Genomic DNA, 55,892 nt, shown 5'->3' with positions numbered 1-55,892 from the left:
CCAGGGTTAACTGTATGAGTCACATTTGTTGTCGCCTGTGGTGGTGAGCGGGTATCATTTCGTTGAGCTTGAGATTCGTATGTGGTTGTCAACGTAGCTTTACTCCGAAGGTTGGAAGGTTTTAATCGAAGGTAGGAAGGTGAATCATGGAGTTCTGTTGATTACAGTTTTGGACGAAATTACTACTTCGTCCTCCATTTGTTTCTTCGTACGTAAACCGCTGAGACGAATTCTCTACCGAGCCGAACAACTGCAACGACGTTCAACCAATCAGCAAAGAGTTTTTCTATTGGAACCTCCAAATTTACTCACTTGACCTCTATGCTTTTTACACCTCTTATCAAATTTTCAAATACTAAATTTACTCACTAAATCTCACTAAACTTCTTCAAATAACCTCACTCATATAATTTGCAAACAAATTATTATCTTTAAAATAAAAAATTTAGTCATTTCAATGATTTAATCACTCTATAAATCTTAACTTAATATACATTTCTTAATCAAACTTGAGTTTCAAAAATTAATGTCTAATCAATAAGAAAATACCATGAACTATTCTGTTTTTTTTTTTCTATTTTAGCTGTGCAACAAAAAAATGAAAAAATTATTTGTTTTTATTCTAAAAAAAAAAATCATTTGTTTTTTATTGTTTTTTTTTTCTGTATTTTTGGTACCACATGATTAATTATTTAAATATTTTTAGTTTTTTTTTTTTTTTTGCAAATATAATGGATTGACTTAGATTTAGGTAATAAATCATAAGAGGATTTATTTTGTTTTCCCTCACCAATATGCGTTCAACATATATATCATACATTTTTATGTCACATGATCTTAATCATATTTTTAATTCTTATTAAATATATATGAGTGAAATTGGAAAATGAAAATAGATAAGGAAAATACTAAGAAATACAATCTAATATTATTGAATTGGAAAGTCTACATAAAATAAATATAATATTTTTTGGTATAATTATTGTCCTTAATAGTCATTTTATAGTAGGTTATATATGTCATTTAATAATTCATAATAGAGTGAGGTCAAGTGAGCAGATTTGAAGATCCCAATAGAAACTCTCATCAGCAAAATAAATGAGATCTTAACTTTGTTTCGTGTTTTGAATAATTCAGGGCTATGCTATATATCCGGGGAGAATTTTTTTGTCTTTGATGGGTATATTTTCTGTTGTGGTCCACAATTGTGCTCTTGCGTTGAGCTTTCGATCTTCAAATCAAAGATTATTCAACTCTCATTGGGTTATTTTGCTCCTTCCACACTTAGTCTGAAATTCTCATTGATATTTTGATCAGCCATTCATTTGGGTCTTAGGTGTATTTGGAGTTTTGGACCACTATTGTGATTCTCATTTCTCAGTCAGACCCTCTGCAACAATAAACACTCCTGAAATTTGATTGGACTGACCATATATATATAGTTGGGATTAAACTTTCTTATCCATAACCACTTGTTTAGGCACTTATTAGGTTTTGGGGTTTCCATTTGTTAATGAATGTGGTATCTTTCTGAAATTTTAGGTGTTGTGTATGGAAAATCGTTTGGAGCTACGAGGGAACCATGACGATGCCCTCAGTACTTAAAGACGATGCATCTCTCACTATCATTTTATGTTATCCTGGCCATGGTGTCTCTAATTACTAATTGCATGCAGGGAAGCAAGATATTTGATGAATCTCATGATGAAGACACAATCCTCACAAATGTGAAGCGTATATGTGTGACCGGGCACAAAACATGTAAGATTAGTTTTTTAAATAAAAATTTATGATTTACAATGAATTATCATTAATTCAAGGATTAAATACTGTTTAATCCTTGAACTTTTGCTTAAGAAACACTTTAGTCCCTGGCTTTCTAATTTCACACGTTTAGTCATTGTACTCTCAAATTTTGGATCAATAGGTCCATTCCGTTACTTTCCATCCAAAAACTCCGTTAAATCGTTGACGTGGACATTTTTTGGGCATCAAAATATCTATTAGGGAGAATTCCACAAATTGTCACTCAACTATGACTCATTCGACACTTTGGTCACTCAAGTTTCAAATATATCACTTTGGTCACTCAACTATTACACTGTCAATCACTTTAGTCACTTTGTTAATTTTTTTCATTAAAAAAAATACTCCTTGGGTGACTAAAGTGATTGACAATGTAATAGTTGAGTGACCAAAGTGATATATTTAAAACTTGAGTGACTAAAGTGTCGAATGAGTCATAGTTGAGTGACCATTTGTGAAATTTTCCCTATCTATTATACCCTCACTTTTTTTTAAAAAATAATTTAATTTTCTTTTCTGTTTATCTCTTCTTCCCGATCTTTGCCAAACCCTAAGCTTTTCCCCTCCTCTTCTTCTTCTTCTTCTTCAAGCCGCGTCTCCTCCACTCCTCACTTCAGCAAGGTTCTCTCTCTCTCTCTCTCTCTCTCTCAGCAACCAAAATTACCCAAAACATCGTTTCGGTTTTCCAATCCAAAGCTTCAATCACCAAGGTCTCCACCTTGAGCCACCACATCGTCTCCCTCACCTCCTCCACCTACGGCCTCCTCCCCCTCGACCCGCCACTGCCGCCCAATTGCTTTACCTCCTTCACCACAAACCATTGTCAATTTTCCTTCAATTTCAATTTCAATTCGAACTCAATTGAAGAATCTAGGAAGGGCGACGAAGTGTCTGGGAAGGGTGACAGAGGGACAAAATTTGATCTTGTTTTTGGGGAGCAAGGTTTTGGGCGGCGGAGCAGTGGCGTTGGTGATGGCGGTGGGGATTGGGGCATAGATTTGGACCCGGCAGTAGTGTAGAGTGAGTAGGGAGTTGTTGAAGGGTTTTCCGAGATCGAATTCTTCTCTCTCTCCTTCAAAATTGACGGATAGGGGTTTGACGTTTGGGGGAATTTAGGGGGGAGTCGGAAATTTGCAGGCGGAGACCAAATGGGAGTGCTCATCGTCCGGCGAAGCCCAGTAAGAAACTGCCTCCGATTTGTCGGAATTAAAGATGGAATTTTTCCAAAAAATTAAAGATGGGTTTTTTCCTGAAAAATTTGACATTGGGTTTTTGTTGATTTGAAGGAGAAGGGGAAGGTTGCAGAGGAGACAGAGGGGGTTGTGGTTGTGTTGAGGTTTTTGGAGGTGAGAGAGAAGAAGAGATAAACAGAAAGGGTGATTCTAGTTGGACCTCCAAATTTGATATTTGGACCTCCAACTTTTTTCAATTATTAATAGACTTTGTCAAGTTATATGAAAAGACAAATAAGGACAAAGAAAGAAAAATGAAAAAAAAAAACTCTTCTTACCTCCTCCAATCGAATATAACATTTAATTAAATTATTTTTTTTCAAAATTTCCTTATATTGCCTATGTAGTTTTACAATTTACCTAAAATAATTAAGTAAAAATAATAATTTCTATACATGGCCCATCATTTAATACAAAAATAAATTCAAAACAATCTGATTTGGATTTTTTTAAAACTAAATTAATTGAATATTATGATATAGTTATTATTCGATCTTCTAACCCAAAAACCCTTGAAATCTTTCTTTCAGCAAATTCAAAGAGATTCCAACAACATATCAAGATCGAGAACCAACCCTCTGATTAATTTTTGTGGAGGAGAGACTTACTCATAAGAGAGCAATATAATGTAATTTTGATTCATTCTTCTTCTCATGGTTGAAGAGAGAAAAAAAAATAGAGTAACAAATTGTTATATCTCATGTTCAAGGGCGTTTTGGTAAAAATATGGAGGTCTTCTTAGCTTTTCAAGTATTCTAAAAGGTAAATTAGAGGTGTACTCAATATGTGAGGTCCAAATAGCAAATTTGGAGGTCCAACTAGAACCACCCAAACAGAAAAAAGAAAAGGGGAAAAAAAGAGAGAGAGAGAAAAAAAAAAGTGAGGGTATAATAAACATTTTGATGCCGAAAAAATGTCTCGTCAGCGATTTAATGGAGTTTTTGGATGAAAAGTAACGGAATTGACCTATTGGTCCAAAATTTGAGAGTATAAAGATTAAACGTGTGAAATTAGAAAGTCAGGAACTGAAGTATTTTTTGGAAAAAAATTCAAGGATTAAACAGTATTTAATCCTTAATTCAATAATAATCAATCTAGCTTTTTGAATAATGGTAATTCCATTGATAATAGCGCATGTCAAGAAGGCCATTACATACTCACCCGCTGACACATAAAAATGGCCAGAACAAGGCTTCGTGGAGGAGCCACAGTAGTACATAGGATAGACCAACTATATTTGAACTTATCGCTCACTATAAAAGCGAGCCTATAAGCTATGAAAAAACATAGCAAATAGACAAGCCAAACCTACACTTGTTTGGTTCCTAATACAAGGAAATTTATTGTAATTAGACAAAAAGCTAAAAACATAGGTTTGAGCCAAGAGCCTAAACCCTAGCCCAAAATAGCACTGGACTAGGGCAAAAACCCCAGCCCAAACAGTTTCGGCCCAATAGGGGAGTCCACCAAGGATTGCATCAGGCCCATCATTGGTTCGGGCCAGTCCACCTCGTTCCTTCCACCACGCCGTTGTGCAGCACCCATCCGGCCGAGTTCCACCCGACCCACGTCGCATGACCCGCGTCGCCATGCTCCTCTTTGCCTCGCCCTTTCGTCCCGGCGATCCAAAACCTTGCCGAGCCAAAGCCGTCGCAACATGCATCAGCAAAGAAGACCCATCCCAGTCCAGGCCCTGCAACCGCCCACACCATCGATCGAGATCCATGGCCACCAAACGATCTAGAACCCAGCAGCATGAGTCGACGACCAGACCGGTGAAGCACGAACACCCTTCGCACTATCCCAGCCGAACCTTCTGACGAAACCCGAGCAAATCCCGCCGACAATCCTAAGGGCAGTAGATCTCCCGTCCGGCAGCAAACCCATGACATCAGTGTGGCAGGAAGCCTACCCCGAAGTCCGGGCACCGCCGGACGAGAACGAAATTTCAACCGGAGGTCGTAGGGTTTTGGAGAGGAGTAGCGGCTGTATTTGATTTACTCCACCCTAATAATCAATCTAGCTTAGCTAGCTACGTACCCATTAAAACTTGATAAGTATAGATTTTCTACATCTGGGAATTACCACCACAACCCTTGCGTTAAGAAGAGAGCTACTATAAAAATAGGATGTTTGCAATATCCAGAAAATATTCCATTGGTTCTAATCTTTCATGAGCTGATAATGATTTTTATATTATTATGGTTGTGACGTATGTCATAGCTAGCTCTTACCACAACTAATAATATATATATAAATCATTATAATACCAAAAGGAACTTATTATACCAAAAAATTATTTCTCAGTTAGTCTCTCTTCTTCCCGATACGAAAAGAGTGCTGCTAGTTATCTAGTTCAGACAAGAAATAGACCATCTCAATTATGATGTGAAGGGTATTCTCCAGATAAAAGTCAGAATATGGTTCTTATGGGCGGTTTAAGAAAGCATGTACCAACTACAAAAACTTCTTTTTTATTAGGTATACTTTCTCCTTGTGGTATTCCACCTCTTGCTTTATTAGCTGTCAGTTTTTGGTAACATATATGTTTCAAATATTTCGTTACACATGTGGTACGTGTGGTGAATTACTGGACATTAAATTGTATGTAACAGGGCATAGGTGGTCGGATGGCCCCCGATTCAATCATTTCAAAAGAACACCATGGCCTCTAATCTAGCAAGGAATAATGGTGGTGCTGAGGGAAAACAAGGACTTGGGTGTCCTTATGGGAAGAAAATGTTTGTTGCTTCACCATTGGTACTCTTCTCTCTATTTCACTCTCTCAGGTCTCAGGCAGATATGTGCACTGTCATAATATTCAAATATCTTGTTTGTGTCGATTTATTTCCTTGTAGAGTTTTGGTTTGAATGTTTGATGTAACCTGGCTATTCCGGTTTCCTTGACCCTTCACTGGACCCTTTGTGTTTTCAAGCTTTATAGAGGGGCTGGAACTAATTTGACAAGGAATTGTTTCTTCTGTTGCCTAAAATAATGGCAGACTAGGAGGATATGTTTCTGCTACTCGAAGATCGATATATGTATTCGACTTCCATCTCAAACTTTTCTCTATCTATCGTTCAAGGGTTCTGGAATGTCCCTGTGGTGGTGGGCTGTGCCTAATTTTAACAAGCACCACTGATAAAAATATCGGCAGCCAATTTAATTGCTGTCCTACAAGGAGGTACTCTCTAATTGGTTGTGCTTGGTTCGTTAATTTTGGTAAAACTAGATAAAAGTATTATATGGTAAGTGGGCAACCTGTCAGAAAGTGTAGTATAAATATGAACTGGGGATAGAAGTGGTTAATCAATTACTTGGTTGATTTAGGGACGCTCTTGTGGTTTATTCAAGCGGTGCAATGAGGCCTACTGTGTGGCAGCTGGTGGTGTCGTTCCAAGCATGTCAAACAACCAAGGAAGCTATGTGGGAAGTTTTTCACTTATCGCCTTGTGAACTCGTAACTTCTTGGAAGCATAGGTGAAGATTGGGGCTCAAGTGGATCGTGCAACGAAGAAAAATTCAGGGGCGCATTTCCTGAGGCATTTGATATCTGGTCAAGTTGCGATGATGTGCGTCTCTCTCTCTCTCTCTCTCAATACAACATAACTGGCAGCTGGGTTCCATTGTGCTTTCAAATTGCCTTGTCGCTGCAGAATTACTCTGAAAAGCCTCATTCTCCTGTACCACAAACCAAAATCAAGATGTATGAATAACAATACTAGAAGTATGGCCATTATCTTGAAATTAAAGATAAAGAACTGTAAGTAATTAACCCTCTTTTTGAGCTAAAATAGTTATTACATATTTGTTGAGGACTCGTATAATGTTGGATGTAAAACTTATTGCATATATTTCATGAATAACAAAAATGTCTATTACAGTATGAATCGATTTGCTAGTTGGATTGCAAAGAAGCCCAATAGCGAGGTCCAACCAGTCCCAATGCTTAAGCAAAAGCGTGCAGGAGAGTCCAGGGATTCAGGTCTGATCAAGAGGAAGTTTATTTTAAGTGGGGAATTGAGGAACGAGGGAATGGACTGTTTGAGCCTTTGAGGCATAATGAGATTAAGGAATGTGAGTAGAAATTTGTGAGGGAAATGGACTTTCTTTTTACTTTAAATAATTAACCCACCTTGAACTGAAAGTCATTGTTAGAGAGATTTGTGTAACTGAAGATCTGTGCAATCAAAACTGATCATCAGTTTTGAATCTTTGTATTTATAACATTGAATAGTGTTTATAGCTGATTGTAACAGTAGCATAACAGTCAATTAGCTTAGCTATATAATTGTACATTGTAATCAAATTGTGAATATAGAAAACACATTTTCTACATGGTATCAGAGCTTAGGTTGCTTACCTCTTTTCGATCCAATATCCCTTCCTTAGTCGTTCTTCATACTCTGTGCCTCCCCTCCCTCCCTCATGGCCAACCCCACTGCTTCTTCCTCCTCTCCAAACACTTCCAGCTTTATCAAACTCACTGAAACCAACTATCTAGTTTGGCTTCGGCAAATCAAACCTTACCTCAATGGCAATGATCTCTGGTGCTATGTTGACGGTTCCAAACCTGCTCCCCCCATCTACCATCATGTCCACCCCCTCTGAGGGCCAACCTGCTGTTCCTATCCCCAACCCAGCCTACACCAAATGGTTCAAAGAAGACCAAATCATCGTCAGCACTCTCACCACCACCCTCACTGAAAATATTGCTCAACTGACAATTGGTTTCGAAACCTCCAAGGACATTTGGGATTGTCTTCAGCTCCATTTTTCCCAAAAATCTGTTGCCCGTGCCTCTACCCTCAAAATGCAGCTTTTGGATCTCCAGAAAGGAAACCAATCTGTTGATGCATATCTCCGCCAAGCCAAAGCCATTGTCGATTCTTTAATCTCCATCAACAAGCCTGTTTCTGACGAAGACTTGGTCATTGCTACTCTCCACGGCCTTGGACCGGATTATGGCATGCTCCGCACTGCACTCACCCAAAACCCACCTCTCCCTGACTTCTCTGAGCTCCGCGCTCGCATCCTATCCTTCAGCAGATTGGTCCATCTGCCACTGGAATGGCCACTGCGCTCTTCAATCATACCGCTCCTTCCCCACGCCGTGACCACCGCTCCTCGGCCCCTCGTCCTTCTCACTCCGGCGGCCGGTACTCCACAGGCCGGAATCGCCGCAGCGGTGCGCGTCCTCCCTTTTTCCAGCAGCAGCAGTATGCGTCTTTTCCACAGCACCAGCAGCAATTCGCGTCCCAGCCTGGCCCCTTTTCTTCCCCTGCCTGGGCCGTACGTCCTGGGCCTCATGGGCTTCTTGGCCCGGCACCTCAGTGGTGCCCTAACTGCCACTCCAACCAATATGGGCTTCCTCAATGCCCACACCGATTCCCTGGCCCAAGCACTGCTGCTCCGTTTGCTGGCGTTCACTATGCACCTGACCCCACTTGGTACCCCGATACAGGCGCCACTCACCACATGACATCCATGCCTGTTACTAATCCTCAATCTTATGGGGGGCCTCATAATGTTTATATGGGTAATGGGGACTCAATGCCCGTTTCCCATACCGGTAATCTTCCCTTGTCATTAGGGTCTTCCAAATTCACTTTACAAAATGTTTTTCAAATCCCATCCATCCGTAAAAATCTCCTTTCTGTAGCTCGTTTCACTAAAGACAACCTAGTGTTCTTTCTTTTTGCTCCAGATTTTTATCAAATCTATTGCTTACGTACAGGTCATCTCTTGTTTCAGGGCCCTTGTAAAGATGGTCTCTATCCGCTTACTCTGTCAAGCGTCTCCACTCCTCCACAAGCCCTTGCCTCCATTCACTCCTCCATTTGGCACAATCGTTTGGGCCATCCCTCTTCAACTGTCTTAGCTCGTCTAGGTTCAATAATTGGTTCCAAATTATCTTTTCATTCCTTTTGTAGAGATTGTGCACTTAGCAAATCTCATCAATTACCTTTTAATTCCAATAAAGAGTCTGTTACTTTTCCATTTCACATTATTCATAGTGATATTTGGGCTTCATCTACTCTTTCTGTTAGTGGCTTCATGTATTATGTTCTTTTCACAGATGAATTCTCCCGTTACACTTGGATTTATCCCATGCGTCGCAAAAATGAGGTACTCACTCATTTTCAAACCTTGGTAGCCATGATTCAAAATCTTTTTCACCATACCATAAAGATTCTTCAAAGTGACAATGGGACTGAGTATGTTAATCATGCCTTCTCTCTTTATTCTAAATCCTTGGGAATTCAACAGAGATTTTCTTGCCCACATACACCACAACAGAATGGACTTGCCGAGCGCAAACATCTCCATATTGCCACGATGACTCGTAGTCTTCTCCTCACCTCTGGTGCTCCCCATAATCTTTGGGTCGAAGCGGTCTTGACCTCGGTTTATCTTATTAATCTCCTTCCCACTCCCATTCTCCATTGGGATACCCCTCACACCCGTCTTTATGGTAGTCCTCCTTCCTACTCGTCTCTTCGAGTTTTTGGTTGCTCTTGTTTTCCTCATCTTGGGTCTTATGTTTCTGATAAACTCTCCAGTCGTAGTATCAAGTGTGTGTTTTTGGGTTACAGTCCTCAACACAAAGGTTACCGTTGCCTAGATCCAACGAGTGGTTGTGTCTATGTCTCTCGGCATGTTATTTTTAACGAAACAATTTTTCCCTACAAGCATTTGCAGGTACCATCAGTTTCGGAAACTAGCTCATTTGAATTCACCCTCTTGACCAGCCCGGGTATTCATCACTCTCAGCCCAACACACCTGGCCCAAATCCAATTGATGAGCTGATCCCTTCTTCTGCTGTCGTCCATGACACCTCGGATTCTCCACCCCATTCCTCTGTCGTTGACCTTGATGCCCAACATCCAGCAACCAACATCGCTCCACCTCCGCCATCTTCGGCCGCTCCTTCACCGCCTCCAGCGCCCAGCGCCGCTCCGGCGCCCGCCTCCGCCCCCATCCGGACCTACCAGCGCCGCCGACCCGTTGTCCCAGCTTCACCTCCTTCTGCTCCACCGTCCTCTCGGTCAGACGCTCCTCCCCCGGCGTCCCCACCTGCTTCGGCGGCTTCCCTTTCACCACCAGATCACCCACCTCCACCACCGGATCCTCCCAGGCGAACCCGTCTTCAAAATGGTATTGTTCAGCCTCGCATCCGAACAGATGGTACAGTTAAGTATCCCATCTCTCGTGCACTCCTCACTGCTGTTGAATCTGCAGAACCTACATGCTACACTCAGGCCTCCAAACACGAGGTATGGCGTGCAGCAATGCTTGAAGAGATCAATGCTTTGCTGAAGAACAATACCTGGACTCTCGTTCCCCCATCTTCATCCCAGAACCTAGTTGGCTGTAAATGGGTGTTTCGTGTGAAGCACAATCCGGATGGAACAGTTGAACGTCACAAAGCTAGGCTTGTGGCCAAAGGATTTCATCAGCACCAAGGTATTGACTACGATGAAACTTTTAGTCCTGTGATTAAACCTGCCACTATTCGTGTTGTGCTCTACCTTGCTGTGTCTAGAGGCTGGTCCCTCCGTCAATTGGACGTTAAAAATGCATTTCTTCATGGCTTTCTTAAAGAAGATGTGTATATGACTCAACCACCAGGCTTCGTTGATCCTACTCAGCCGTCCCATGTTTGCAAGCTTAACAAGGCACTCTACGGTCTCAAGCAAGCTCCGCGTGTGTGGTTTCACCGTATGACCTCCTTCTTGCTCTCAGTTGGGTTTGTCCAGAGTTTGGCTGATTCTTCTCTGTTCATTTTCCGTTTTGGACAGCATACTATTTATTTCCTAATGTATGTTGATGATATTGTGGTCACCGGTAGTGATGATCGACTTCTACAGAGCTTTATTGATGCATTGGGACGTGGCTTTGACATCAAAGACCTTGGTACTCTACACTACTTTCTCGGTTTACAGGTTACATCTCAAAACCACGGCATTCATGTTAGTCAATTCAAATATGCTTATGATCTCCTTGTGAAGCATGATATGTTGCTTAGTCAACCTGTTGGCACACCGATGTCAGCCAAGTCCATTCTCACTGCTCATGAAGGCGATCCCCTTCCCAATCCCTCGGTCTTCCGGGAAATTGTTGGCTCTTTACAGTATTTGACCATCACTAGACCTGACATTGCCTTTCCTGTCAATTCTATCTCCCAGTTCATGAGTCAACCACGCACCCCACATTTGGTTGCTGCCAAGCGCATCCTTCGCTACATCAAGGGCACCCTTGATCATGGCTTGTATTTCGGTCCTCAACGACAACCTGCTTCCCTCGCTGCCTATGCTGATGATGATTGGGCTGGTTGTCCAGATTCTCGTCGTTCTACTTCTGGCTACCTTGTATATCTTGGCACCAACTTGGTCTCTTGGTGTTCTAAAAAGCAGCCCACTATTGCTCGTTCCAGCACCGAGTCTGAGTATCGTTCCCTTTCCCATGCCAGTGCTGAGTCCACGTGGTTAGCTTTCTTACTCTATGAACTTGGTGCTCGCATTCACTTCCCCATTCTCCTGCATTGTGATAACCTTAGTGCTACATACATGGCCTCTAATCCGGTATTTCATGCCCGCACTAAGCACATCGAACTTGATTATCACTTTGTTCGTGAGAAAGTAGCCCTTGGCAGCCATCGTGTTTGCTTTATCCCATCCGTTGATCAGCTGGCCGATCTTCTGACCAAACCTCTTCATAAGAGTCGTCATGCTTATCTTACTAGCAAACTTGTTCGTGCAGGCCCGTCCAGTTTGAGGGAGGGTGTTAGAGAGATTTGTGTAACTGAAGATCTGTGCAATCAAAACTGATCATCAGTTTTGAATCTTTGTATTTATAACATTGAATAGTGTTTATAGCTGATTGTAACAGTAGCATAACAGTCAATTAGCTTAGCTATATAATTGTACATTGTAATCAGATTGTGAATATAGAAAACACATTTTCTACAGTCATATATCCTATGGTGGGCTACCGCACTATCATCATCTTTTTTAACTTTTTTTTTTTTTTTTCACAAGTCACAAATCACAAATCACATGTCTGTATCTAAAAACCCTCCTTTCCCCCACTATATTTTGCCTTTTATAGGGCTTTTTTTTTTTTTTTTTTTTGGTTAAACCCCGACGAAGCGAGGATAATTTATTAAAAAAGAGAAAGAAGAATAGTAAAGTAGGATGGGCCTAAATCATAGCCCACCTGAAACAAAAAAACCAACCTATAACTTGCAACTAACGAAGAAAACTAACAGAATCGAAAGTTGGGAAGCCCCAACCAATCGCTATTACAAAAAGAGAGAACCGAATCAGGGGGCAAGTCCCACCACGTCAAACCTGGTGAATTTATCCCTTCATTTGCCAAAGCATCTGCAACTCGGTTACCTTCACGAAAAATATGAGAAGAGCGAAACTCCACCTGCCTTTTATAGGGCTTCACTAAGGCCTTGATTTTGTTCTTGGGACTTAAACAATTACTTTTACAAATTGTACGTCAATGTCTTGGCCAAGCACACTTTTAAGGCCCTCAAATACTATTGCTATTCGATTATTGTGTTGGTAGTTTCTGATTTAGCCACTTAACTGAGCAAACTGAAAGTCATATGTAAGTCAATCAATGTAATTGTGGGACCATTAAATTAGAAAGTATACCAATGTATACACAGACAAAGAAAAAAAATGCTATAATACTATAAGGACGTTGTAGAAATAGTTTAAAATTATGGATCCAAAATAAAGTCTTTGGCCTTGATAGAAAGAACCCAACACATTAAAAGCCATAGTTACTCAACTAGCATTTTTGCGCCGTGAGCGCGTGAAACATTTGTATGAGTAATTTTATTTGCACATCCTATTTTTCTTCATACGCACGTCTTAAATTTTGTTTGCCATTTTTTTCCTATACTTTTCCTCTTTGACCCTTCCTCATCTTTCTGTCTCCTTTACAACATGTCACGCCCCGGATTTTGAATAACAAATCCAAATCCGAAACATGAATTAATACAACTCACATAAATACAACCTGAATTTTTTCTCAAAACAACCACACCTCACATCGCTCGATATTACATAAACCAAATCTCAAATTTGTTTATTACAGCACACTCTCACCAAATTATAAATGTAGCTCAAATGAGCATAACTCACCTCACAATTACAATTGCTGTAAAACTAAAACAAATTCTCTAACCCGCACGATCACCGTCCTGATTCTCCTGACCTGTAGGATTACCCGCTACACAATTTGAATAGTGTACCGGGATTGCAACAACACAAACCCGGTAAGCTTTTGACAGCCCGTATGAGTAAACAAGGAATTGCACGATTTTAAAGTAACAATTCAATTTCAGTATCTCTTAGCATAATAATTGAAGTGCACAACGTCACTTCAAGCATCAATCAACACACGTCTCATCATGACTACACAAAAACAAACAACTGTTTACTCAATATATACTCACAGGCTTATGATTTATTTATATAAATCATCCCATGCAGTATATTATACTTACAGGCTTATGATTAATTATATTAATCACCCCATTCAGTATATCATACTTACAGGCTTATGATTAAATATATTAATCACCCCATTCAGTACGTATATCATACTTACAGGCTTATGATTAAATATATTAATCATCTCATACCGTATATTATACTCACGTCTCAACATGACTACGCAAAAACAAACAACTATTTACTCAATATATACTCACAGGCTTATGATTTATTTATATAAATCATCCCATGCAGTATATTATACTTACAGGCTTATGATTAATTATATTAATCACCCCATTCAGTATATCATACTTACAGGCTTATGATTAAATATATTAATCACCCCATTCAGTACGTATATCATACTTACAGGCTTATGATTAAATATATTAATCACCCCATTCAGTATGATGGCAGACAGACTAGAGCTCTAACTGAATCGTAGAGTGTCACCTTGGCCAAGGTTCACCCTTACGAAAATATTTGCCTCAAATCACTCGACTCCTCATTTAACTCATCTCAACGACTCAACTATAGCACTTTACTCAATTACTCTTTATCACACTCAACTCAACCTATGAGATAAATTATATCTTCTAGAGAGTAATGCTCGAATTGTAAATCAATCGCATCAATTCCACACTTCACCAAATACCACACATCCAATATATATTCCACGTAAATATATATATACGTAGTCACCCACACAAGAATGACCACTAATACCAACTATAGTTCAAATGCATTTAAAAATCGATAAATTCATTTTTATACTTTAAATACATTTTACTTACCTATGGACCGTAGTCGATCAAGTCCATATAATTTAAAACAAATATTGATTTTCTTAAAACAGTTTTCACAAAATCACTATAGAATTCAATCACTGAATTTCGGTTCGTAAATGAACCATGTGCGATTTTACTCACCTCGATATTCCCGCTGCGTCTTCAATTCAACACAATACACACCGAAATCGCTCACCCAAGGGAGACCGTCAATCACCTAATCACACATGACCTTAACTTAGCCAATAACTCAAAAACATATTCAAACGACAATCCAACGGTCGGATCGAAATTAAATGATGATCCAACGGTCGGATCCTCACGGATCGCCCTTAGGATCACCCTCCAAAAATCATCACGAAGATCCAACGGTCGGATCTTTCTGAATCGTCCTTACTAACATCTTCACAAATTTATACGAAAATCCGACGGACGGATTCTCACGAATCGCCTCCCTAATCACTGTTTTACATTTATACGAAGATCCAACGGTCGGATCTTCGCCCATGACCACACAAAGCCACTGGGACAGTCATAAGATCAACATATCAAAACTATAATTCCATCGGGCGGTCCGATCTTCACAGATCACAAATTGAACGATCGAAATCGTAAAATTCATAACTTAAACATACGATCTCTAAAAATTATGAATTATATCTGCAAACGATCGTATCGACACGTAGAACACAAAAATGGACAGAAACTGTCCTTAAGGTGGCCGGAGGTCGCCGGAAACCACCATCACAGTGGCGGCGCCGCCACCCATCCAAAGTCAAAATTTGACAAAACTCCCAACATCAAAGTCCTTCATCTCAACTCCAATTTCACTTTTCATAACTACACCAAAGTCAGATTATAAGCCGAAAGAGTCGAATTTTACCTCACAACATTTTCAGATCGGATGAACCCTAGTTTCCAAATCGTGCGAATTCGATCACCACAGCTCGATTTGATGCAACCCACCTTAGGATAAATGATCTACATCCTCAGGAGTGCAGAATCCCTTCAAGAAAAATGGCAAAAGGTGACCGGAGGAGGGAGAACAATAATGGCGAAGTGAGGCGATTTCCAACTCGGCTACACCATGTTCTTCGACTTGCAGAGACCACCACGATGGTTATTTCCCATCGATGTCTTCTTGAAAGTTTTAAAGGACTTCAGGGCGAACGAATTTGCTTTTGGAAGCAAGTCGATTAGAGGTCTGTGGAGGGAGATATGGCCGGACAAAGGAGAGCCCAGAAAACGGTGGGGAAAGAGCGATTTTGTCATTGGCAGTCCCACTTCTCGGTCTCGATTCTTCTTCTCCAGCTCGTTTCAAGTTCGATTGGTTGCCCAGAATTCATGTATAGACCAAGGCGAGCAAAAGCCCTCCAAGAACTCGGCCAAAGGTGGCCGGAGTTGGGAGAACGATGGAGGCGAAAGGAGGAGGCGCGGCTGGGCTCGGGAGAGAACTGGGGAGGGATTTCTGGAATTCTGGAAATTCTGTCCTTGTTTGCAATTTCCGGAAATAGAAATGTATTTATACCAAAATGGAAATATCTTCAAAAATCCATAACTAATTCACACGAACTCCGATTTTCGCGTTCTACATATGCACGAGTTCGTATCGACGAGCTCTACGACTTTCATGAAGGAAATTTTCCCAAATTCCGTAAGCATAAAAAGTCAACTTTTCACGAGCCCCTAACTTATGTTCGTTTTCGAATAAAACTTGTTTGAACTAATTCCACAACTTCTCCAAGCTTCGTACTCGCTCCTACTATCGTGAAATCATTTCTAAAAATCCATGGAATTTAATTTGGATTTTTTTCGGGGTATTACACAACACTCTTTCTCTGATGTCCAGCAAATAACAACACCTCTCTCTCTCTCACTTCAATTCCATCCGTTTCATTTTTATTTGGTTCTCTCTGTTTCTATGAATCAAGTTCATTTAGTAAGGGAATATATATATTCCAAGGTGAAACTTGTCACGTGGCACCATGGTTCTCATGATCTTTAGTTTACTGGACATCAAAACCTACCCACACACACACACACACACACACACATATATATATATATATATATATATATATATATATATATATGAATCAATGAACTACTATAATACTACTAAACTATGATGAATTTCACTTTTTGTTTTGATAATTCTAGTAATCCCAAGCAAATACTCAAATAGATAGTGAAGAAATTTATTCAACTTTTCTTCTATATGTTCTAGTGTTTTGATAAACATGTTCATTTGTTCAAATAAATTATACTGCAATAATTTACAAGACTTGCATATATAGTTGTATGCATTTCAGATAAATTTTGATCAAAATAATATCAGAAAACTAAATAAGCATAACTCAGATATTAGAAAACGAGTAATCACTCCAGCAGTTGTTTGTTTGCCATTGAGCATATGAAGGGGGAGACTGTGGGTTTTTACTTTTTATAATTAGAAAACGGATAAAATAGTGATTTAAAATTTTACAAAAATTAGATATGTGTATTAAGTAAAATAGGATGTTTGTATATAATTTCTCTATTTATATTCTTGTTTCTTATTCTATCAATTAAATTATTGTGGCGGATCGATATACTGGTATCAATGAGCATAATAGAAGACCAAAAAAAAAAATCTATAAATAAAAAATGAATGTTCAAATATAAGATGAGAGAAGATTTTTTTTAATTTTTTTTTTTTTAAGGTTGATGAAGTCTGAATCATACGATGATAGAGGCAGTGCAGGTGTCGAGGGCGGCGAGTCTTTGGCGGCAACGGAGATGGTGTTCCTAGGGTGAACTGGAGCTCTTGGGACTGGGCTCAGTTGGGCTTGGGTCAGGTGTGTTAGGGTTTCTCATCTTTGGGCCTTAGCATTGTGGGCCTGGTCTGACTGGGTTCATAGAACTGTTAGTTTTTAAACTAGTTTTGGGTTCGCATCTTTTTTCACGAAAAGATGATGGGCCTTATTTTTTCTTTTTTTGAGAGAAGAGATCGCAAACATCCAGTAACTCTGAGGGACATTTTATTCATGCTTCGGAGTACTAGGTTTTTGTTTAGAATAAAAGTGCGTGGACTTTCTAAAAAGTGGGTGTACTAGGGGTATGCTGGGCTCCTATTCTGTTTTAGAGTAGGGTTTTAGGGTGCTCTAAGAAACGATTCTTTCTGTCGACCCCTTAGGGGTGTTTCGTTTTCGTACTGCTTGCTGAATCTATATAATGAGTTGACCTCTTTTGATAAAAAAAAAGTCTGAATCATATAAGACTGCAGTCACTCTATTAGAGAACAGCTCTATCCACCAGTTTGGCCAATCTTCTCTTTAGTATCTTCTCCATGAGTGATAGGAATATGCTGAAGAATAGCAATGCTGTTATGGAGAAAAAGCATTTCCTAGCTAAGTATGAAGAGAACTCACTTACGAAGCTAGCAGAGATAAACGGAGGCTGGGAAATTGCAAAAGCAAGAACAAACTAATGCAACTTCTTGAATATCTGCAATGGAGGTTGATTACTAAGAGAATGTTGATGAACTATGCGATCAATACTTGCTCAAAAGTCCTCAATGCCAAGTTGCCCGAGCCAAGTCTTCACTAATTACATCTCATTGAGCTCGTTCGTAACTCATGCTTCTGGTAATTAAGATGGTTTTCATCCTCGATTTGATCAAGTTATTTAAAGACTAACTAGCTGATTGCATTAATAGAGAGTTGTAGTGTTTCGGTCGCTATGAGATGCCGCTGAATATTCAGGGTGTTCAAAGACTATCTCGATCTCGGACTGTACGTGGAGCAGATCATTTTTCCTGAACTGAAGCTTATTGGCTGAATTGTGTAACAACTTCAAGCTTAACTAGACTCAATTGTACGTGTTTTTGCCTTATATTTCAGCTTAATTACCTCATATATACAAATGCTAAGCGATAGAAAAAAGTTTGAATAAAATTAGTACTAATAGAGCAACAATATTGGTGACTTGGTGAGTGATCTTTTTGAACGTAATAAACTAAATCCACCAATTATCAAGCTCAAGCATAAGCTGCTCTAGAATTTACGATAGTAGTTTAACTCTGTTCATGTTTATTTCTATTGAGCTCATGCTTGACTCATCTTTTTTTTTTTCATGAATTTGAGTCTAACAAACTAATAACTGAACACAACGAGCCGAATTCCAACCCCAGCTAGCTTAAGTTATAAGCAATGCCAAACTAACTTTGTTTAATGCGATCTACCAAAGGACCTCTTAGCATCCACTGTAAAAAAAAAAAAAAAAAAGTTTTACTTGTATGTAGACAGTAAGTTTAGCTAGGTACTGGTTAAGCCTAGCCCTATAGGCCTAAAAGTCTTCACACTCTTCAGTCTTCACAAGCTTCATCCGGCACAGTGCGAACTGCGAAGGAGAAAGGTAATAAAGTGAAGCAGATGCTCCCTTGGGCCCCATTGCAATTAAAACCTCCCAGTAATTACAGTTTTACTCCTACCATCTTCACCCAAAATCCCCCCCAACCTGCACACCTGTCTCGTACAAGAGCTGGTAGCACGCATATATTCCATGCACCCTTGGGTTATTGTATCAGTTCACAGGGTCACACGCCTTTCTCACTCGACTCTCTCTCTGTTGTGGCGCCCATAAAGTTCGTTATTGCGAGAGTCCCTCATACTCGCTTCTCCTTCTTCGTTTAGGGAGGTAACTCTGAAGCCTTTCTCTCTCTTCCATTTTCCGGTGAGCGGTAGTGGTGCCGTACACTTTCTCACCGACTTAACTTGAGAAGATGTTCTACCCTCACAGCCTCCTTGCTCGCAAAGAGCCACTCGGCCAAATCTGGTAAGTAGAGCCATTCGCTTATTCTTCTCTGTTTTTAGATTCTCTATAGACTCTGCATCTTCTCTGTTTCTGCAAAATTTGGCCTGAACTCTTCCGAAATGCAATGCTCTCTTTGTTTCAATTTCTTCATAGACTCGTCGTAGTTCTATGTTCCGAGTTAACTCGCACTCTGTTTTTATGTATGCAAGTATGGCCGCCACGATGCATGCCAAGATGAAGCGGAGGAATCTCAACCAGATCGACCTCATCAGAATCTGGTTTAACTCTCTCTCTCTCTCTCTCTCTCTCTAACTCTTTTTTTACATTTTCATTTTTCAATTTCTCCGTACATTTTTGGTGTTGATGCAATTTTGTTCGTGGTGTTCAATTTTGATTTGGCAGCGAAGAGATTCTGAATCCAAGAGCTCCTATGGCTCTCAGACTCTCCATTACTATTCTCATGGGTAAACTACTTGGCTCTCACTCTCTTTCTCAATATCTCAGTCTCTCTCTCTCTCTCTCTCTCTCTCTCTCTGTTTTTAATTACCTGAACCTCATCTCCGATAACCTCTGTTTTCAGGTGGAGTTGTCATCGTCTACGAACGTATGGTGGAGCTCTTATTCGGTACCGTTCCCCTTCTTCTCGTTTTTTTTTTTGGTTGTTTAAATTTATACAAAATGAATGTTGTGTTCGAACGATTTCTGACGTTTATTTTGAATTTCCACACAGATGATGTGCACCGTCTTCTGGTAATTTCAATTTTTCTTAACCATTTGCTAAACTTTTGGTTTTGCCTTACTAGTCTGTGTTATTTTAATTAATCGATTCCGATTTTGTGATCAAAGTATCAATTAAACGAAGCATGGAAGAAGGTGAAGACCAACGCAGACTCCACTGTCCTCCTCAAACGGAGATTTCAGGCCCAGTGAGTACAGTGCTGCGTTTCTTTGTTTCATTGTATTTAGGGAGGAGGGTTAGAATTGTCAATTCCTGAATTTCACTGTGGGTTTTTGCAGGAAAGAAGCAATAACTCTGCCTGAGGCTGAGCATGAAGATACTGACATTGAGCAGTCGCTTGATTTTTCTCACCATGCCACGCTTTTCCAGCAGCAAACCGGCTATCTTCTCATGGTAAATGACCTTAATGGGCTCTTGTTACCTAGATATTCATCTAGTTCTGTAAAGGGTATTTCTGTGAATCAGTAGCAGCTACGGCTAGTATGTGTTTATGTGCTTTTAGTATTAAACTGAAACACACCACCAATCCCCCAACGCCTCTTCAACCCCCATTTTGTTTTATCGTAATGAATGCCTGAGATAGTTTTCCGGCGGCTACAGTGAGATTAGCCTGCTAATGGAGCTGTTTATATTTCTTTCACTTGTTGATGGTGCATCGAAGATGTTTGATGAAATGCCCGATGCGCATCGCATTTAAGCTTTAAACCGTCTTGTATTTAACCTTAATAAGAGATTTGTTTTTTTTTTTTTCAATAATTTGCCATGATTAACCTTAATAATAAATTACTTTGAAACTCTGTAGTGAATAAAAGTAGTTGAATAGAAGCACGTCTCTCTCTCACACTCTCAGATTTAACCACCTGGTAGGCTACATCGTTAGTTCTTTTATTACAGTTTTGATGCACCATGGCTCACCCTTGTGCTGATCTAGTTATCACTGCAAGAACAAATGACACTTTTTTCCACTATTGTTACTTGTATAAAATGCATAAATTGATGGAATCTTTGCAATATCTCATGGAGCTTTTCTACCCTGTCTTTTTCTGTGCTTGAAGCAACTGGATAGTGTAGATGTGGGAGAAACAGTTAACGATAATGCAGTGGAGGGAGATCAACATCAGAACTTACATCAAGGTCCTTTCTTATTAATTCATTTAGTCTACCTCTTCAGTTACTTTTAATTGTGACCACACATATCCATAATCTGTTCATCTGCTAACTTACCCCACCCCTCTCTCTCTCTCGCATTCAGCTGATCCTGAGGATATCACATTGCCTAAACGTTATGATCCATCAGATGCAAATGCAGATTTGTTCAACCATCGCTACGAGAGGTGAATCATTCCCACAATACACTATAAATAAACTTTTGATTTTAGATTCCCATTCCTGAAGGTTGAGCAAAACAAATTGCTCATGCTTTTGTGGTTCCATGTGCCTTTTTAATTTGAGTTTGCAAACTCTGTGCCCAGCTAATTAATTTCATGCCCTTCCATTCCTGTTAATTACCACAGATACTTAACCAGTCTGTTGCAAGAATGATTATCATATTCTTATTTATTATTGTCCTTGAATGATGTGGCAGATTTGAAATTGAGGGAGATGACTTGGACTTCACATCAGGAGACCCCGCACATAATCGACCGCCTTCTCCAAATTATCTAATACCTTCTCCACCTCGTCAAGACCAGCATCAGGAAGGACAGCAGCCTAATAATGTGTTTAATGAAGTGGTGCAAATGCAGGATGTTCAAGAGAATGCTCAACAGAGGCAGAGGCAGAGGCCTATAAGGAGGAGAGAGAGAAAAACACCAGCCTCTGTAATGGATAATGACCAAACAATCCATCCTGCTCATGTCTACCAATCTTTGCTTGAAGATACTACAGAGCTATCTATAGCTTCAAGAAGACGAAGAAACCAAAAGGTTTGTTCCTGATGTCCAAGTATATCCTTCAGTGGAGGAGTTGAAAATACTCGTATGTATATTCCATGTACTGTCCTCATTACGTTCTCTTTATTACAGCCTAACAACATAATGTCTACTATGAAGATTAGTAAACTCATGGAGCAGCCAGCTAGCGTTCTCATGGGTCGTTTATTTAAACCTGGAAAGCTATTCAAGGAAAAACATACCCATGACTCACCTTCTGGTCAGTATCATGCATAGTTCGTAATTTGAGAATTTTTACATGAGTAATTCAAGTTCGTAATTTGAGAATTTTTACATGAGTAATTCAAGTAACAGAAAGAGGGCCTTGATTATGGTTTTGTTGCAGCATTAACCTTGCCACCTCTGCCTCCAGAACCATCATTATGGTCACCACCTGGAAGACAAACTTATCAATACCCGGTGAGATATTCAAGTCCATACAACAGCTACTTTTAGTTTTCTTATTTTTCAGGAAATTATAACTACGTTTATGTCTGACAAGTTACAATATGTTAAATGTGAAGCCTGTTGAAGATTTTTATAGTGGAGGTGGCTCCCTGTCATTTGTAAACCCCATAGAACTGATACGGACAAATTTAGTTAACAATGACGTACCAGTGCAACCTGAAGCCAATCTTAATGCCATGAGAGGAGCTGATACCAACCCGGCAACACCAGGAAATGCTGGTACATTTATAATCTCTACATCTCTTCTCTCTCATTTCTCTAGTTATTGAAGTATTTATGTTTAAATATGTACATTAATCTGCAGAGGAAGAAGAAGACGATGACCATAAAGAAGAAGAAGCAGAAAATGAAGAAGAAGGAGAAGAGGCAGAAGAAGAAGAAGAAGAAGAAGAGGAGGAGGTTGAAGATGATGAAGAAGAGGTTGAAGATGATGAAGAGGAGGAAGAAGAAGAAGAAGGAGAAGAAGGAGAAGAGGCAGAAGAAGATGATGAAGAGGAGGGAGAAAATGAAGAAGAAGGAGGAGGAGAAGAGGGAGAAGAAGAAGAAGAAGAGGAGGTTGAAGATGATGAAGAAGAGGTTGAAGATGATGAAGAGGAGGGTAATGTGCTGCTTCTCACAAGGTGTACACGGTGTGATGAGATAATCGTCATTGGTGAAATAAGGGTGGAGGATTTTGATGGAGCAGAAGCCCTCCATCAGAGAGTTAGAGAGCTCTTGAGGGAGTATCGGAAGATAGCGAGTGCACCCCCAGCGAGTGCACCCCCAGAGGACGATGATCATTATCACATCATTTATTGGGATTTCCAAGCCATTGGTTACAGAAGACTTTATTGTCCCCTGTTGACCATGTCTTGGGAGGACTTTGCTCACCGTCTGGAAGGGATTACTTGTCACGCCCCGAATTTTGAATAACAAATTCAAATCCGAAACATGAATTAAACAACTTAAACAAATAAACGTTCTGAATTTTTTTTTCAGAAACAACCTCGCCACTCACGCTCAAATTCAAAACTCGCAGACCTCGAGTTAATTATTACAACTCACTCGTACAAAGTAAATTGTAAAGCTCTAATGAGCATAACAAACCTCACAACTGAAAATCAGAGTATTACAAAGCAGCTACTCTACACGGTTCGATCACCTTCCTGAATTCTCCAGTCCTGTAGGATTATCCGCTACACCGTTTGAATAGTGTACCGGGATTGCAACAACACAAAACCCGGTAAGCTTTTGACAGCCAGTATGAGTAAAAGAAAGAATGGTTGATTTATTATAACACAGTACTTTTAACTCAAGTAACAACCAACAATTTCAACATCCACAAAGAAAACCACAATCTCGATAATCGATCACCAAAATCATTAACTCCAAATCATTTGAAATCACACACAAAGAAATCAAATGAATCACTCATCTCTACTCTTAACAAGATGTCTTTATCCCCACAATACGGAATAATATTTCTCAACTTTCTACAAGTCTCATCCATCACTGCACTTCCCAATTAAACTAATAAGAACATTAATCATGCATAGAAAATTAATTCAGGAAATAACCAACACGCATAAAATCAGAAGTCATAGTAATCCCTGCATATAATTTAGTTCAGGAGATTACATTAAAATCAAACAACAAAATGAAAACGAGAAATAAACGGGAAATCGAACCATAGAAATGATCAAGGAAATAAATAGAGATAATAAACAATATAACCGAAAAAGAAGAAAAGAGAAAAAGAATAGAAATTTAAACAAAAGAATTAACAAGGAAATTAATTAAAAACATCATCAACTCACACTAATAAATCCATCCAAAACTCAACACCTTTTACCAAAAGGACTCTTACAAGTCACATCGTGACAAAATCATAGGAAATGTTAACCTAACAAATCATTATGAAAATCCGGTCCAACCTGGACACGTTGGCAGACAGACTAGAGCTCTAACTGATCGAAATCACTAACCGGGCCAAAGGCGTAATTACGATATATTGCCTGAGGATGCAACCTGCAAACCCCGGATCTTTAGGCCAACCTGACCCTTAGATCAAAACATTTAAGCGAGTCGCACTGGACCCAAAATGTTAAAACAAATCAAACGGAGAAATCACAACCTGTGACTCTCAAATCCTCAGACCACCGGTCGTCAGATTAAAACATTTAAAATGGTCATACCGGACCTGAAAATGTTTCCCAACCCAAAAGGAGAAATCACAACCTGAAACTCCCCAAATCCTCAAACACTTTTCAAAACAATAGAAATACCATTTCCCACGACATATTGTTTCCCGAAAAGTCATACCCAAAAACAATATATGAACTCACTCACAAATATTGTTTGCATCACAACAATTCTACCAATACATATATGTTTCCGACATATGTAAATATTCAATTCAATAATCCACATACCACAATGCCACACCATCCATATATATATTCCACATAAATATATATATATACGTAATTATCCGCTCAGGGATAATCACTAATACCAACTATAGTCCACACAATAAAATCGTGAAATTCATTTTTATAGTTTAAATACATTTTACTTACCTATGGACCGTAGTTGATCAAGCCCATATGATTTAAAACAAATATTTATTTCATAAATATTTTCACACAATTACGACAAAATAAAGTAATTAAATTTATTCGGTTCGTAATATGAACCACGTGAGGTTTACTCACCTCGATATTCCCGCTGCGTCTTCAATTCAACACAATACACACCGAAACCGCTCACCCAAGGGAGACCGTCAATCACCTAATCAAACATGACCTTAACTTAGCCAACAACTCAAAAACATACTCAAACGACAATCCAACGGTCAGATTCTAATTTAATGATGATCCAACGGTCGGATCGAAATTATACGATGATCCAACGGTCGGATCCTCACGGATCGCCCTCAGGATCATCCTCCAAAATTATCACGAAGATCCAACGGTCGGATCTTCCTGAATCGTCCTTACAAACATCTCCACAAAATTATACGAAAATCTGACGGTCGGATTCTCACGAATCGCTTTCCGAATCACCATTTCTCAATTATACGAAGATCCAACGGTCGGATCTTCGTCCGTGACCACACAAAGTCATCGGGACAGTCATACGATCAACATATCAAATCTACAATTCCATCAGATGGTCTGATCTTCACAGATCACAAATCGAACGATCGAAATCGATCGAAACTTAAAAATTCATAACTTAATCATACGATATCCAAAAATTACGTGTAATATTCCAAAATGATCGTATTGAAATATAGAATCTGAAAATGTACAGAAACCATATTTTTGATCCCCGGAGGTGGCCGGAAAGGGCCGCCGGAGTTAGTGGCAGAGCCGCCGCCGACCACCGCCAATGGTGTCGGGGCCGGGCTGCTCTTCTTCCTCTCATCATGCTTAACAATTTTCATAACTACCATGTAAGCTGAAAATGACCGGAAGTGGTTGAAATTACCTAAAACAGTCGAGGTGGCCGGAATTTTTCCAGAAACCGGCGAGAATTTGCAGAAACTGGCGAAGCTCCGATCAACGTAAAAATGTCCTCCTTTCGCTTCGATTCCTTCAGGAGACTTGTTCAGAACTTAAAGACGAACTCACTGGTTCAAGAATCACTCAAAACGAAGCTCTACAGCTCGAGATATCTTGATCGAAAGCGTCGGTGGCCGGAAAATTTCCAGAATCCGGCGAGCTTGAATTCCGACGTAAAAACTTCAATTTCTCGCTTCGACCCCTTCATGAAAGTTGTTCAAAACTTCAATCTGAGTTCACCAGCTCAAGAATCACAAGAAATGATGGTCTGTAGCTCGAGATATCCGGATCGATAGCTCCGGTTTCGTTCTTGGTTGGGTTTGACTTGCAGCCACTGCTACGGGCCACGCCGCCGTGTGAGGCTGCTTCTGGGAGCTTCAGGAAGTTGAGGCGAGCTTGTGGATGGATTTTGGTGAGGATTGGTGACCGGTAGCTTGAGATATCAAGCTTGGTTCCAAAACGAGCTCAAACCGGGCGGAGTTTCCCGCCGCCGCTGGTGGCCGTGTCACGGTGCAAGGCTGCCTCTGGCAGCTGCGCAAGGCTGAGACGAAGCAAAAGGAAGTGGTTCGACGCCGTTTGGTGGCCGGTGGAGGTAGAGAGAGACCGAAGAGCCTTTGCTCTGTTCTTCGGTTTCGGTCGAGCGAGAGAGAGAGAGAGAGAGAGAGAGAGAATTGTCTGCTTCTTTCAATTATGCAGACATGTATGATGATTAGAACAACCGGCCTTGAATCAAGGTACACCTTACCTTTTAACAAAGGTGTTTGCCACCAAATTGTTTTGAATAAAAAAAACAGGTTATTACAATCTACCCTCCTTAAAGAAATTTCGTCCCGAAATTTAAGCGCAAGTTAATTGCTCTCGATTACGGTTAACCTAACCATCGAATCTCCATCTTTCCCAAAACTGTAGTAATCTCCAAAGCCACAGCCCTTTGTATAAAAATACATTCCTATGGCCACTAAATCCTTTCATCACGATGTACATTCACAAAACAACTGCTCAACATCACTCCACATCAATTACACAAAATCATCACGTGGATCATCACATAGATCATCACTTAGATCTTCACAGAGATTATCTCATAGATCCTCACATAGATCATCACCCTGTACTGGCATACAAGCACAGTAAAGACTCCCACAAAGCGTTTCGCTACTCCATTAGCATCACGGTAAATCTCTATAGTAAAACTTAAGCATGCACTATTCTACACAACAATAGAGATGCATCACTCAAAACAAATCATCCCCAAAAGTACGCCAATAAAATATGTCACCCAGTGATGATGACTTGGGCTTGCTCAATCCTTGGGCTTGCTCAACCCTTGGGCTAAGCATTAGGGCTGGCCAATTGGGCCGAAGAAACCGAACCATTCACATTTCGAACCGGCCCGAACCAATTTGGGTTTAACATTTGGGCCTACCATTCGGCCCACCGACTTCCAGCTCGGCTACGGTATGAAATTGTACATACCGTAGGTATACCGTATATATGTATGCATACCGTACATACCGTATATACGTATGCATATCGTACAACTGTATATACGTATGCATACCGTACAGACCATATATACGTATGTATACCGTACATACCGTATATACGTCCGTATATCAAGCATATACGGGATCCAAAAATATTTGTAAGAGGTAAGGTTCGAACTCCCGACCTCGAACACGAAGGTTTTGCTCCCAACCACTGAAGCAAGAGCTGCCTTCATTAATATATGCTCACGTGTTATATTTATTATGTCATAAGCGACATAAATAAAATAACGGGGGAGGCAAGGTTCGAAACCTTAACCTGCTGCACGAAACCTTTGTCCCCAACCACTGGAGCACAAGCTGTGCTTAATATAATGTGTACAAATTTTATACTTATTATGTCATAAACGAACATAATAAAAATAAACGAGAGGCGAGGTTCGAACCTCAGACCTCTTGTACACGAACTTTACACTCAACCACTCGAGCACGGCTGCTCACGTTATTATCCATACCAATCCTTTTATTTAAACCAACTGTTTCAACTGTTTCAACAATTCGGCCCAAAACATCCAAAACTGTTTCAGAAACTCGGCCCATCATGTCCAAAACTGTTTCTGAACCTCGGCCCATCAGGCCTCCACCCACAGCTACAGTGATGCCTTGATCCGAGACAGGCCCAAGTACGGCCCACTTGTGTCACGGCTTATCCCTTCCGTGATTTACGGCAGTCAAATCTGCTTTCGGCTACAGCTGTCTGCCACAGCGTCTCGAGATTCCCTCGGTCCCCTTACACGCTCTCCACGCGCCAACAACTTTTCCGGGTTTCAGGGCGACTTTAATCCAACGCGTAGAATGAATCACAGGAATCGTCCATCCAACGGTGGAGATCTGCTCACCTCGCTCTATAAATAAGTGCATTCTGAGGGCGCAACTGTTCACTCCAAAGGAACGAAAATCTCTCCTGAGTTCCAGCCCCTCTCTCCCAACTCTTCAGCTTTCCTCTTCTTTCAAAACTCAAAACATTTCTTCTTCGATTCAATCCTTCTCTTCTGATCTTCTCTCCCATCTAGTTGATTCAATCCCATCTTTCCTCTGAACTTTCAGATCTCCAACCCACCATCATCATCCTTAATCCCTTTAACAACAACTCCTTCAAACACTCGACAACTTTACTCTTCGATCTTCACATCCCCTCAACCCATCACCATGGAACCACGAACTCTGCAACTGATGGAGCTACAAACCCAGCAACAAATCGAGGATGGAGGAAACAACCAAGCAGCCGGGAGTAGTGCCAACACAGATTTCTGGCGAAGCCGTGCCAGGTGGGTTCCTACTCCAGATCAAATAAGGATCCTCAGGGATCTTTACTACGACAAGGGAGTTAAGACCCCAACTACAGAGCATATTCACGAGATCTGTCTCCAGCTGCAACAGTATGGACAGGTTGAGGGCAAGAACATTTATTTTTGGTTCCAGAATGTCAGGGCTCGAGAGAAGCAGATGAAGAGGTGCAATCAGGCTGCTCAAGTGCCCATGGGAACTAGTTCTCCTGGTACTGGTGGATCCATTGATCTCAATTTTGGGTCCACTGGTTCTACTGGTGCTGGTGGATCTATCGACATCAATTTTGGGCCAGCTGGTGGATCCATTGACATCAATTTTGGGTCCACTAGTTCTACTGATGATGGTAGATCCATTAATCTCAACTTTGGTTCCACCGATTCTACTGGTAATGAAGGATTTCTTGATTTAAATTTTGTTTCATATTCTTCCTCACACTTCAACACTAATACCAGTACAACTCTTTTGGCACAACAGGAGGACAAACATCCCTGCAACAACGAGGAGGAGATCACCAGGAGGTTGAAACTCTTCCTCTGTTCCCCGTGCACGGCGAGGACGTCTTTGGTAACCCGAAGACTACTTCCGAGGAAGGTAGCGCATTTGGTTACTATTCTGGTGGCTCAGGCGGTTACAACCGTGGATCTCCAGTTTCTCTTGAGCTCAGCCTCAACCCATCCGGAGCTACTGATTAGGCTTAGTATAGCGTAGTTCCAATTTCCTTTTTGTAATATTAAATCAATAAGATGGTGTGCATGTTTTCTTTTCTTTTTGTTTAACCAACAACAACACCAATGATCGAATCTTGGTCACCCAATACTATTTTCAAAACCATAAACAACTCTACTGCACACATCTTTCATAATGATGCAATAAAAACAATCACTCAAAAAGAATCCAACAATCAATTAAGTCGCATCGAGGTCTAGCTAGTATCCTCTGAGTCAAACCAAACACAAACAATTTCATCGATAGGATTAGGGATTTATAAAGCTAAACACATCCTGAGTTAGCTAGGAAAAACCCACGTCTTTAGAGTTACTCTTACAAATCTTATAAAATCTCAACCATTCCATCTAAAAACATTTGTACGTCCAACTTAAGAAGGCAAAATTTCTATCAATTCATACTCGTATCCACATTCGATACTTGCATAGGTCAACATCATGCCTTCAACCAAACACTTCAACATTCAAAAGAACCGCACTTCCATAAAACAATTCTCATTGACTCAACAGAGTTAAATCCGGAGGTTCCCATTCCTCAAAGATTGTAACTCGCGGTAACTGAACTTATTCTAATACGAACCTACAAGACAACTTTACGGTTCTAAGTACTACCTCTTCGAATATCCATCATCTAAGAAGTATAGTATGCTTGACTAATACACGTATAACACTTAAAACACAGTATAAGTCAAATACAAGTCCATATTAACCAAGTTGTTACTACAGGGAAGGTATTCACGTTCCTAAAACGACCTAGCGGCCTAAACAACTCCCAACACTCACGCATACCCAATGACTTAGCCAATACCGAAGAGCACACGATGGGGATCCGCTGCAGACGGGCCATCACTCGGAAAGTATTGACACATCACCAAATATGCACCTTACGCTCTGATACCAAACTGTCACGCCCCGAATTTTGAATAACAAATTCAAATCCGAAACATGAATTAAACAACTTAAACAAATAAACGTTCTGAATTTTTTTTTTCAGAAACAACCTCGCCACTCACGCTCAAATTCAAAACTCGCAGACCTCGAGTTAATTATTACAACTCACTCGTACAAAGTAAATTGTAAAGCTCTAATGAGCATAACAAACCTCACAACTGAAAATCAGAGTATTACAAAGCAGCTACTCTACACGGTTCGATCACCTTCCTGAATTCTCCAGTCCTGTAGGATTATCCGCTACACCGTTTGAATAGTGTACCGGGATTGCAACAACACAAAACCCGGTAAGCTTTTGACAGCCAGTATGAGTAAAAGAAAGAATGGTTGATTTATTATAACACAGTACTTTTAACTCAAGTAACAACCAACAATTTCAACATCCACAAAGAAAACCACAATCTCGATAATCGATCACCAAAATCATTAACTCCAAATCATTTGAAATCACACACAAAGAAATCAAATGAATCACTCATCTCTACTCTTAACAAGATGTCTTTATCCCCACAATACGGAATAATATTTCTCAACTTTCTACAAGTCTCATCCATCACTGCACTTCCCAATTAAACTAATAAGAACATTAATCATGCATAGAAAATTAATTCAGGAAATAACCAACACGCATAAAATCAGAAGTCATAGTAATCCCTGCATATAATTTAGTTCAGGAGATTACATTAAAATCAAACAACAAAATGAAAACGAGAAATAAACGGGAAATCGAACCATAGAAATGATCAAGGAAATAAATAGAGATAATAAACAATATAACCGAAAAAGAAGAAAAGAGAAAAAGAATAGAAATTTAAACAAAAGAATTAACAAGGAAATTAATTAAAAACATCATCAACTCACACTAATAAATCCATCCAAAACTCAACACCTTTTACCAAAAGGACTCTTACAAGTCACATCGTGACAAAATCATAGGAAATGTTAACCTAACAAATCATTATGAAAATCCGGTCCAACCTGGACACGTTGGCAGACAGACTAGAGCTCTAACTGATCGAAATCACTAACCGGGCCAAAGGCGTAATTACGATATATTGCCTGAGGATGCAACCTGCAAACCCCGGATCTTTAGGCCAACCTGACCCTTAGATCAAAACATTTAAGCGAGTCGCACTGGACCCAAAATGTTAAAACAAATCAAACGGAGAAATCACAACCTGTGACTCTCAAATCCTCAGACCACCGGTCGTCAGATTAAAACATTTAAAATGGTCATACCGGACCTGAAAATGTTTCCCAACCCAAAAGGAGAAATCACAACCTGAAACTCCCCAAATCCTCAAACACTTTTCAAAACAATAGAAATACCATTTCCCACGACATATTGTTTCCCGAAAAGTCATACCCAAAAACAATATATGAACTCACTCACAAATATTGTTTGCATCACAACAATTCTACCAATACATATATGTTTCCGACATATGTAAATATTCAATTCAATAATCCACATACCACAATGCCACACCATCCATATATATATTCCACATAAATATATATATATACGTAATTATCCGCTCAGGGATAATCACTAATACCAACTATAGTCCACACAATAAAATCGTGAAATTCATTTTTATAGTTTAAATACATTTTACTTACCTATGGACCGTAGTTGATCAAGCCCATATGATTTAAAACAAATATTTATTTCATAAATATTTTCACACAATTACGACAAAATAAAGTAATTAAATTTATTCGGTTCGTAATATGAACCACGTGAGGTTTACTCACCTCGATATTCCCGCTGCGTCTTCAATTCAACACAATACACACCGAAACCGCTCACCCAAGGGAGACCGTCAATCACCTAATCAAACATGACCTTAACTTAGCCAACAACTCAAAAACATACTCAAACGACAATCCAACGGTCAGATTCTAATTTAATGATGATCCAACGGTCGGATCGAAATTATACGATGATCCAACGGTCGGATCCTCACGGATCGCCCTCAGGATCATCCTCCAAAATTATCACGAAGATCCAACGGTCGGATCTTCCTGAATCGTCCTTACAAACATCTCCACAAAATTATACGAAAATCTGACGGTCGGATTCTCACGAATCGCTTTCCGAATCACCATTTCTCAATTATACGAAGATCCAACGGTCGGATCTTCGTCCGTGACCACACAAAGTCATCGGGACAGTCATACGATCAACATATCAAATCTACAATTCCATCAGATGGTCTGATCTTCACAGATCACAAATCGAACGATCGAAATCGATCGAAACTTAAAAATTCATAACTTAATCATACGATATCCAAAAATTACGTGTAATATTCCAAAATGATCGTATTGAAATATAGAATCTGAAAATGTACAGAAACCATATTTTTGATCCCCGGAGGTGGCCGGAAAGGGCCGCCGGAGTTAGTGGCAGAGCCGCCGCCGACCACCGCCAATGGTGTCGGGGTCGGGCTGCTCTTCTTCCTCTCATCATGCTTAACAATTTTCATAACTACCATGTAAGCTGAAAATGACCGGAAGTGGTTGAAATTACCTAAAACAGTCGAGGTGGCCGGAATTTTTCCAGAAACCGGCGAGAATTTGCAGAAACTGGCGAAGCTCCGATCAACGTAAAAATGTCCTCCTTTCGCTTCGATTCCTTCAGGAGACTTGTTCAGAACTTAAAGACGAACTCACTGGTTCAAGAATCACTCAAAACGAAGCTCTACAGCTCGAGATATCTTGATCGAAAGCGTCGGTGGCCGGAAAATTTCCAGAATCCGGCGAGCTTGAATTCCGACGTAAAAACTTCAATTTCTCGCTTCGACCCCTTCATGAAAGTTGTTCAAAACTTCAATCTGAGTTCACCAGCTCAAGAATCACAAGAAATGATGGTCTGTAGCTCGAGATATCCGGATCGATAGCTCCGGTTTCGTTCTTGGTTGGGTTTGACTTGCAGCCACTGCTACGGGCCACGCCGCCGTGTGAGGCTGCTTCTGGGAGCTTCAGGAAGTTGAGGCGAGCTTGTGGATGGATTTTGGTGAGGATTGGTGACCGGTAGCTTGAGATATCAAGCTTGGTTCCAAAACGAGCTCAAACCGGGCGGAGTTTCCCGCCGCCGCTGGTGGCCGTGTCACGGTGCAAGGCTGCCTCTGGCAGCTGCGCAAGGCTGAGACGAAGCAAAAGGAAGTGGTTCGACGCCGTTTGGTGGCCGGTGGAGGTAGAGAGAGACCGAAGAGCCTTTGCTCTGTTCTTCGGTTTCGGTCGAGCGAGAGAGAGAGAGAGAGAGAGAGAGAGAATTGTCTGCTTCTTTCAATTATGCAGACATGTATGATGATTAGAACAACCGGCCTTGAATCAAGGTACACCTTACCTTTTAACAAAGGTGTTTGCCACCAAATTGTTTTGAATAAAAAAAACAGGTTATTACATTACTGCACGTACATGATCTAGCACTGTTGGATAGATACCATACAGATGATATAACCAAGTGGATTCCCGTTTATAGAGTTACAGAAACAGCTGGTACGATCCGTTTGGATAGGATGGAGATCCGGGTCACCACGTTTTGCGAGTCTACTGCAGTAATCGAAGGTGAGATAATTGGATTAATTTCAAGGTCAGAATTTGAGTATGACTTACCTATACCGCATGGCTATAGAATCGCTTATCGTACCAGATTAACAGATGGGACATCAAGAGATTTGTCTTTGACTTTGCACTTGGATTTTTTTGCTCATCTTTTACATGACATTATCATTTATGATGACGGAGAAGATCACGAATTTGAAGATATTGAGGATGAAGACATTGGCCTCTTACAGTGGGACAATGAAAATGAGGATGAGGAGGAGGAGGAGCAGCAGGAGGATGAGGATGAGGACGAGGACGAGGATGAGGAGGATGAGGAGGGGATTAATGATGATGGTGGATAATGATGGTGGTAATGGTGATGGTGAGGAGGAGGGGGGAGATGATGATGGTGGTGATGGTGAGGACGAGGAGGGATTGATGGTGGTGGTGGTGAGGAGGTGATTGATGATGAGGGCGGTGGTACTTTAGACTTCATTCTTTTTACCTAAGCGAGAGGTGTACTGCAGCCGACACAGCTCTTTTGCTTCCATTTTGAAGGCAGAGAATACTTTTCTTACTTTTCTTTTTATGTTTGGCTATAGATAAGATCTATATTTTCGGTTTGAAAACAAACTCTCCTGTTTTCACGAACACTCCAAAATCTGTGACAAATTTCTTCCTTACCACATAAGATACATACAATAGGATCCTTGCTACACAAATTACATATAACTTTAAATGATATATATTGAGCGTAATTGTAAGAATCATTAACGGATCACAAACAAATCAAGAACTCCTGCTAAGAGTGAGCACCACTATCTACTGGTCTACTTACTGGAAACCGAGCATCGTTGGGTCTATTTCTATGCATTTTGAGGGCAGAGTACGTAAAATTCATGAAATCAAAATCTCGTTCAAACAACAAAACAAAGATCAATCGCCTCCTTTCCAAAAATAGCACACCAGAAGTACATGCAGATGCCTCAATTCTTTCTTTTGATGAACAACGACATTGATAAAGTCATAAAACAAAAGGGTAAACACATGAAAAAGTATTCTTATGTGCATCAAAATGAAAGTTTGGATGGATAAATAAACTCACTGAAATTAAAGGTCCATGTGGCTACTGATTTTGACGCCGAGCAAGAACCACTGTTGAAAGCCAGCCATAAATTTACTAATAATAATCCTTCAAGTGAAGTGTCCACTGAAAAAAGGATATCGAGGAATAAATGAAGACAAATATTTTTTTTTTTAAAGGCTTGGATAGGTGAGGAAGAGATCCTACCTATCCACTTAAATTAAGAAAAGGAAAACCATAGTACAAAGGAGGGGGACAAAAACCAAAACCTCCCAGAGAAAAGGAAAACATGACACTAACGAAAACGAAAGTTCGGAAGACCCAAATGGTCTCTGTTACAATGTGCAAGTATAAAGGGTGGAGCAGAGTCCCACCAAAGCAAGCTTGTAGAAGCCGTACCAAAATTCGCTAATGCATCAGCAACTTGATTACCTTCTCGAAATATGTTTGATGAGCGGAAGTTCATTTGAGAAATACGATACAAGCAATTGCGCCATTCGATGCGAAACATCCAAGGAACTAAATGAGGACTGCGAAGAAAGTCAAGGATAAGAGAGGAATCCACTTCCAACCAAATATGTTTCCAGTCTCTAACCCAAGCAAGTTCAATGGCCTTAATGACCGCCATCACTTCCGCAGCAACTGAGCAAGGAATTTCAAGATTAGCAGAGAAAGCACCCAGAACATGACCCTTGTAATCTTGAAAAACTGCACCATAACCCCCCACATTAGAACCATGCTTCCAAGCACCATCAGAGTTAATTTTAATCCACCCATAAGGTGGTGGATGCCAATTGACTTCAATTATCCTAGGAGCACTGCGAGGCTTGCATTGGACTCTAAACCGCTTCAATATCCGGAGATCACGTATGGTGTTATGCATGTTGCCGTGAGCAAGTCGACTAGCATACTGAATGTGCCCTGAGATCATTCGACAAATCACATCCACATGAAAAACCTGGCCATCATATTTTGCTTTGTTTCTAGCATTCCAAATGAACCATAAAACTGTTGTAAAGGTTGTAAAGCAAGCCAACCATAACTCTTTTAAATGTGGACTAAAACCAACAGAGCTGCCCAAATGAAGCACGCCTAATATTGAGCAAGGCAAAACACCCAACTCAAACTGGTTAATCATGTGGTTCTAGATTCCATGAGCAAATGGGCAATGAAGAAATATGTGAAGACAAATATACTAGGACACATGACCAGTGGCGGAACCACGTTAGAGGCTGTTTGGGCTTTAGCCCAACCCAAATTTATTCATATGTTTTATATAGTATATGTGGTTCCCTTTGCATGGAGCAGCAGTTGGTTCAGTTGGCTAAGTTGTTGGATACTTAACCTTTCTATAACCAGTTCGATTCCCCACTTTTCCAATTTTTTTTGTGTTTTCTGCCTCTTTTTCTGTTTTTTTTTTCTCTCACCCATTTTCTTCTCCATTTCTTCTTTGCTTACAATATTTTCTTCTCTTGTTTCTATTGTTCTTTCCCCTATTTTTTTCTCCCTTCCTTCTTCTTGGTTACTATTTTCTTTCATTGTTTTGTAAATTTTCTATAAGTGTTTCTTTATATAATTTTTGTAAATTCCTTGTTTAATTCTTAGTGTATTAAAATTTTTAGAAACATTATTGACCCAAAAAAAAAAAAAATCTTATAAGCAACCTTAAATTAGCCCACCCCACTTTTGCATCCTGGTTCCGCCACTGCACATGACACTAACCGACGATAATATACACAACAGGAAACTCGATCATATTGATGCGAATTGCAAAATGAATCATACTCATAATGAATGATGACCAGACATGACTAATAATAAAATGCAAGCAACGCTGCTCACCATTATCCATAGAGGTTTCAAGTAGACTAGCAAGATAGCCCCCGCCATGCTGCGGATTTATTTATTTATTTTTTTCTTCTCTGAATTAAACGGTGTGTAATACATATTCCAAAAACCGGTGTTCTAACCAGTTTCCTATATAGTTGTCAAAAAAACCCAGTTTCCTATATGACACATATTCCCAAAACTGGATTTCAAAGCAAAGCCGGCAGACTTCTCTATTTACATTTTTCAAAAAATTGCATTTCTAACCAAGACTGCATTTTACATCTTGGTTACAAAATAGTTAATTTAACAAAAATATATTACATTTCTAATCTGAACCAACAGTTATACATAAGCTCCTCGGAGCTGTTTTCAGTTGGCTGCGACTGGCTGTCCATTGTAAATAAGGGGTCGTCTTGGGTACCCTGATGTATGTCATACCTTTATTTTTTTTTTTTTTTTACTTTTAGTAAATTAATATAGTGGAAACCTACTGAACTAGTCAACAGGTTACCCAATTAAATATCGACATGTGTCATTTTTAAAAATAAAATTTACCATATTAACACAACACACTCTTTTTTGATATGTAACATTGTTCAAAATCATGTAACAAGTATTGTCAAAATAATAAATTACACATAGTTAAACTACAATTACGACTTATGACAACAGTTGTTGTGGTTCTTGTAATTGAGTGGTCAAAGATGTAAATATCATATTTGGACAACTTTTATCAAATTTAGAACCGTGATTATCAAGTGGAGAAGCTCCTTACAATACTGAGTTTTTACATATCTTTTGGTCTAATTTTAATTTTACCATGTTCACAACACAAATGTTGTCGGAATTGTAAAATGGTTGGTAATCTTGTAAATGGTATAGTTTTTGAAGTAATAACTACAATCAGAATAAAACTTACCGCTTTTACACCAATAGTTGCGAGTTATGGTAAAATATATAGTCATTGAGTAATTATTCCATTAATGATAAAAATATAACAATTTACCCATTTGACAACAAATTTGTTGTTGCACTTGTTAAATTGTCCATAAATTAGTACATTAGTTTAGGTTGAGTAATTACTATAAATAGGACAAAAGTTACCGCTTTTACATCAATTGTTGTGATTGTGGAAAAATGTGTAGCCATTGTAGTAATCATTTTATTAATGATAAAAACATAAAGATTTACCACTCTGACAACAAATTTGTTGTCATACTTGTTAAATTGTTCATAAATTAGTACATTAGTTTAGGTGGAGTAATTACTATAATTAGAACAAAACTTTTCATTTTTCGTCAATTGTTGGAATTTGTGGTAAATTACGTCGATTAAGAGTAATTACTAATTCTACGATGGACATTACACAATATATTACTTTCATTACGCAAGGGAGAACTTTATTACACAAATGAGGATGGGTAAAGCTATGGACATTAACATTTCTCATACATGTTCTATTTTATATAATATTTACCACTCTAAGGACTCATGTAACCACTTTGAGGACACATGTGGTAATTAGAAGAAAAAAAAATTCCTCATTAAAGTAAATAAGGTATTCATTAGAGTAAAGTAAGTTCTCATTTGAGTAATTAAGTCCTAAAAGTGATAATTGTAATAGGTTCTCATTAGAGTAAAGTAGATTCTCATTTGAGTAAATAAGTCCTAAAGTAGGTTCTCATTTGACTACATTTAAAACAAATATTATTTATTTTTACACTAATTGTTGTGGTTGTCATAAAATGCATGTAAAAAGAATTATATTTGGTTAAGGAAACTACTAATGATATAATTAATTGGTAATAAAGACTACTTAACTAATACTAATTTTGCAAACTTAGGTTAGAATGTTTTGTTTTGAATAAGGAAAAAACATAATTTTCAATTGTGTAATTGTCCATTAATAACAAGCATTAATCAAACATTAATTCACTAATAATAAAATTAATTAGTAATATAGACTATTTAACTAATAGTAATTCGGTGAACTTAGGATAGAAGGTTCTTTTAATTTTTTTTTGAAAAAGGAAAAATCATAATTGTCAATTGTCAATTGATAATTAAATATTAATTGGCTTTATTATTTTCACTATCTTTATTGTTTTCAATTCAATTAGTAGTTTGTGTTAACATTTTTACTTATTGGAAATGAGTAGCGTAATTAGAAAGGCTAAGGGCTAAACAAGTTACCAATTTGTTAAATATTTTGAACCATTGGATATATTACTAATCCAATGGTCCAAAATATTTAGCAAAATAAGGGTATGACAAACACCAAGGTACCCAAGAATTCTCCTTGTAAATAATATCAACATAGAATTAATAGCAAGTCATCCCAGAAGATTAAAGCAATATTTCAGGTAAATATGTCAACATCACTGAAAGAAATGTAAGATTAAATTCGTACTCGATGGATTACGTCCAATAAATTGGAGGTAATAGAAGGGTAACAAAGAACGAAAGAAATTGGAGGTGATAGAAGGGTAACAAAGAAAGAAGAAGATTGCTAGAAAACTCCTGCAGTTTTGTATTTGTATGGTCTTGTACCTTTTCACTTCTTTGTTTCATGGGCAGGAACCTTCTAGATAGTTCTGCTTGCTTGTTTCACTATGCATGGTTCCATGTTTCCTTGGCTGGCTTTTGGTCTAGCCCTCCAGCTGGTTTGTAATTTTTGTTCTTCTTCCGATTAAAAGTTCGTGGGGGACAAAGTTCGTCCCCTTTTAAAAAAATTTTTTTTTTAAAAAAAATAAAAAGAAAGAAGAAGATTCATAATCATTGATAATAAACAAATACAAATTTGATCATATAGCTGACTGACTGAATCAGTCTAATGTTTAGGTAGGCTACTATTTTCTATTTTATAGTTAATCGTTGGAAAACTTCAAAGAAATAACTGCAATGTTGCAAGGTGTGATGCTGAAGAAAATGAATAATTAGGTTACATGAGCATTTCTTGGTTTGAGCTGTATGAAAATTAATATCACTAATTGTCCTATGTGTGATACAAATAACAGAAAGGGTCATCATTGTACTTTCTTTATTAAGCTACCTGGGAGCTTACATCAATTAATTGTTTCTTCAAAATATGTAGTTCCCAGTCTATGGCAAACAAAGCCAAATCATAAAGAGCTGCTTTTGAGAATTGGAGTATATATTGACTGAGGAACATTATATCGTTCTCTATTCTATTTAATTTCCTGTTCTTTCTGAACTGGTGATGCTGAAATATCTGTAGAATTTAATTGCAAAACTTAAAAGAGAAGGTGGAACAGAAGTTAAACTGAAACCTAAAATAATTAATAGTAATTCATTTCCTCTAAATGAGAAATTTCATCTATTGAATAACAAAGTAGGAGACCAATAACCCATCCCTTTGCAAGAGTGTGCAGGTAAGTGCAAATTCTCACATTTTGCAATTCTCAACCCCATAACTAAAAATTTCCTTCCTCAGCTTAAAAGATTGAAACGCTACTGCTTTGTTCCATTACTATATGGATGTCAAGTGAAACGCATAACAACAAAATCAAAACAGCTAGTACAGGAGTAATAGCCAATTAGCACGGGAGATGAACTACCATAGGTAAAGAAAGAATGGTAGAAAGTGATGTAGAAGTACCAAAGCGATTTAAGAAGATAAAGGTTATTCCAAGATATGCTGTTGTGCTAATGTAAAAACTAAAGAGTATACTGTAGAAAGTACTGAAGCTAAAATACGAGGCAGTAAAAAACAGTGTTTAGTTGTAGATTTGTACTTATAATTTGCTTCATATCATGTAAATAACCTTAGAGTACTTGATATGTACACATTGTTATGTAAGTATAAGAAGTGATGGATTTCTGCTAGCTATTCTTCAAATGCTTATTTCTGTTTAATCTCACAGTCAATATTGTCACTAACTTCTATTATCATAGCTTCACAAATGACAATAACATTATCAAAAACAGGTTGAAGAAACAGACAATATGCAATTTGAGACACAGGTTGAAGAAACTAATTGAATCTCCTGCAGTTGACACTCCATAATTAGTTTAGTCTTTTCCAAGGCTTATAAAGGGAAGGAAATCCTCCCACCCTAAGAATTAAAAAGTCACATTGACTAAACTTGACGAACCTCTCTTAAGGGGAGAATCTTGCTATCTCAATTTACTTACTGCATCTGAGACAATCCCACAGTTTATCTTGGTTATTGCTTGTAAATTTTATGAAAATCTTATGAACAACTCATTTTATGGTTGAATGACGTGACCTAAAAACTTTGACAAATATATTTCACCATTTCCAAAAGTCGTGGTGCCTTGAGATCTCCTAAAGTCGCACTTTGTCTCCCTATTATTCCAAACCACTCTAATTTATCCAGACTTACCCAAAATTACAACACGATCTTTTTGTCCTCGCTAAACACCTATTTCCATTACTAAAGTTTCTACCATCTAAGGCTCAGCACAATTATAGGCAGTAGCCCACCTTGTGCTGTCCTGCATCATATATGCTTGTAATCTCGAAAGTCACAGAAAACTCACCATTATCACTCTCATACATTACAACCCAGTGTTGTACCTAGATGGACTTAAACCATGCTTAACATTGTTCTACTGAGCAGTACAACCTTTTAAGTAGCAAACTGGAATATGAATGCAACCTCTCCCTCTTGCTTTCGAAAATGTACAGTAAGAGTGCATAGTAAGTAAGTACTGAATTTTCAAGGCCACAAACTGTAAAAGGCAGTTCATATTTTTGGTAATTAGATCATGCATGAGCAGGTGAGCTATACATCATGGGGTGAATGTATCTCCAATTTTCTATGAACCATTGCAACTAAACCATTTATATCTAAAAGAGCTCGGAGAAGAATTGTACGTAAAGTTATCAAAATTTAAGGTCTATGTAGTTACAGAATTCCATAGTTCTATATATCATGGTATGACATGTAAAACCATAGTTACATGCTCACAACATATGCACAACAATCATAATAGGATTAAGGCTTACCTTCAGCAATAACAGACATGGATTCCATCTCATGCAGCTGCTAAACACGATCACTGAATATGGTCTTCTGTTACTTACCAACTTGCTTCTCAATGGACAGAACAATATGCAATAGTCGTGGTAGTAATCAGGGACCAATTCATCTGTATATATATGAGACTTAAACCTCAAGAAGCTTCCCATTAAAGCATTCCTTGTCGGTTTAGGTTTCACTCTTAGATTCCTAATGTATCACAACTTGTAGCCTTTCTTGTCGACTAAGCAATGGATTACTATCCTTAATGAATTGATACACTATTCATTAAGTCACTAGTATTGATTTACTGTTTGTATCCATGTTAAACTAGGATTGATATTAAGCTAATCATCAATTACTTTATGATGATATGTGTTATGTCCATATTTGATCTTACAATCTCCCCCTTGGACTCACACATATCATGCTCGATGATTTGCACCAGAGAACATCAAAACCTACTTAACTTACTGAAGTGCGCGCCAGATAACAAACTCAAATCGAAAATCCATTCCAACATGGTCAGATCACAGTTACTTATGCAGAGCAAGAAACAGTATACATTTTAACAAAAATGCAGAGTTTCAAAACCACTAACACAAGCTTCTACAATCCACATATGTTCAACCAGAAGTGATACAATATATGTTAATGTGTATCAACAAGTAAACATATATTAGGTCCTACTTTATGTTTCTAAAACCAGAAACTCAAGCAAATTCACTGAACACTGATGGCTTAAAAATATTGCTTGAACCTTAACATCATGCTTCACATGATTTAAGCCATCTGATAGCAAGTATAACTTTAAACACAAAATCGATAATTTTCAGAACATTCAACAAAAACTGCAGCAATAACCAGAATCTGAAAATACCTCAAAATTTATTAATAATAAAATCTGTCATTACAAATAAGTTGTGATAAATAAAGTCAAAAGATCACAACTAAAAAATACAAGAACTCAAAAACTTAAAAAATTTAAATTGCTCCAACTGGATTAACTCTATACTGAACCTAAGCATCTAGATTAGCTAAAACTCCAATGCTGGCTGTATGTTTCTGGAATGCTGCTACTGACAATGCCTTGGTGAAGGGGTCTGCTAGCTGCGAATTCGTGTCAATGCTCAAAACAGCTATCTCACCATGCTTAACCCTTTCTCTAACACTGTAATACTTTAAATCAATGTGTTTAGAATTATTTGACCTTTTACTGTTCTTACTGAAGAAAACAGCTGCTTCATTATCACAATAAATCACAAGTGTGTCTGCCACAATATGACTTAACACTTTGGTCTGCATCAAGAAATTCCTGATCCAAAGTCCTTCACACACAGTTTCATATACTGCAATAAATTCAGCTTGCATGGTGGAGGTTGAAACTAATGTTTGCTTCATGGTTTTCCAAGCAACTGCACCTCCTGCTAGCATGTACACATATCCACAAGTTGACTTCTTGGAGTCTGGATAGTTCCCTGCGAAATCAGAATCTGAAAATCCAACGAGTTTCAGATCCTCCACTTGCCTATAAACTAGCATGTGATTCTTTGTTTTCTGCAGGTACCTCAACACTTTCTTCCCAGCTACCCAATGTTCATGGCCTGGATTAGACTGGAATCTCGATAAAATCCCTACTGCAAAAGACAAGTCTGGCCTAGTGCAGACTTGTGCATACATGAGACTTCCTACAAGTCTAGCATAAGGCTTTGACTCCATATTTTCTTTCTCAACATCACTTTTGGAACTTTGCTTCTTGGTTAGTTTATCACCCTTGGACATGGGGACTTCTCCAGCTGCACACTTCTCCATACCAAATCTCTTCAAAACTTTGGTGATATAATTCTGTTGAGACAAACCAAGTAGTCTCTGTGCTCTATCTCTTTTAATCTCAATGCCTAGTACATAGGATGCTTCTCCTAAGTCTTTCATGTCAAAATTCTTTGACAGAAAGCTCTTGGTGTCTTTAAGCAGTTTAAAATTACTGCTAGCCAAAAGTATATCATCGACATAGAGTACTAGGAAAATAAAATTGTTTCCAATTGTCTTCAAGTAAACACACTCATCAACAAGATTCTCTGTAAATCCAAAAGTAGAAATCACAGAATCAAATTTCTTGTACCACTGTCTAGAAGCTTGTTTAAGGCCATAAATTGATTTTCTTAACCTGCATACTAAGTTTTCACTTCCAGCTTGCACAAAACCTTCTGGCTGCTTCATATAAATTACTTCATCTAGTTCACCATTCAAAAAGGCTGTCTTAACATCCATTTGGTGTAGCTCCATATCAAAGTGAGCCACTAAAGCCATGATTATCCTAAACGAGTCTTTTGTAGAAACTGGAGAAAAAGTCTCAGTAAAATCAATGCCCTCCTTCTGTGTAAAACCCTTGGCAACTAATCTTGCTTTATGTCTCTCTACATTGCCATTTGCATCTCTTTTGGTTTTGAAAACCCATTTACAACCTATAGGTTTCTGATTAGGGTCAGGTTCAACTAATTCCCAAACTGCATTTTGGCTCATGGAATCAATTTCTGCTTCCATTGCTAGCTGCCATTGGTGAGATTCATTACTTTCAATAGCCTGGTTAAATGTAGTTGGATCATTGTCCTCTGCACAGTCCATTTCAATTTCTGCTTCTTGCAGATAAACAATGTAGTCACTATCTTCCCCCCCATAAGTTGGTTTTCTTGCTCTCTGTGATCTTCTAGGCTGAGGGTTGACAGGGACTTGATCAGTTACAGGGTCAGTTACTTGACCAGTGACAGTTACTTGGTTAGTTACTTGACCAGTGACATGGTCAGTTACTTGTCCAGCGACAGTTACTTGGTCAGTGACTTGACCAGTGACAGGTACTTGACCAGTTACATGGTCAGTTACATGACCAGGTACAGTTACGTGGTCAGTTACATGGTCAGTGACATGACCAGTTACACGACCGGTTACTTGATCAGGGACAGTTACGTGGTCAGTTACTCGACCAGTGACTCGATCAGTTACATCTTGTTCTAAAGGCAATACAACACTTATATTCTCATCCGACACAATTTCCTCAAAATCTGAGGTTAAATCCTCAAGGTTTGTATTGTGAACTTTTTCACTTAGAAACTTTACTTGATGTGTTTCAAAAATTCTAGGTGAATGATGAGCAGAATATAATTTATAGCCTTTAGATTTATCTGGATAACCTATAAAATAGCAACTAACTGTCTTAGGATCAAGTTTATTCAAGCTTGGATTATAAATCCTAGCTTCTGCATGACATCCCCAAACATGGCAGTGATGAAGACTAGGTTTTCTGCCATACCAAAGCTCAAAAGCAGTATTTTCTATGGCTTTGCTAGGTGTTCTGTTGCAAATATAATTTGCAGTTTTTAAAGCCTCACCCCACAGAAATTTAGGCAAACCTGTTGTACACATCATACATCTAACCATGTTCAAAAGAGTCTTATTCTTTCTCTCTGCAACACCATTCTGTTGTGGGTTATAGGGTGTTGTATATTGAGCTTTAATTCCATTGTCTTGCAAAAACAAGGCAAATGGACCCTTTTGTTGGCCGGATTCAGTGTACTTGCCATAGAACTCACCCCCTCTATCTGATCTTACTGTTTTGATTTTCTTTTCTAGTTGATTTTCTACCTCAAACTTAAAGATTTGAAAAGCTTTCAATGCTTGTGCCTTTTCTGAAAGTAGATAAACATAACTGTATCTAGAAAAATCATCAATGAATGTGATAAAATACACATTCCCACAGATAGTTTGATGCCTAAATGGTCCACATATATCAGTGTGTATGAGTTCTAATAAATTTTGGCTTCTATATGCAGTCTTCTTTCTAGTATTAGTTATTTTTCCCTTAAAGCATTCAACACAATCTGTTAGATCAGAAAAATCAAGTTCATTTAGGATGTTGTTTTTCACCAAAATTTTCAGTCTCTCTTTTGAAACATGGCCGAGTCTTCTATGCCATAAAAATGCAGACTTTTCATTTAGTTTGGTTCTTTTAACACCTGTTAAAGTGCTAGTACTGTTGGTGTTATTTTCAACAAGTAAAATTTCTTGTTGAGCCATTGAACAATTTAACTGTAAATAATCATTCATAATAACACCAGAACCAATTTGAACAGAATTTTTAGAAATAAGAATTCCATTACTATCCATAACAAGTCTACAACCAGATTTTACTAAAAGAGAAACTGAAACCAAATTCCTTCTCATGGAAGGTACATAAAAAACATTGTCCAGAACTAATAATTTTCCTAATCCTAAATCGAGCTTTAAGGTTCCAATAGCCTTGACTGCCACTCTCATGCCGTTGCCTACACACAGGTTCACTTCATCACTTTTTGGGATTCTCCTCCTTATGAATCCCTGCAAAGAATTAGTAATATGAATAGGTGAGCCTGAATCTATCCACCAAGACTGTGGTTCAACATTTATAAGATTAATTTCTAAGGAAAAAACTGTATTAGAAAAAATCTTACCCTTTTTGGCTAACCAATTCTTATAGCCAGTGCAGTCCTTTTTCATGTGTCCTACTCTTTTGCAAAAGTAGCACTTGAACCTGAATGGCCTGTTTTCCTTGGCCACTGCAGCTGTTGAACTCTTAGTTATGGCTTTGGTAGGCTTGAGCTTGTTCTGGGGCTTTTTCCTTTTAGGCTTCTCAATGAGGTTAATGGTTGTAGCAGGTTCCTTTTCTTCCTTGATCCTAGATTCCTCATCCACACAGATGGATATAAGTTCATCTAGAGTCCAGTTTCCCTTTTGAGAGTTGTAACTGGTCCTAAGATGACTAAAACTGTTAGGCAAGGAATGTAGTGCATAATGCACTACTTGCTCATCCCTAACCCCCATTAAGAGTTCCCTGAGTCTGCCATTTATATTGATCATCTTCATAATATGCTCTCTAACTCCCCCTGAACCCATGTACTTCAAATCATGAAACTCCTTAGTCAGCCTAGCTGCTTCTGCCTTTTCACTTTCTTTAAACTTAGCACCTATGAGTTCCAGAAAATCTGATGCTAGCTCAGGCTCTTCTATACTTCCCCTGACAGTCTTAGACATAGATGTTCTGATGAGGTTCTTAGCCATTCTATTGGATCTATGCCACTTCTTGTAAAGGTCAGTATCTTTCTTGGTGCTCTTTTCATTTAACTCTTCAGGCTTATTCTCAGTAAAGCAGTAGTCTATGTTCTCATGCATTCCCATATAATTTTCCACAGAGTCTAGCCAAGCTCTATAGTTGGTTCCAGTTAACATCAAGACACTGTTCAAGTTCATGTAAGAGTTACCTAAGGAGCAAAACAAAAATTCGAGTGAGTTCTCAGTTTGTAAAGAAAATATGTTTAAGTTTTCTGTGTTTTATTTAGCTTTAAGTAACCAAAACAAGAACATACAGAAAACCTAAACAACCATACTTGCATTCATGTCAGTCCATAACAAAAACAATATTAAGCATCACTTTTGAGCAGAAACTTAATATCCTGGAGTTCTTTATCAATATGCCATGTTCAATGAAAACAAGTTATCCAAAGAAATTTATCCACATCTTTAGACAGAAGAAAAATTTCTAAGTATCCGTATTTATTTTCATCAAGCATGCATACTGCTGTTTTGTATTCTAAAACCATACTTAACCACTTCTTTGGAAGATAAAACTGAAGCATAGTTTTAAAACACAAAACACAATTTCAGTTTTGTTACTCGATCAGGTACAGTTACTTGGTCAGTTGCTTGGTCAGTTACTTGACCAGCTACACGTACCTGATCAATGTTTTCTGCCAACATCAATGAAGGATGCTTTGTGCATCATAATCACTTATGCCAACAGAAAACCACAAAACATATGAGCTCTTTTACTTTACATTCTATCCAGATTCATCCTTGTAAGAAAATTAAGCTCTTGTATCTGTCAACTTTAACGTGTAAACAAAATCTGGGAGATTTCTGTTCTTCATACAATTTTACACAATCACAGATACAATACCATATCATCAATCAATTCAACATGCATATTCAAGCATAACCAAAATTGATTCGATTCCAAGAAACCACAGAACAATCAAGAAATTGTAAATTTCATCCGGTCACCATCTACTCTAGCCTAACGCACGCCGGGAATGCAACTAGGGTTCTTGGGCACAATCAAAACTTAATTATCATGCTATGAATCGAAAACAATTTTCACAGAAAAACCTGTTTTTGCTTTTTCCCCAATTTGCTGCTAAAAAATCATAGCGGAAGCGTGAATTTTATAATTAACCAGATGCAGCAGTCGACTTAAGTAACTTACCTTGATCAGGTACCTGACCAGTTATTTGGTCAGTTACCTGGTCAGTTACTTACTTGGTCAGGTACCTGATCAGTTACATGACCAGTGACTCGGTCAGTAACCTGATCAGTTACTTGACCCGTAAAGCAAAAAACCCTTAAAAATTTTATGTTCGTTTTGCAAAACCCTAAAACGATTTTTCATATTTGTGAGCCTATGCTCTGATACCAATTGTAAAACCATAGTTACATGCTCACAACATATGCACAACAATCATAATAGGATTAAGGCTTACCTTCAGCAATCACTGTCATGGATTCCATCTCATGCAGCTGCTAAACACGATCACTGAATATGGTCTTCTGTTACTTACCAACTTGCTTCTCAATGGACAGAACAATATGCAATAGTCGTGGTAGTAATCAGGGACCAATTCATCTGTATATATATGAGACTTAAATTTCAAGAAGCTTCCCATTAAAGCATTCCTTGTCGGTTTAGGTTTCACTCTTAGATTCCTAATGTATCACAACTTGTAGCCTTTCTTGTCGACTAAGCAATGGATTACTATCCTTAATGAATTGATACACTATTCATTAAGTCACTAGTATTGATTTACTGTTTGTATCCATGTTAAACTAGGATTGATATTAAGCTAATCATCAATTACTTTATGATGATATGTGTTATGTCCATATTTGATCTTACATGACAGACAATAACTTAAATCATTAGCATAATGGATTGGAAATAAAGTCTTGCTTATTTATAGATATAAATATCGAAACAAATTGTACGTAAAGGAACAATGTTATGCATTTTGCTAATATAGGCATTCATCATTCCATCTTTCATGATAGTTTTAAAATTGAAGACATCAATTTAAATTTTGGATTGCGTTACCTGTAAAGTGGCTGCTTCATTTCATAATCTGGGAGATTAGTAGTTGACAGTACTCTGTGGCTTTTTCGTCACTTGCTTTGAGCATGAGGGGCATGCTGCATAGAACCATGCATCTTCAGGCACAATTCTGGTCAATGTTGCTCTACAAAATACCAGCTTGTCCTGAAATGTAAAGCAAGGTATATTTAGGGATATGAATACATTACTGAGGAAAAATATAATTAAAAGTTACATAGTTCGTCAATTTTGTCAGGCGATGATGCAAATGATTCAGCAATCGGGTCAGACATAGAGAAGCATGCATGCTCCAAACCTACAGTGATAACAAAGCGCACATCCTGAATGGAACAAAAACTACTCATGATGGTTGTTAACTTTGAAACTCAGAAAAGTAGAAGTACATTAGCATCATGATATTGCAGAAGATTTGTCAATAATATATGGGACAGCTTCCATCATTGAAGAGAGTGAAAGACTCTGCTATAATGATGTGAATTTTTACAGTTCTGGATGACTCGAAGAGTCGAAGAAGAAGAAAACACGTTGCTACTGTAGTCTAGACTTCTGAAATATATATATATATTTTTTTTCACGTTCCCTAGCATATATATATATAAGAGAGAGAGAGTGAGAGAGAGAGAGAGAGAGAGAGAGAGAGAGAGAGAGAGAGGGCCCTTCCACTAAGAGCAAGTTCACCCGTTGGGTCACCGGGTCACGTACTGTTCACTGTTTTTTAGTGTATATTTTCATGGGTTCTTTCCCGTATACCCAAAAAGCTTCTGTATTGTGCCCAACTGCCCAACGTACATTCAAGTATTACACTGTTACTTTTGGAAAAGACTAAAAGGGATAGGTTTTTTCAAGCTAATGCCTTTTCTATCCTATGTTGACCCGTAGTTTTAGAAATATCATTCTACTAAAAAAAAACTTTGCTTTAAACTACAAAAATAAAACAAGACTAGCCTTCAACATGCCTAAGTTTTTCACCTAACGGCTCCCTGCCTAACGGTTACTTTAACAGGAGGAATCACTGCTGCTTGTCCTGATTTTTAGTTTAAAACTGAATGTTTCAGGTGAATAGTAAAATTAGAACCTTGGATTTCTGTAGGATGCATGCATCTAGAAAACGAAACATAAACGAAACATAATGACAAATATAAATCTTTGATGAAGTGGGTGAGCAACCTGAATTTATTTATTCAAATATAAATACATGTTTAAACATTCAGAGCCTCATTCTCAGGTAAACAGCAAAAGGCTGTTTATCTATCCATAAGAATGAGAACAGATACTTACTTGAAATGAAAGCACACTACTTCACTAGACAGGAAGGGAAACACACTGCTATTATGGCTTTCTTACTCTTTAAGAGAAGACTCTTCTGCTCAATTTTCTGATGTCTTACAACTAAACATAAAGCTTCTTATATAGTGAGAGGAACTCAAATCAAAATTCAAAACAACAAAATGTACAGAACAACTCCGTGACTTTTTTGCTTTCCTGAGTGCTCCTGATAATGGAGGCCGGGTAGAGAAAAGCAGAAACTTTTTAGGTGAAATGTTTCTCACCTAACTTTTGAAAAAGCAAAAGTAGCTTTTGAAAAAGTCAAAAGGTCTACAGTTGCAATTTTGGTGCTTTCTCTCACCTGTTGCTTCACATATTTAATCAGTTTCTGAGTTGTGGCCCAGGATGAAGGAGTCGCTATCCATCCCAGCCATTCTGATAGTGGTTGCATTATCCTCTACATCTGTATCTACATACATCTTGTAGTGGTTGTTCTTTTCCAGCTTTTCTACCCAGTGTAAACATGCTAAGGTACAGTATATTTCTCTTTTTTGCGAGGGACAGGAAAAGGTCATTGCTGATTGCCTCAGGATGGTCGTAGGCAGTGATTATTATCTTCTCTCCTGCTGCCAGGAATGTGTTTCTTGTGTCTTCTTCAATGATCTTTTTGATGTATTCAAGGGACATGGCTTTCATCCATGGAATGCTTGAATTTGGCTGACCATTGTATCCAACACAGGCAGGCTAAAGATATTTCCTTTGAATAATTCTCACATAATAATATGGAGAAATATACTCAACCTCACCGTTTGCCTTCTGGATCCATTCTGGAGGAGTGGATCTGAACTTCAGACGAAGCGTGCAGTCATTTTTTCTAATATTTTTGACTGTGTTGACAATGATAGGGGGCAAGCCTTTGAGATCATCATTTGTTTTAGTCCACAGATTATGGACAAAACCATTTTCTACAAGCCAAATCTTGTGTTCTTGAGGATGTTCACTCTGAACATTGACTAAGTATCTTCCAACATATGGCCCTGCAATAATGAAGAGAGTTGGAGGAATACGGTCCTCAGAATTATGACTTCCTATCAGACTATGGAATTCATGCCAGTCTGATTCTTTGAGTGCTATAATAGGGACCCTAGCACTTTCTGGATCTTCTAGGAAGTGAATATTTACTTTTCGAACAGCACTCTGCTGTGTATGCAGTTCTTCAAACTGTGGTCTAGCATTTTCATAGAGTTCTTCAGCAAGTGCAAAAAGAGTTGGGAACATCAGACCATTGCTTCTTTCCTGAAAAGCAAATAGGAGATTATCCAAAATTGCTTTATGATGATAAGCTAGTCTTCTACCGGTTCTGAACACAGGAGCATCAAATGTTTGAAGTTCATAATTAAAAACATTTATTACTCCAGTTGGAGTAGGTTTGCTTTCTGGCAAAGCAACAGCCGTCAACGGTCTTGATGAGCCTTTACCGTCTGCCGTTTGAGACGGGCTAGCCAATCCTTTACCCTGGGATTGATCAGTTGTGGCTAGTCCTTTTGGACCTAGCAGAAATCTTTTGAGGATTTTTTTTTTGGGATCCTCAGCAACTTCATGTTCTTTCCCAGTTCTTCTGCTTCTGGGATTGCGACCTTCGTCGTCATCTTTTCGGCTGAACATTGCCATTTCTCTGATTAAGGCGTCTGGAAGATAATTCTTGTTTCCTGCAATTAATTCAACATTGTAATCATATTGGTTAAGAAATAATTGCCAGTTTGCTAATCTTCCTCTATCTGCAGCTTTATCAAGTTTAAAATTTTTGAAATTTTTTACTCTAGCACAGTTCGTGCTAATAGTAAAGGGTTTTCCAAGAAAAGTTGGAGAATTTAAAATTATTTTCTTGATAGCCAAAATTTCTTTTTCCCCTGTGGGATAGTTTAGTTCTGCAGGGCGGAACTTGCCACTACAAAATTTACAAATTTTTTCAATGTTGGTTCCGGGCGTTTTTGCCAGAACAACACCGGACCAATAATTATCACTCGCATCTGTTTGGAGGATAATCTCGTCATTTTCTTTTCGTTACTGAAGAGGAGGGAGGTTTTTGCAGAGATTTTTTATCTGCTTCACAATTTTCTCATCATCTTCTGTGAAATTTCATTTTCTTTTGGAACTTGTTTTAGGAGATAACATTGCTGTTAGTCCTGAGATTTTGGGAATGAAATCTCTCCCATAATTAATGACTCCTAAGAATCTCTCTAGACTCTTAGCATCAAGAATTCTATCTGGGAACTTCCAGATTTTTTCAAGGATATGAGGTTGGAGTTTTATTACTCCATTCTTGATGTTTATTCCTAGGAAATCAAATTCATCGAGGATAAAGAAGATTTTCTTCTCGCCTAGGATAATTCCATGTTGCACTATCAGCTTTACAACCTCGTGGAAGTGTTTCATGTGCTCTTCTTTTTGGAGAAGACACGGATGTCATTAATATAGACGACACAGAACTCCGCAACATGTTTGAAGATGTTGTCCATCTTTCTTTGAAAGATTGAGGGAGCTTGTTTTAGACCAAAAGGCATTACTAACCATTTGTAATGGCCTTGTGGTGTTCCAAATGCAGTGAGAGGAATACTCTCAGGATGCATCTTGACTTACCAAAAACCCGACTTTGCATCGAATTTTGAAAAGACTTTAGCTCCTCTGAGCTGGTTGATCAGTACTCGTACTTGAGCAATTTGATAACCGTCTTTGACAGTCTTTTTATTGACATCTCTGTAGTCAATCACCATTCTAGCTTTTCCTCTAATGTTTTCTGCATGATTTCTCACGTAGAATGCTGGAGCATGATGAGGGCTAGTGGAAGGTTGAATTAATCTCTTATTCAGGAGATCTTCAATATCTTTTCTGAATTCTTTTTTATCTTCCTCTTTGTACTGAGGAATGGCTTTGACATGACAGATAGCATTCATGTCATGTAATCTTAATTCACAGACCACTAGGTCTTTTTCCCAAAACTTCTGAGGGTCTACATCGATATTCTGTTCGAGTAGTTTCTTGATTTTATCAAGAGTAGGAATTTTCTGGGACTCAAGCTTATTCTAGAAGTGCTTGAGGTTATGCTCATGGATGAAACTAGCTTCTTCTTCTTCACTAGTTTCTTCTTCAGAAGAAGAAGAAGATTCTTCAACAAGTAATTTTTCTTGTTGTTTGATTTGGAGTATGGGTTCAAATTTGGGTTTGTAGGGGGTAAGATCACCACTATTCTGTTGCGATCTCTGATATTGTGTAGTAAAGCTTGGACCTACTACACTTTTGGCTTGGGTAAGCCTATTTGCCCAGAACACCCGTTCTCCTTTTCTGAAGCCTATTGCTTCTTCATCTTGGATGAATCTCTGTTGGAGAATAAAATCATTTCCCAACAAGAAAACTGATCCTTGGCCTTCAGATTGCCAAACATTGTGGATGATAAATGTTCCTCCACCAATGGTGATATGAACATTTTTTGCTACCTTGTTCATTGTAAGGTGACTTCCGTCAAAGGTGACACCAGTAGCAGTTCTTTTCTTATCTTCTTTCCAGAGTTCTTCTGGAATTGCAAATCTTTTTGCAACAGTAAATCCCGATCCATTATCTACAAAGGCATGTAGATGATATTTCTTGTGATCAGGGAATTTTAGTCCAATCTCTATGTAGTTGCTATATCTACTAGTAGAGACGACTTTCGATTGTTGAAACTCATTTTCTTGAGCTTGTTCTTTTGGTATGAATGGTTTGTATTCTTCTGGACCAATTTCTGGTGGTTCAACCAGTTCAATATTTTCATCGATTTTTTCTTCATCGATTTCTTCTTCCTTTACTTTTGAGGAAGATGGTTCCATGATTTCTTGGAATAGAGTTTCTACTTCTTTCTCTTTTTGTTCAGAGAAATATTCTTCATATTCTTGTTCAACCAATTGGCTGATAAAGCCATGCTTGGTTTTTCTTCTTGCTTCAGCTATGAAGCATTATTTGTGATAAGTCTTTTTTGACTCTTCACAAAACATAGGGAGACCATTCTTTTCGTGACATAGGCAGTAGTCACAAACGAATGTACCAGGGTTCACCTGATAAGAAGACACTAATGATTCTATCCTACTTTCTTCCCAGTTTTTAACTTTCAAAACGTTCATCTGTTTGGATTCGAAGTATTCTACTTCAGAATCTGTTTCAGAATCAGATGATTCTTCATCTTCAGACCAGGCAGAGTATACTGACATGTCGTCTTCTTCATCATCAGAATAGGCTATTTCGTAGCCCTTCATATTTGTTGTTTCTACTATATGCTCATATTCTTCAAAGAGAGCTTTAGTAGATCTTTTACCCTTTTTCGGGCATTCATTGGCATAGTGCCCTTCAGCTTTACATAACCAACATCTGCAACCTTTCTTGCTTGGTTGTTTATGCTGATGAGTATTCTTCTTTTTCTTGAAGAATTTCTTTTTAGGATCTTCATCCGGTTGTTTCTTGTAATTGGAACTTTTCTTGAATTTCCAATCTTTTTTCTGATTACTCTTTTTGAATTTTTTAGAGTAATATTTTTCTTTCTTCTTTCTGTGGAATTTGGATTCATGACATCTCCAGTTGGTTGGCATATCTAGTATTCCGTAGCAGAAATTTTCAACTCCTTTGAGTTGTTTCTTGGCCATCTTAGCTCTAAGATTGGCTTTGCATTGTTCTTTTAGTAATTGCCGGATTCTGTCGGCAATTGCTCCAACTGAAAATCTTTCAATTGATTTTTCAGCTATGCTTTCTCTCACAGCTGTTCTCCATGGTTCAGGGAGTTTTCTGTGCAACAGGTTGACTAGATCAGTATTCTCTAGTTCACCAATCGTACAGTAATATTCTTGAAATTCATTCAAGTACTCTTCAAAATATCTCATATCACAGATTTTGAGTGCATAGATATTTGATTTGGCTGTTTCCTTAGCCTTTTCACTCAGATTTGAGAGATCTCCACAGAAGTGATCGTACAGAGGTACTGCAAAATTATACGGAGATTTCGAAGTTTTGATTTCTTCCAGCCATTCTTTTCCTCTGGCAGTCTCCTTGAAGGAGAAGTAATACTTTTTTGGTACTCCGGTGAGAGTAGTTTCAAAGTACATCTGAAGATCAGGAGCTTCAAATTTTCCAAGGGTAAGAGCAGAGGCCATCATCAGGCTGTCTACCCATTGGTCAAGAGTTTTTCTCTTGTCTAGAGCTTTGTCTAAATCTAACCAGATACGTAATTGGAAATTGGTACTCTGGGTATTTTGTCCTCTGGGACAAATCTTTGAGAATTTCTTTCTCCATTTTTCCCCGTATGGGCTTTTTGTACAGGGAGTTTTAGTTTTCCCTTTTCTCTAATAATGAAAGTTTTGGAGCTATCTCCTTCTTCCATTTCAGCATCTTGATAGGGAAGAAGTTTTCTTTCCTTTCCTGGTTTGAATTTTTTCATTTCTTCGATTAGTTTTTCTAATCGTTCAGGATTTTCGCAGAAATCTGCTTCCTAGTAGAGCTCATAGAGCTTTTGTGCTCTAAGCATATTTACTGGTCTGTTCAGATCAGCTTCTAATTCTTCTTCAGTGATAGGTTCTATTGGTTCTTCAACAGAGAATTTG

The 55,892-nt window shown here is 38.5% G+C and overlaps 1 protein-coding gene and 3 long non-coding RNA genes across 4 annotated transcripts; 1 reads left to right on the top strand and 3 right to left on the bottom strand.

Annotated features, from left to right (window-relative positions):
• Nucleotides 1-12,985: 12,985 nt before the first annotated feature.
• LOC133706842 (uncharacterized) lies at nt 12,986-16,075 on the bottom strand. The gene is made up of 3 exons (XR_009844745.1): nt 15,232-16,075; nt 14,490-14,565; nt 12,986-13,291 (listed from the first exon to the last, which is right to left on the bottom strand). It is a non-coding gene; the product is annotated as an uncharacterized LOC133706842 (long non-coding RNA).
• A 3,930-nt stretch (nt 16,076-20,005) lies between these two features.
• LOC133744317 (sister chromatid cohesion 1 protein 1-like) lies at nt 20,006-22,549 on the top strand. Its single transcript, XM_062172449.1, has 8 exons — nt 20,006-20,100; nt 20,160-20,274; nt 20,937-21,015; nt 21,134-21,215; nt 21,467-21,806; nt 21,906-22,032; nt 22,159-22,232; nt 22,337-22,549. The coding sequence occupies exons 1-8, from the start codon at nt 20,006-20,008 to the stop codon at nt 22,547-22,549; spliced, it is 1,125 nt and encodes a 374-aa protein (XP_062028433.1).
• Nucleotides 22,550-23,271: 722 nt separating this feature from the next.
• Nucleotides 23,272-26,017, bottom strand: LOC133706843 (uncharacterized). Its single transcript, XR_009844746.1, has 3 exons — nt 25,752-26,017; nt 24,974-25,049; nt 23,272-23,455 (listed from the first exon to the last, which is right to left on the bottom strand). It is a non-coding gene; the product is annotated as an uncharacterized LOC133706843 (long non-coding RNA).
• A 4,320-nt stretch (nt 26,018-30,337) lies between these two features.
• On the bottom strand, nt 30,338-33,140 carry LOC133742086 (uncharacterized). The gene is made up of 3 exons (XR_009862354.1): nt 32,875-33,140; nt 32,097-32,172; nt 30,338-30,578 (listed from the first exon to the last, which is right to left on the bottom strand). It is a non-coding gene; the product is annotated as an uncharacterized LOC133742086 (long non-coding RNA).
• Nucleotides 33,141-55,892: the final 22,752 nt, after the last annotated feature.

This window comes from Rosa rugosa, chromosome 4 (genome assembly GCF_958449725.1).
Source record: "Rosa rugosa chromosome 4, drRosRugo1.1, whole genome shotgun sequence".
NCBI lineage: Eukaryota > Viridiplantae > Streptophyta > Magnoliopsida > Rosales > Rosaceae > Rosa > Rosa rugosa.
Note: the sequence above shows the minus strand (reverse complement) of the source record. Positions and strands in the feature narration are given on the sequence as shown.

What these genes read in the sequence shown, in the direction of transcription:
- LOC133744317 (XM_062172449.1), top strand. Translation starts at nt 20,006, where the DNA reads ATGGAAGAAGGTGAAGACCAACGCAGACTCCACTGTCCTCCTCAAACG. An exon ending in GAAGACGAAGAAACCAAAAG is followed by an intron (nt 21,807 to 21,905) that starts GTTTGTTCCTGA and finishes TCTTTATTACAG; the next exon opens with CCTAACAACATAATGTCTAC. An exon ending in GACAAACTTATCAATACCCG is followed by an intron (nt 22,233 to 22,336) that starts GTGAGATATTCA and finishes TTAAATGTGAAG; the next exon opens with CCTGTTGAAGATTTTTATAG.